Source organism: Sorex fumeus, unplaced genomic scaffold, assembly GCF_029834395.1.
Source record: "Sorex fumeus unplaced genomic scaffold, SorFum_2.1 ptg000006l, whole genome shotgun sequence".
NCBI lineage: Eukaryota > Metazoa > Chordata > Mammalia > Eulipotyphla > Soricidae > Sorex > Sorex fumeus.
This window is the reverse complement of record NW_026606063.1, coordinates 68,908,520-68,980,608: the sequence shown is the minus strand read 5'-3', so window position 1 is coordinate 68,980,608 and position 72,089 is coordinate 68,908,520. Positions and strand designations below refer to the sequence as shown.

Here is a 72,089-nt window from a genome sequence, read left to right as displayed (position 1 = left end):
ATAACAACTGTGCACATCTGGCCCCGACCAAACAGGGAGGTTCATGTTTGGGGCTGTATCACTGTGGATGGAAACTTCTAAAGTGCATGCAGTTAGAAACTCCAGTGTCCTCAGGCTCCGCCCAGCTAACCTGAAGAGTAAAATCTTTCTCTGACCCATTGCTATTGAACCTGTTTAGGTCACTCTGTGGATCAGGCCCTTTGGAGGTTTTTCTGGTTTCTCATAGAATGAGCCCAGGTAGGTGATTCCATTACTATGTACGAGGTTCTGGCTAGACCTGCAAGAGAAGGAGGCCGGTTCTCCAGGGACGATGGACAGGGACAGTGGAGTCTGGGTCAGCACAACATTACCTCTGGATCTAATTAGAAAATACATTGAAAATAGTGCAGAACTCCACTCACATATGATCAACTTCATTGTTTTCTGATTTTTCCCAGGATACTCCCTTTCCTTACTGCCGTTTCTTGAATGCTTTATACTAATACATCAAACCTTTATCCTGGTAATGAAAAAGAGAGTTTAGAAATGAGACAGTAGCCTCTAATCCATTGTGTCATCTCTACTTTCTCATCACATCTCTCCAGAGCACAGACCCTTGTTCCTTCCAGAATGTTTCTGACTCTCACATCACTTACCCCATCAACACACAGACAAAACCGCAAGGATCCCCACACTTCCCTCCTGAACTGTTTCCATTTCTTATGTCCACTGTGTCTTTTTCCAGGGACCAGAGAATCAGGAGCCCCAGAACTAGAGCAGGGAACTTCATTTTGAGAAGTTGACATGAGGAGTCTTGGTGAGTGAAAGCAAGTCAGAGTTAAACTTTATGTCAGACTCAAATACTGATCCTCCCCTGGGACTACATGCAAAAACATGTTTGGGTGCATGGGTGTCAAACTATGCTAAGAGAGGGGCACATCTCATTTGAGCAGTGACTTTTTAAAAAAATTTAATTTTTTTCTCTTTATTTTTTTCCTTAAATTTTTATTAGTGAAACATCATGAGGTACAGTTGTAGACTTACACATTTTTGTGCTTGGGTTTCAGTTATACAATGATCGAATACCTATCCCCCCCACCAGTGCCCATCCTCCACCACCACCAGTCCCAGTATCTCTCCCACCCTCCACCCCCCATCCCACCCTACCTCTGTGGCAGGGCATTCCCTTTTGTTATCTCTCTCCTTTTGAGTGCTGTGGTTTTAAATGAATCTCTGTGAGATATAGTTATAAACTTACAAACTTTCATGCTCATGTTTCAATCATACAGTGTCGAGTACCCATCCCTCCAGCAGTGCCCGTTCTCCACAATCAGTGTTCCCAGTATCCCTCTCCCATCCCCTCTGACACCATCTGCTCAGTGGCAGGTGGATTTCCTTTTAACTCGCTCTCTCCTTTAGGGTGTTGTGGTCTGAAATGTAGGTATTAAGTGGTGACTATGTTTGGTCTATGGTCTACTCTCAGTACACATCTCCCATCCCGAGTGAGTCCTCCAAGCATCTTTACTTGTCTGTCCCTTTTCTATCTGAACTGCTTTTTCTCCCAGCATGTGAGGCCATTTGACGGGCCAAGAAGTAATCTTCCTGGTTCTCATCTCTACTGTTCTTGGGGTAAATCTCCCATACTGTTACTTTATGTTCTACAAATGAGTGCAATCTTCCTATGTATGTCCCTCTCTTTCTGATTCATTTCACTTAGCATGATACTCTCCATGTTAATCCACTTATATGCAAATTTCATGATTTAATCTTTTCTAACAACTGCATAGTATTCCATAGTGTAGATGTACCAAAGTTTCTTTAGCCAGTCATCTGTTCTTGGGCATCGGGTTTTCTTCAGATTCTGGCTATTGTAAACAGTGTTGAGCAGCGACTTTGTTTTTTTCTTTTCTATATATAAAAGAACTGATAGCTTTTGGGGTTGCTTGAAAGATAGACTATTAAATAGGGATGTTTTTGTCAGTCTCATGTGCAATAACTGGACTTATATCCATTTATATTTTGCAAGTAATAGATTTCTGGTGTATTTGGTAATTTATTCCTGTGAAAATGTGTCCAAATAATCTTTAAGAAAACTCGGACAGTGTTGCATCTCCATCTTCCACATATCCAGCATTAGATAATTCCCTGCTCAAATATTCAAAGTCTCAGATTATAAGACAGACATAGGAGTCAACAACTTTTTGCTGTATGTTGGTATCAGGTTAACATCTATTACATATTGTTAGAAACAAGTACTAGAAATTTTCCTTTCCTGGATCTAGTGAATTGAATTAATTATGTTTATGTACAATGCGCTTGACATAGAAAACATAGCCCCCTCTTAGTAACAAGGCTTCATAATCTTGATAAGATAAAAATAGAGGAAATGTTTACCGGTTTTTCCCTCAAAATACAGCAACCAGAGTCTTGCTTCTTCCTGCCTCTCCTTCCCTAGTATCTGACATTGAGCTGTGAGAGACCCTGCTATCTGCTGTACACAATGTCTTTGCCTGCAGGAGGAATTACCTATGAGCAATGTGAGACTCTCAACCAATTAGCCAAGAATGAATCCTGATTCTTCTTCCTCAGAGTAAGAGAAGTGAGGGGTGAGAGCGGGGAGAACAGTGAAGTCCCCCTGCCCTGAGGTGCCCCTGAGGCTGATCCTGTCAGAAGGTGCCTGGTGTGAATACCAGCTCAGGTTCCCTCTCGGAACACACAGCCTGGGAGCTCTCACCACACACACGGGATTCTCTCAATCTGATAAAGTGGAGAAGAAAGGTCTAGGTTCCTCAGGGTTACTTCTGGTGAGACCCTCCTCCTGTCAACAGGAATCCCTCCGTCCCTTTGTCCTCACAGGCCTCTCCTGTGTGGTGCCTGTGGGGACAGAGGGTGTTTCTTTGGTCTCTTTATACTCTCATCTAATTCCCCTTCTGTGACCTAATTTCACATTCATTGATGGTTTGCCATCTAAATCTACTAATTGTCATAGTCAAATAAGTCATGATGTTAGTTGCAGATGTGGAAACTATGAGCAACGTTTACAGTAGACAGCTTGTACTGCACTTGCACTCACACTCCAGAGAACATGATCATTTGTGTAAAATCATCCTCTAAGAGCTACTTTCATACATTTGCCCTCACACTCACAGGACCTGCTGCCCCTGTTTACCATGGGACACTAAGTGAGTTATTGTCCCAGAAATTATAAGATCCAGGCTATCTGCCTTGTCAGTTCTGGGTTCTGTCTCCCATCTAGTGGTTGTTTTCTGATACAACAGCTGAAATGATTTCAAATGCTTGTGCCAGTGATTCTGTAGAGACTTTTTATCACTTGACCACTTGACATCCCATTACTCACTGATTTGCTCGAAGGGATGCCAGTAACGTCTCCATTCTTCTCTGTCACGTGCTAGTAGCCCAATGGTGTCTGCTCATTCTAGGAACACAAAGAGCCTCAAACTGAGCATTCAGGGTCTTGATGAAGAAGTCTGACCATCTCGTAAGTGGGGGGCCACACGATCTTTTTACGTCCTGTCGTATCGAGCCGGTAAAGGCTCTACAACAGCGGTCATCTCCAAATCTCATTACGTGTCCAGCCCATCTTATTTTCGACACCTTGGCAAACGAGACAGAGTCCCTGATTCTTGATCATTGACAGGGGTCGAAATTTCAGATTCTTTCTCTCATTTGCGTGAAGCGTGATACTCCAAGCATAGCCCTTTGAGTCCTCTTTGGGAGACACAAATAGTGTTCTCATCCTGTTTTTGTAGGACCCAGGTCTCTAAGGTGTATATTAATGCAGTAAGAACAGTGGAATCAAAGAGATGTGCCTGGAGCCGGAGGTTCTTCGTCCTCTTGGCTATTTCTTCGATGCTCTTGATGGAATTCCAAGCCGCTCTCTTCCTCCTGCACAATTCAGGTGGCAGTTCATGTTTCATGTTGACTTCTTGACCTAGGTACAGATAACTGTTCCATTCGGAAATGGTCATTCTGTTGAGAGCAAATGGAATGTCAGGAACGAGACGGTTTTTCATAAATATTGTCTTAATGAGATTTAGCTGGAATCCGACCTTTCCACTCTCACGGTAGAAGTCGGCCAGCATTTGTGCCGCTGGCTAATTTTTGGTGTTATTAGAACGATGTCATCAGCAAAGCAGAGATGGTGTAGTTGCCAATCATCTATCTTCACTCCCATTTCTTCCCATTCCAGTTGTTGCATGACATTCTCAAGGGTGGCACTGAAGAGTTTCGGTGAAATGGTGTCACCCTGCTGAACCCCTCACTTGACATGGATGCTCACTTCCTTGTAGAATGGTGAGATCCTGGTAGTGAATCTGTAATACAGCTCATGGAGGATCCTGATGTATTGAGTTTGAATGCCCTTTTTGGCTTGGGCTTCGATGACTGCTTCTGTTTTAACAGAATCAAAGACCTTCTTTAAATCAATGAACATTAGACAGAGCTGCATCTTGAACTCCCAAGAAACGTCAATACGCTTGGTTATCGTGTGGATATGGTCGATCATACCGAATCTTTTGCAGAACCTGGCTTGCTCGCATGGTTGTCCATCATCTAGTGTTCTGCCAATCCATTCAGGATGACTCGAGTGAACACTTTGTAGACGACAGACAACAGGCAGATCAGGCAATAGTTGCCAAAGTCCTGGGTGTCTCTCTTCTTTTACAGTAGTACAGTCCTGCTGGTTTTCCATTGGGATGGAACCTTGCATTCATACAGGTAGGGTGTGAAGAGTCCAGCAGGTTTATTGATGAGTAGTGACAGCAGGTTCTTCAGATGTTCAGGTCTGACCTTGTCTGGGCCAGGCGCTGTTCACTTCTTTACTGAAAAAATGTCGTGTCAGGTTTCGGAAGGGAGAACATTGGGAATGACATATTCATCCTGTAGAATTTGGTATATGCGTAGGTGCACATGGCTATCGAAGAGATCCGAGTAGAAGTCATGGACAATCTTTTCCATTGCCCTTCTGGAGGACGTGATAGATTCATCACAATGTCGGAGGGCAGTCATCTTCGTCTTGTAGTTGGGGAAGAACAAGTGGCTATTGAGAAAGTTTTTCCTGGCTTCTGCCGCATCTGCCAGCACTGCTGCTCTTCTCTCTTTGAGGTCTTCCTTTATCGCTTCTCTGTACTGCTTTGCAAGCTCGGACACTTGCTTGAGGTTGCCTGAGGCTAAAAAAAAAAGAAAAACCAAAACAATTCTTGGTACTTTCAATGCACGTACGCTGGCATCTGATGCATCCATCAAGGACCTGATGGTACAAGCGCGAAAGATCAAGTACGACATCATTGGTATGACCGAAATGAGAAGACATCAATCACATCACACCATTTTCGACACTGGAGAAGAACTGTTCCTTGTAACATGTGACAAAAGAGGCGTCCGTGGTGTCGGTATCCTTGTCAACACAAACTTAGACATAAACATTGATTCATTCGAGTGCCTAACAACCCGAATCGGATGATTACACTTGAATAGATGTGGCTCACTGCCGGCAGTTTCTATCTTTGTTGTATATGCACCAACATCCAATTATGGTGTAAGAGAAATTGAGAAGTTTTGCATGGAGCTAGAGAAGTTCTATAAAGAAGATCACACCTTCTACAAGATAATTGTCTGTGATTTTAATGCCAAGATAGGACCAAGAAGATCAGCCGATGAACTCCACATCGGGACCCATGACCTAGAATGGAACGAACAGGGTGACAGACTGTCTGAGTTCATCATGTCGACCAAGACCATCCATGCTAACACACAGTTCCAAAAGGCTTAATATAAATGTTGGACATGGGAGTCTCCCGGTGGACGGTTCCACAATGAAATAGACCACATCATATTCAATTGGCCGTTTTGCCTAACCGATTTTGCTGTTGTCCCAAAATTCCAAACGGGATCAGACCACCGTCTCCTTCGTGCAAAATTCTACCTCGCAGAACGAGGAGAAAAGAATGCAAAGTTTAAGAAGAGAACTCCCAGAACGACCACCAACTGGGAGCTCTTTGGCTCTGTTGCGGCAACATGGGAAGATGCCGTCATTGACAACATTGATGAGGAATATGATCGAATGATTCAGCACCTCCATGGTTGTGCAAGGAATGCCAAGAGAGAGATAACCACAAAAAACCACCTTTCTTCGAACACTCTTGAACTTATTCGCCAACGTGGCTTGGCACATGCCTCAGGCAACCGCAAGCAAACGTCCAAACTGGCAAAACAATGCAGAGAAGACATCAAGGATGACCTCAAAAACAGGAGAGCAGCAGTGCTGGTAGATGCGGCAGAAGCCAGGAAAAGTATTTGTAATGCCCGCCTGTCCTTCACCAACTACAAGACCAAGATGAGTGCCCTCTGACATCCTGATGGATCTATCACATCTTTCAGAAGGGCAATGGAGAATATTATTCATGACTTCTACTCAGATCTCTTTAATAGCCATGTCCACTTGCCCATATACCACATTCCGCATGATGGATATGTCGTTCCCAATGTCCTCTCTTCTAAAATCCAACATACCATCTCATCGGTAAAGAAACAAAGAGCACGTGGCCCAGACAAGATCAGACCTGAACACCTGAAGAACTTACCATCAGTACTCGTCAATACATTGGCTCGGCTCTTCACACGCTGCCTGTCTGAATGCAAGTTTCCATCCCAGTGGAAAACCAGCAGGACTGTACTACTGTACAAGAAGGGAGACATCCCCGACATTGGTAACTATTGCCCAATCTGCCTATTGTCAGTCATCTACAAACTGTTCACTCGAGTCATCCTGAATAGGATTAGCAGAACACTAGATGAAGGACAACCATGTGAACAAGCTGGATTCCGAAAAGGATTCAGAATGATTGACCATATCCACACAATTACTAAGCTCATTGAGGTTTCTCAGGAGTTCAAGATGCCGCTCTATCTAACGTTCATTGATTTAAAGAAGGCCTTTGATTCTGTTGAGACAGAAGCGGTCATTGAAGCCATTGCCAATCAGGGCGTACAAACTCAATACATCAGGATCCTTTGTGAGCTCTATTTTGGATTCACTACCAGGATCTCACCATTCTACAAAGAAGTAATCATCCATGTCAAGAGAGGGATTCGGCAGGGTGATACCATTTCACCAAAACTCTTCAGTGCCACCCTTGAGAAGATCATGTGATGACTGCAATGGGAAAGAATGGGAGTGAAGATAGATGGTCAGTAACTACACTACCTTTGCTTTGCTGATGACATCGTTCTAATAACACCAAACATCAGCCAAGTGGCACAAATGCTAACCGACTTCAACTGTGAGTGTGGAAAGGTCGGACTACAACTGAATTTTACGAAGACAATGTTTATGAGAAACAGCCTCGTTCGGGATGCTCCATTCGCTCTCAATGGAACCACCATTTCTGAATGCAACAGTTATATATACCTAGGTCGAGAAATCAACATGATGAATGACCTGGCACCTGATTTGCGCAGGAGGAAGAAAGCGGCTTGGAATGCCTTCAAGAGCGTTGAAGAAATAACTAAGAGGACAAAGAACCTCCAGCTCCAAGCACATCTCTTCAATTCCACTGTTCTTCCTGCATTAACATATGCCTCAGAGACCTGGGCCCTACGAAAACAGGATGAGAACGCTATTCGGGTCTCTCAAAGAGGAATCGAAAGAGCTATTCTTGGAATATCACGATTCACTCAAATAAGAGATAGAATCCGGTATTCTGATCTCCGTCAATGCTCAAGAATCAGGGACGCTGTCTCATTTGCCAAGGCATCAAAAATCAGATGGGCTGGACACGTAATGAGGTTTACAGACAGCCAATGGACTAGAGCCATTACTGACTGGATTCCACGGGACGTCAAAAGATCGCGTGGACGCCCACCTACAAGATGGTCAGACTTCTTCGTCAAGACCCTGAATGATTGGTTTGAGGCTCTGCATGTTCCTAGAACGAACAGATGCCATTGGGCTACGCTAGCACCAACAGGGATGAATGGAGATGTTACTGCCACCCGCTCAAGTAATTCAATGAATAACGGGGGATCAAGTGATCAAGTGATTTATTTTCTTTAAGAAGCAGCTCTTGGTTTCATTGGTCTTTCAGATCATAGTTAGAATGACCGATGCCGCCAACAGAGAAACAATACTGTAAGCAGCAAGGTCAAAGAAGGAAATCACATACAAAGGAGCACACCTTAGAATGCAAACCCGAATGCAGTGGTGGGATATAGTGAAAAAACTCACTGAAATGAATACTTCATCAAGAATACTCTATCTGGCTAAACTCTCACTCAAACTCGAAGGAACGGTACACTATTTTTTAGATAAACAGCAGCTCAGGAACTTCATCGACTCAAAACCAAACCTAAAAGAAGAGCTAAAGGGGCTACTATAAGACATGACACACCCTACTAGCACATCAGACCCTACAGAAAAAAGACACAATACCCCATATCAATAATCTCTCTCAACATCAATGGTCTAAATTCACCAATTAAGAGACTCAGAGTGGCAAAATGGATTCAGAGACAGAACCCAACATTCTGCTGCCTACAAGAAACTCATCTCAACACTCAGAGCAAACACAGACTGAAAGTGAAAGGATGGAAAACAATCCTGCAAGCAAACAGCTCCCTCAAAAAGCTGGGGTGGCCATATTAGTATCCGACAACATCAATTTCAGGTTGAAAAAGATTAGAAGGGATAGCGAAGGCTATTTTCTCTTCATCAAGGGCTTCGAAAAACAGGAAGAAATCACGCTCTTAAACGTATATGCACTTAATGAGGAAACAGCTAAATATTTAAAACAACTGCTAACAGATTTTAAGGAGGACATTGCTAGCACAATGCTACACTATAGTAGCTGGAGACTTCAACATCACCTTATCACCTCTGGATAGATCAACAAGAACAAAACTCAACAAGAAAACATTGGCTTTGAAAGAAGTAATAGAAGAGAGAGGACTTATATACAGGGCTTTACAACCCCAAAAGAAAGAATACACATTCTTCTCCAGTGCACATGAAACATTTTACAAAATAGACCATGTGCTAGGGCACAAAACATACCTCAATAGAATCAGGAAGATAGAAATAGTATCAACAATCTTTTCAGACCATGATGCACTGAGAATAGAAGTGAATCACACACAGGCACGGAGAACCAAATCAAACACCTGGAAATTAAACATCTCAATGTTGAACAACGAGTGGATCAGGAAGGAAGTCAGGGACGAAATCAAAAGATACCTGGAAGCAAATGAGAATGAAGACATGAACTACCAGAACCTATGGGATACAGCGAAAGCCATGTTAAGGGGAAAATTTATAGCTCTGCAAGCTATTTATCAGGAAGGAAGAAAGGGCCCACATAAACAACTTGACTTCACAGCTCAAGATCTTAGAAAAGGATCAACAAAAGGAGCCCAAATCAGGCAGAAGGAAAGAGATCATAGAACTTAGAGCAGAAATCAACGACATGGAAACCAAAAAAAAATCCGAAAGATCAATGGTTTGTTAGTATTTTTGTTTGTTAGTTTTTTCATTTGTTACTTTGAGGCCACAGTGGCAGTGCTCAAGACTTATTCCAGGCTTAGGGATCACTCCTGGAAGAAAAAATATGGGGTACCAGGGCTGTACTTTGGTTGACCACATACAAGGCAAGCACCTTACCTGTTGTACTCTCTTTGACAATTATGATGCTTTTTTTTTATAAAAAAATGTACATTTCACAGTAAATTTTATGATGCCTTAAAATCCTGAAAAAGTTGTGTCTATAATCTGATACTTAGGTAGTAATATATCCCTAACAAATGTGGGCAAATCTGGGAGGATGAAGTGGAGCTACTAATCTGCTGTCAGTTCACTACAACTGGTCGTTCACAGCACACAGAGACACCTGTATACCTGATGCTCTGTGAGGACAGGCTTGTGCCTCTGACCAGGCCCTAATGTGGGGTGTCTGCAGTACAGCAGGGGCTGTCAGGGTCCAGACCCACAGCTGCAGCCTCCTCCCCTGAGACCTCAGTGCCTTCCTCTCACTGTCTCAGAGAGTCTTCTGTCTGCTGAGCACCAAAGAACAAGTGTGGCCATCTGGGGCAGGCCAGGGAGGGAGGTTTATGTTCAGGGCTGTATCACGGTACGAGGAACCTTTGTAACTTGCATGCAGTAGTAAACGCCAACATCCTCAAGCTCCACCCTACTAATCTGAAGAGTGAATTCTGTCCCTGATCTACTGGAACTGAATCTGTCTGGGACCCCAGGCTGTCGTTTAGAAACTAGATAGAATAGGAGCCTTGGAGTTTGGCCTGGCTTCTGATGGAACCAGTTCAGATAGGTGTTTCCATTACTATGCAGGAGGCTCTCACTAGACATGCAGGAGATGGAGGTTGATTCTCCCTTGATGATGGACAGGGAAAGTGGATGCTGAGTCATCACAATATCACTTCTGAATCCTGAAAAATTGATTTTTAAAACTGTAAGATTGCATTCAAACATCAGATCAATTTTCTTGCTTTATTCTGCAATTTATTTTAGGTAAAAAATTGTTTTAGGTAAAATATTATTTTAGGTAAAATATTTACTTGAATGATTTATACTCATATAGCAGAAGGATATCATCACAGTGAAGAGATCTTAGGGATGGGGAAACAGCCTCTACACTTTCCCTGGGCCATCTTCACTTTCCTGATGCTTCTCTCACACAGTATGACACACAGACAGAACACACAAGGAGACCAGTGGGTCCCACAAACACGCCCTCCTGAACCCATTCTTTTCCTCTCCCTGCTCCCCTTACCTGGGATGCAGAACATCAGCAGACCCAGAAACTGAGCAGGGAACCTCACTTTGAGAGTTAATCTGAGAAGAGCTGATAGCTGAAATCAAGATAGAGCTGACTCTTATGTGAGACTGTCCAATATAGATCCTCCTCTGGGGACTGCATGCAAATAAAAGGGTGGGTGCATCAGTGTAAAAAGACCTCAAGAGTCGCTTCTCTTGAGAAAAGTGATTTATGCGTCTTCTAGTCTATGAAAATTAGTGGAAATATTAAGTTACCTGGATAGTAGTGGCTATATCGTTTGTTTGCTTGCTCGGGGACCACACCCAGCAGTGCTCAGGGGTTACTCTTGGCTCCTCACTCAGGAACTCCTCCTAGAAGTACTTGGGGACCATATGGGATGCTGCATGCAAGGCAATCACCATAAACACTGCACTATCACTCTGGCCCCCTCACTGTATCTCTCAATTTGTATATTTCTGATTTATCAGGGGCTCTAGTCATGTAAATATGTGTCTAGGTCAACCTCAGGCAAGCAATTGACAGAAAAATCTGTGTCCCATATAATTTCTTTTTTTTAATTTTAAGAATTTTTGGGTTGTCATACCTGGTGATGCTCAGGGCTGACTCCTATTTATGCACTCAGGACTCACACTTGGTGGTGCTTGGAGGACCATATGGGATGCCAGGACTTGAACCTAGGTCGGCTATGTTCAAGGCAAATTTCTTATCTGCTGTCATATGGATCTGGCCCCCTAGTCTCAACACTTAGCATGGACATGGGAGAATCAAATTCATCTGTTTCTGTTGTAATCAGGTTAATTTTTTCACATTTTTATAATCAAGAATTTGGAATTGTGTTTCCCTGGGGCCTAATGAATTGAATTCATTGTGACACATATGTTCAAGGAGTTTGACACAGAATAAAATAAATACACTTCTTGCTGAAGTTGCAATTATATAATCTCAAACTCTATCCCAAAGTGTCAATTAAGGTCATTCAAGTTGAACTACATTTTACTATATTTAAAGAAAGAGAAGTATTATACATGCATCTATAAGTCTTAAATTCAGTTACAGCCATATATCACACTGGAGCAAATTTTCTCTCTAGAGGTCAGTGCAGGGGGTGTTTTTGCCATAGCAGACCCTGGGGTGTGAATCCCAGGATCTGTTACGGATTCTACCCAGAGTCTCCTAGGGGGTTCCACAACAAGCGCAGTTTATTGAACTTAAAATTTTAGGGTCTAAATTTTAAAAACTTTCAAACCATCCTTGTTTCAACAGTGTGTGGATGATGTTTTTTTTTTAATTATGTAAGACGTAGCAGACTACAACAAATTGCTTAATCAGTACATGAACACTTGTTCCAACAGGTGACTCCCCCTATTTTGTTAGGAACCCCCCTAAATTTCCTTTATGTGTCCTTGGCTTGTGCCTTTTCTTAGGTCTGTTAGCTTGTGGGGCTGTTTTGGGGAGGTGCCCTGCTAGGCTGCCTGGTGCCCTGCAGTCCTGCAGCCCTGACAGTCATTTCACAAATAGTGAAGAAAATTCAGCCCCTCTTTCTTTCCTTCCTTCCTTCCTTCCTTCCTTCCTTCCTTCCTTCCTTCCTTCCTTCCTTCCTTTCTCTCTCTCTCTTTCTTTCCTTCCTTCCCTCCCTCCCTCCTTCCTTCCTTCCTTCCTTCCTTCCTTCCTTCCTTCCTTCCTTCCTTCCTTCTTTCTTTTCTTTCTTTCTTCACTTCCTCCCCTCCTCCTTCCCTTTCTCCCTCCCTCCCCCTCCCTGCTTTTTCCTCCCTCCCTCCCTCCCTCCCTCCCTCCCTCCCTCCCTCCCTCCCTCCCTCCCTCTTTCTTTCTTTCTTTCTTTCTTTCTTTCTTTCTTTCTTTCTTTCTTTCTTTCTTTCTTTCTTTCTTCTGTTTTTGGTCCAAACCCCATATTCTCCCTGCTCTATGCTCAGTGATTACTCCTGACAGACCAGGGCACTATAGAATCCAGCTACATGCAAGACACCTGCCTTACCCTCTGTAGGGCGGACCGTGCATTGCTAAATATTATAGAGAACATAATTTTGTACATAAATCAATGGGGTTTTTTTGTTTTTTTTTATTTTTTTTATTTTTTTTAAATTTTTTATTAGTGAAACACCGTGAGATACAGTTGTAGATTTACAAATTTTTGTGCTTGGGTTTCAATTATACAATGATCAAATACCCATCCCTCCACCAGTGCCCATTTCCCACCACCACGGATATCAGTATCCCTCCCACCCCCCATCCCCCCCATCCCACCCTGCTTCTGTGGCAGGGCATTCCCTTTTGTTCTCTCTCTCCTTTTGGGTGTTGTGGTCTGAAAAAGAGGCATTGAGTGGAAATCATGTTGTCCATAGTCTACTTTCAACATGCATCTCCCCTCCTAGGAGGATCCTCCAAACACACTTTATTTGGTGTTCCCTTCTGTATCTGAGCTGCCCTTTCCCCTAGAATGCCCGGCTGGCTTCTAAGCAATTGAGTAATCCTCCTGGTACTGATCTTGGCTATTCTTGAGTATTAATCTCCTATTTTGTTACTTTATGTCCCCCATATGAATGCAAACTTTTTATGTCTATCTCTCTCTTTCTGACTCATTTCGCTTAGCATGATACTTTCCATGTAATACCACTTGTATGTAAATTTCATGACTTCATCTTTTCTTTTTTTTCCCCCTTATTTTATTTTATTATTTTTACAGTTGTAGATTTACAATTTTTTGTGCTTGGGTTTCAATTATACAATGATCAGATACCCATCCCTCCACCAGTGCCTATTTTCCACCACCATGGATAATATCCCTCCCACCCCCATCCCCCCATCCCCCCCCTGTCTCTGTGGCAGGGCAATCCCCTGTGTTCTCTCTCTCCTTTTGGATGTTGTGGTCTGCAAAAGAGGCATTGAGTGGCAAACATGTTCAGTCCATAGTCTACTTTCGACATGCATCTCCCCTCCTGGGAGGATCCTCCAAACATCCTTTATTTGGTGCTCCCTTCTCTATCTGAACTGCCCTTTCCTCTAGGATACCCGGCTGGCCTCTAAGTTATGGAGTAATCCTCCTGGTGCTGATCTCAGCTATTCTTGGGTATTAATCTCATACTTTGTTACTTTATATCCCCCAGATGAATGCAATCTTTCTATGTCTATCCCTCTCTTTCTGACTCATTTCGCTTAGCATGATACTTTCCATATTGTGCCACTTGTATGGAAATTTCATGACTTCATTTTTTCTAAGAGCTACATAGTACTCCATTGTGTAGATGTACCAAAGTTTCTTTAACCAGTCATATGTTCTTGGGCATTCAGGTTTCTTCCAGTTTCTGGCTATTGTAAAGAGTGCTGCAATGAACAAACAAGTGCAGATGTCACTTCGACTATACATTTTTGCCTCTCTGGGATATATTCCCAGGAGTGGTATTGCTGGGTCAAATGGGAGCTCAATTTCTAATTTTTTGAGAATCGTCGATACTGTTTTCCAGAAGGGCTGAACCATTAGACATTCCCACCAACAGTGAAGGAGTGTCCCTTTCTCGCCACATCCACGCCAGCATCGGTTGCTTTTGTTCTTTTGAATGTGGGCCAGTCTCTGAGGTGTGAGATGGTATCTCATTGTGGTTTTGATCTGCATCTCCCTGATGATTAATGATGTAGAGCATTTTCTCATGTGCTTTTTTGCCATTCGGATTTCTTCTTTGAGAAAGTTTCTGTTCCTTTCATTGCCCCATTTTTGGATGGGGTTGGAAGTTTTCTTCTTGTGGAGTTTAACCAGTATTTTGTATATCCTGGATATCAACCCCTTGTCAGATGTGTATTTGGTGAATATCCTTTCCCATTCTGTAGACTGTCTTTGTATTTTGGTCACTGTTTCTTTGGAGGTGCAGAAGCTTCTTAGTTTAAGATAGTCCCATTTATCTATCTCTGTTTTCACTTGCTCGGCCAGTGGCATGGCAACTTTGAAGATACCATTAGCTTCAATGTCATGGAGGGTTTTGCCAACTTTATCTTCAATGTACCTTATGGTTTCTGGTCTGATGTTGAAGTCTTTAATCCATTTTTTGATCTTACTTTTGTACATGGTGTTAGGCAGAGTTCTGAGCCTATTTTTTTGCATGTAGCCGTCCAGTGATGCCAACACAATTTATTAAAGAGGCTTTCCTTACTCCACTTCACATTACTTGCACCTTTATCAAAGATTAGATGAGCATATGATTGAGGAGAGATGTCAGTGTATTCAACCCTGTTCCATTGGTCTGCAGTTCTGCCTTTGTTCCAGTACCATGCTGTTTTAATTATTACTGCTTTGTAGTACAGTTTGAAGTTAGGGAGGTTGATTCCTCCCATTTTCTTTTTCCCAAGAATTGCTTTAGCTATTCGTGGGGGCTTATTGTTCCATATAAATTTCAGGAGTGTTTGCTCCATTTCTTTGAAGAATGTCATGGGTATCCTTATAGGGATTGCATTGAATTTATACAATGCTTTCGGTAGTATTGCCATTTTGACAATGTTAAGTCTCCCGACCCATGAGCAGGGAATATCTTTCCATTTTCTCATGTCCTCTTTTATTTCCTGAAGTAGCGTTTTGTAGTTTTCTTTGTACAGGTCCTTTACTTCCTTAGTTAAGCTGATTCCTAGGTACTTGATTTTCTGGGGCACAATTGTGAACGGGATTTTTTTTTCATGTTGCTTTCTTCTCTCTCACTGTTTGCGTACAGGAAAGCCATGGACTTTTGGGTATTGATTTTGTAACCTGCAACTTTACTATACGAGCCTATTGTTTCTAGGAGTTTTTTGGTGGAGGTTATTGGGTTCTCTAAGTAGAGTATCATATCATCTGCGAATAGTGAGAGCTTGATTTCTTCCTTTCCTACCTGAATGCCTTTAATATCTTTTTCCTGCCTAATCGCTATTGCAAGTACTTCCAGAACTATATTGAACAGCAGTGGAGAGAGTGGGCATCCTTGTTTCTTCCCTGATCTTAGAGGGAAGGCTCTCAGTTTTTCCCCATTGAGGATGATGCTTGCTGTAGGCTTGTGGTAGATGGCTTTAATTATGTTGAGGAAGGTCCCCTCTATACCCATTTTGGCTAGGGTTTTCATCATAAAGGGGTGCTGGATCTTATCAAATGCTTTCTCTGCATCTATTGATATGATCATATGCTTTTTATCTTTTCTTTTGTTGCTATGGTGGATTATGTTGATTGATTTCCGAATGTTAAACCATCCTTGCATCCCTGGGATGAATACTACTTGGTCATGGTGTATGATCTTTTTGATGAGTAGTTGGATTCTATTTGCTAGTAGTTTGTTGAGGATCTTTGCATCTGTGTTCATCAGGGATATCGGCCTGTAATTCTCTTTCTTTCTGGTATCTCTGTCTGCTTTTGGTATCAGTGTGATATTTGCTTCGTAGAAACTGTTTGGAAGTGTTTTTGATATTTCAATTTCGTGGAAAAGCTTAAAGAGCATTGGGAGTAAGTCGTCTTTAAAGATTTGGAAGAATTCACTAGTGAATCCATCCGGGCCAGGACTTTTGTGCTTGGGGAGACTTTTTATTACCATTTCAATTTCCTTGATGGTGATAGGTCTGTTCAGGTATTCCAGGGCTTCTTGGTTCAGCCTTGGGAGTCTGTAGGAGTCTAGGAATTTATCCATTTCCTCGAGGTTTTGATGTTCCGTGGCATAAAGCTTCTCAAAGTACTCCCTGAGGATCCTCTGAATTTCTGTGGTTTCTTTTGTAATGACCCCCTTTTCATTTCTGATTCGGTTTATTAGGGTTTTCTCTCTCCCTTTCTTTGTGAGTTTTGCTAGAGGCTTATCAATCTTGTTAATTTTCTCGAAGAACCAGCTCTTGGTTTCATTGATCTTTCGGATTGTTTTTTCGGTTTCCATCTCGTTAATCTCTGCTCTGAGTTTTATTATTTCCTTTCTCCTGTTCGGGTTGTGCTCCTTTTTTTTGATCCTTCTCCAAGCTCTTAAGCTGTGAGGTTAGGTTACTTATGTGTGCTCGCTCCTCCTTCCTGAGGAATGCTTGTAGAGCTATAAACTTTCCTCTTAACACAGCCTTTGCTGTGTCCCATAAGTTTTGGTAACTCGTGTTCTCATTTTCATTCGTTTGAGGAATCTTTTGATTTCCTCTTTGATTTCCTGTCTAATCCACTCGTTGTTCAATAGTGCACTGTTTAATTTCCAGGTGTCTGATTTAGTTTTCTGTTTTTGTGTGTGATTTACTTCTAATTTCAGCGCATTATGGTCTGAGAAGATTGTTGATACAATCTCTACCTTCTTACTTTCATGGAGGCATGTTTTGTGGCTCAGCATGTGGTCTATCTTGGAGAATGTTCCATGTACGCTTGAGAAGAATGTGTATTCAGCTTTTTGTGGATGAAGTGTCCTGTATATATCTACTAAGTCCCTTTCTTCCATTGTTTCCCTCAAATGAAGTATGTCCTTGCTAAGCTTGAGTCTGGTTGATCTATCAAGAGCTGACAAAGCAGTGTTGAAGTCTCCCACTACTATTGTATTGCTGTTGATGTCTTTTTACAAATCTATGAGTAGTTGTTTTAAGTACTTTGCTGGTCTCTCATTAGGTACATATACATTTATTATTGTAAGTTCTTCCTGTTGTACAGATCCTTTGATCAATAATAAATGGCCTTCACTGTCTCTTATGACCTTCCTCACTCTGAAGTCGATGTGGTCTGATATAAGGATGGCTACCCCAGCTTTTTTATGGGAGCTGTTTGCCTGTAGGATTGTTTTCCAGCCTTTGACTCTGAGTCTGTGTTTGCATTGACTATTGAGATGCGTTTCTTGCAGGCAGCAGAATGTTGGGTTCAATTTTCTAATCCATCCTGCCACTCTGTGTCTTTTACTTGGTGCGTTTAGCCCATTGACATTGAGAGAGATTATTGTTATGGATTTTGTCCCATTGTTCTGTTAAAATTTGGTGTATTTGAGGGGCCTTTCTTGCCTTAATGTAGCCCATTTAGTTGTTCTTGTAACCAAGGTTTTGAGTCTATGAAGTTCCTGAGCTGTTGTTTGTCTGTGAAACTGTGTGTTGTTCCTTCTATTATGAATGAGAGTCTCGCTGGGTAAAGTATTTTTGGAGAGGCATTTATTTCATTGAGTTTTTTCACTATGTCCCACCACTGTTTTCGGGCCATGAGGGTTTCATCAGAAAAATCAGCTGTGAATTTTAAGGATGCTCCTTTGTAAGGCATTTCTTTCTTCGATCTTGCTGCTTTCAGAATTTTGTCTCTGTCTAAGGTTTTGGTCATTTTGATCAGAATGTGTCTTGGGGTATTTTTATTCGGATTTCTTCTAGCTGGTACCCTTCGGGCCTCCTGAATGTGGTCACAAATTTTCTTCAGCTCTGGAAACGTTGTAGCAATGATGTCTTTGACAGTTTCTTCTTCATCAAGGTTTTCTTCCTGTCCCTCTGGGACTCCAATAATTCTTATGTTACTCCTCTTGGCTTCATCACGATCTTCTCTTGCCATCTGTTCCCGAATTGTGAGTCTCTTTTCCATTTTCTGCTCTTTTCTGGAGAGTCTCTGAACTTCATCTTTGAGCTCACTGATTCTGTTCTCAGGCGCTCTTACTCTGCTGCTGAGGTCTTCCACTGAGCTTTTCAATTCGCCTACGAGATTTTTCAGGTCTGACATTTCCGATTGCATTTTCCTCATTTCTGCCTTCAAATCCTCTTGTCTTCTATTGGCATTGCTTTCCATTGTTTCTTTTAATTCCCTAAGCATCCTAAGTAGCTCCCTTCTGAATTCCTTGTCAGAGAGGTTGTCTAACACTACAGTACTGTTGGTGTCATCTGGGCTAGACTCTTCAATATGAAAGTTTGGTGGGCTTTTGCGTTGCTTTACCACTGTGAGAGGTGTGGTTTAGTCCTTCACGTTCACTGTTACTATTCTGCTTGATATGCAGTGTGAGTTAAGATAGGCTTAGGAGTTATTGGCTACTGTATTTCTAGTGGCTGAGCTAAAATAGAGAAGTTTCCATCTAAGAAGGTAGCTTATGGTTCCTATGGCATATGTATTGGGAAAATATTTCGCGGCCACATAAGTGGCCGCGGCTGCGGAAAGAGTCCCTGGCACTGGGCGAAGAGTTGGGAACGTCTCCTGTTTGGAATTGGAGCCGTTCAGCTTTGTTGCCCAGAGCTGGGCCTCTGTGCCCGTCCCACGCAGATCAGGGGTTGAAAACCGGCTTTCTAGGGGCTGGATCTAGCTGCGCATGCCCAGAGAGGGTCCCAGGCCCTTGGGGGCGGGCTGTACCTGTTTGGAATTGGAGCCGTTCAGCTTTGTTGCCCAGAGCTGGGCCTCTAGAAATCAATGTTTTAATACTAATCCTTGTTTGAAATTTCACTGGAGACCTTTTCTCCTTTGCATAAACCCTAACTGATATAAGAACCCAGGTTCCTCATCTTTAATAAACTCTATTGTTTATGAAGGATTACATCACCAGAATGAACATGTCTTTGTTCCTGGAATGAGGATGAGGAGAGAGAATTGGGGTGTCAGGAATCTCCTTGTTGTGTAAGCACACAAAAAATAGAAAGGCCGGCTGTCAGGCCGTTTCCCCACTCCAGGGAGGTTGATGGCGATGGTCAGGCGAAGGAAGGAAATAAGGACAAGCAGGTTAGTCTAAGCAGCAGTTTATTACATGGAAGAAGTGTATGTCATGGAGACCTCAGGAGTCCTCAAGCACGTGCACCTTTGTTCTCTCAGCTTCTGTCCTCAGACCCATCTTCCCAGGTTCTCTGATGCACGTGTCCCCCAGAGAGCCCTGAAATCTCCCTTATGTAGATCATAGTACCTCTAAAGGGAGCAATATAGTGATGTCATCAAAAGGAGTTACAGAAAGAACATTGAGGCAAAATATACATCCTCAGGCCAGTAATCCTGGCCTCACCTTTTACAAGCTAAGGGCACTTGGATTAGCACAACAAAGACCAGTCTGCTAGAGTTTGGAATCTACATCTCCATGATCAGCCTGCCTGGAGCCAGGCATCCACATCTCAAAGATCAGGCCTGGCTTAGCACCTGGCATCTGCATACCTAAGACCAACTAGGTTCCTGTCAGATAAGGGAAACTGCCTCAATATACTGAAATCATTTACTGAAGACACTTTGAAGGGGAGAAAGGTTCAGTCTTATCCAAGCTAGTCAGGACACACAGGAAAACTGCTTCTAGGACAGATTCTCATTTAGCAGATAAACCCACCCTAGAACAAATTTCTCTGGATGTGTTTCTCCTCTACTTGTCCGACCAACATATAAGCATACATAATATAAATCATTTTGTATGGACACAGTAAGAAATACTTTAAGCTTATAGAATTGCTCTCCTAGGGCCATCTCGATCTCAGACTGCAGTGCTCAGGCCTGATAGCTTTCCTATTCGTAGCAGCAGGGGCCTAGTCTCATCGTTACTTTTGGATTATGACAGCATTTGCCTATGATCAAACCCTTAACTTATAGTTAAGAATCGTGGCACCTTGGCCTGGCCCATTGCGATGCCAGGGTAGCACATAATTTACCGGCTTGCCCTGGTTCCATCCAGTCCCACGTCGGGACCCAGCCCTTGGAGTGCTAGAAAGTGAGGGCAACTGAAGCTTAAGCTGAGAAGGCAGATGCCCAGGAGTGAATAATATTCAAGGCCTATTAAATACTAAGTTATAAAACATAATATTGTCTTCCTGTATCTATACAAAAAGAGCATTGTATTCAGGTAAACTATTCAAAAGACATAAGGAGAGGAGAAAGGCAATATTAACTTACAGTACAAGTTCAGTGTCCTATAAGGATGAGACCTTACAAATTGATTGGGGAAGAGAGCACAAAGAAGTAGTTACAGACAAACAACGTAATGGGAGTGACTCGGGAGCACTGTGATGGGAGCAACCGGATAAACCTAAGCTCCATGTACTCCAGCACCTTGTGACATTTCTCACAACCTTCCTGTGCAATCATTGTGTGGTTGCATCTGACACTCTCAAAGGGAAGGCACCAGGAGGAGCAGGTGGTCCAGCCCAGCCTCACACAGCTGAACTCTGGGGGTTTATATTCTGGTGTGTATCACTCTGGGAGGGTAACTATCATGCTGTTGACAGTAATGAGTGGCAATATCCTCAGGCTTCAATCTGCTGATGGTGAGAGTGTAATCTGTCCCAGATCCACTGTCACTGAACCAGGGAGGGATGTCTAGTCCTATATTGGTAGCCAAATAGATCAAGAGCCTAAAAGCTTTCCCTGGTTTCTGCTGGAACACATTGCTAACACAATTGCTAATGTTCTGACTGGCCTTGTAGGTGATGGTGACTTTCTCTCCCAGAGATGTAGACACAGATGGAGGCTGGCTCATCTGGATATCACACCTGGAGCCTTAGATAGAAAATATAAACACACATTGTGGCCATTCATCTTACTTTAAGTCATTCTTACATAGCCCAGGTAGCACTAGGTGCAGTAAACCCTCATTTCCCTCCTTACCCGGGAGGCAGAGCAGCAGGAAGCTGAGGAGCTGCACAGGGACCCTCATGTCCACTCTGGGTGTGACAGACACTGACCCTGCAGTGTGACACAGACTATTATTGAGTGTCCAGGCATGAGCTCTGAGGACTTGAAAATGAGAAGAGGTCTGGGCTGGCTGGGCAGGCAGAGGGGGGAGGGTGTGTGTGGGGACCAGCCTAGCTGCAGGGAAGTCAGGGGTGTGGGTCCCTGCGGGGAAACAGAACTGTTCCCACAGAGAACATGCTTCTTCATGGGCCCCAGGGGTTATCCAGAGTGAACACAGAAGGGCAGTTCCCCGGTTCCCTGCTTCCCTCCCCCAGAGACAGGTTCTGTCAGAACACACCACTATAGGCTTCTTCAGGAATTGTACACATTCCTTTGATTTCTCAAGTGTGTATATAATTGAGGCAAGGGAAGTTTTCTCTTTGCTTTGGAACTGCATTATATTTTACTAAACTTTTTAAAGAATTAATATTTTATGTTTTTCTATTCGATGGGGTGAGGACTATTGTCAGTGCTCAGAGAACATGACAGTCACTGAATATCACGTAGCCATCGGGATGAGTAGTTCAATGCTGGGGACCAAGGACACAAGGCCATTGTGATGCTGCAGTGCTGCAACTGTCAGGCCTTTATCTGCAGGTGCTCTCGGCCATGTGAGTCCTGTGCTCACATGCAGACCCCAGATCATGCCTTTTGATGGATCAGTGTCCCTCACCAATTTTGTGAATATTTTGTGAATTGTTATTATTAGCACACAGTAATGAAATGAATGAAAAAAACAATGTGCTCGGGAGAAGTGGCTGAGCTAGTCCAAGTTGACTGACTCATCATTGAATATCCTCTGTCTCATCACTGGTGTGTCCTTTCTTCGTAAATCTCCTGTTGCTCTGAAGACACAGCAGCTCTCAGACACCAGATGATAGACTTAGTGTTTTGAGAAGATTGAGGTAATAACACTACAGAACAGCCAATGACAGCCCACGCAGAGCATATGAGATTCACAGACACTAAACAAATACGTTTATGGGTTTCAGGGTGCCATCTTAAGTGAGGCATTCAGTGTGGGGTAAAGACAGGACTCACACAGAGAACTGTCACTCTGGGCTGGGGCAGAGATTCATGCTGAGGGAGTCAGCATCCGGGTTCCTAAGAGTGCCATCTCACCACCCAACCAACATCACTGTTCTTTCATTCTGGAGGCTGCCCTGGAACTGCAACTATGATCTCCTATGGTCCTCCACCACTGAATTCAGCACCCGACAGACTAAACCAGACCCCCATGAACCACTAGTCCAGCAGGACATACACATGACCAAGTACTGAGTATCCTGCAGAGGGCCTGGAATGTTTCCAAGGAAGCAGCAGGTCCCAGGGGAGCCCTGAAGTGATAAAGGAGTCTAGAGGAGATGGTTTCCTTTCCAATGATCAGCCTGTGACTGGGGCCTCCCCGAGTTCTTCTGTTAGAGAAGAGCAGCTCCCGGGGCTCCCCTTCTGCAGAGCCCAGGACAGGACCCTCCAGGGCCATTTGCTGCCTCACACCTGACTGAGCAGGAGAGATCTCCCCTCCCTGCCACCATTGCTCTTCATGCTGCAGGATCCTGCTCCCAAAGGGCCTCATCTGCCTTCCTGAGGGAGCTTCGAACCAATCCCTACTTACTGTTCCATGCACCACATTGACTGAAAACTGGGGTCAGTTATGGACTGGATACAAGAGAAACCTGGGCCCCAACTCTGAAGGCAGCACAGCAGACTGAATAAACTGATTTTCAGGTATTAATGGAGGGATTGTCCTGTTTTCATGTACACTACGATATCAGTGAAGACACTGGATTGCCCTTTTCAGTCACCCTGACTGTTTCCCACCCCAACATAGTGTGACACAGAATAAAATCCGGTTTTGTGTCAGAACGAAATGTATAGAATCCACACACACTTGAGGCTTCATCAGGGAGGCAGAGAAGTGTGACGGGTTTGTGGAGGAGAAGAGAAGGGAATGGGAGGAGAAGAAAGAGTGAAATTTCATAGCTGTTCTTCTGTCATGTTGCTATCAGAGACTCTAATACCACAGACACCCCAGAATAGGAGCATCTGTGGGGAAGGGTATTGCACAAGGGGATATCTGTCACCAGGAGCACTATCCTGATGATGGTGAGAGAGTCTTGTGTCTGGACTCACTGTCCCTTTCCTGGCAGAGCACCAGGACAGGCTATAAGCAAACTACAGCCAGGATACAATTATGATCTTTCTCTGATTATTTGATTTCTGGGACTCCGTGCCAGGCTGTTTTTACTCAGGGCACCCCAGAGGGGGCGGTGAGCGCCCTCCCCGCCCCAAGGCAGCAGCCCCAGCAGATGGCCTTCACTACCCAACCCCAGCCATGCTCCAGGCCACTTTCCACACACTCCAACAAGCCTCACATATGAGTGACCATATTCCTGGACTACGCAGTCACGTCACATCATAAGACTCAGAGAGGGAAATATATATATATATATATTTCCCTCTCTGAGTATATATATTTATATATATATATAAATATATATATATATACTCTCTGAGTATATATATATTTATATATATATATATATAAATATATATATATTTCTCTTAGAGATCTCGGCAAGCTCCTGAGAGTATCCCACCCGCACAGCAGAGTCTGGCAATAAGCCCATGGCATATTCGATATGCCAAAAACAGTAACAATAACAGGTCTCATTCACCTGACCCTGAAAGAGCCTCCAATCATTGGAAAAGATGAGTAAGGAGAGACTGCTAAAATCTCAGGGCTGGGATGAATGGAGACATTACTGCGCCTGTTCGAGTAAATCGATGAACAATAGGATGACAGTGATACAGTGATACAGTTATGTCATTTCTGTACCTGGTGTGGTGCAGTAGCATATTACCAATACTATTGCTGCGTTTTGTCTCTCTAGGCAATTCTTGGCTGGCTGAGCAGAACAGTTTCAGTGTAAGCTGATGATTTGTAAGCTGATGATTTGCAGCTTTTTGGGGGTTATGGTGCTGGAGACCACCAGGGAACACCCCCATGCCTGTGCCTGCCAAGGTCAGCCAGATGGCACTCAGAGACTTCCCGGAATGCCCCATAGACACTCGGGTGTGGTTCCAGGAATCACCTAGGTGGATTGAGACATAAACCGCAAGCACTGTACTTTCTCTCCACACTGATTTGGGCTTGTCTCAGGATGAGATACTCCTCACACTCTGTGTGGTCCTGAACGTGATAGGAACACCCTCCTAGAAAGAGTCAGAACGGCGAGAAGGGGACCATACTGACATCCTATTGTACAAACAAACAGGATCATCGCTACATTAATAATTAGAAATTATTAGATTGAACTTCTATCTGATGTTCAATGTCTTCTGATGTGTTCCCCTTATACTTTATATAAAAACTGTGGTTTGAAAGTTGTTTGTGATGATTTCTTATATACATTCTATAATCCAACACCATTCCCACCACCATTCTACCATCTCACCACCATTATTTCCATTATTTTCAATTTTACAAGCACCCTTTCATCCAGACCCCATAGAATTCCTTCAGTAATTCATTTTGTATAGCTTGTTTTTAAATAATTTGCTAAAAAAATCAAAAAAGTTTTCTTAGATGAAAGTTAGTGAAGATTATTGTATCTCACCATGCAGCCATTAAGCCCTTCTTAAGAGATCACTAAGAAGTTGTGATATATTAGCCTTCTGTGTTTTCATTTTGTTAATTAAGATTGGCTGTCTTCTATATTACCTCACACCCAATCTGGTGTGCTACTTCTGGTTTATCAGTGTTGTGGAGTTGAGGTGTTGCTCCAGGAAGTCAAAAATTGGTAATGGGATGATACAGTTACAGTTAAATATTTAACTGAGTCGCAGATTTGGGTCATATGAGTGACTACTAAGGCCTCCAGAAATACAGGGAGATCGAGGGAGGTAGCCCACTCCGACTCTGTGAAAGCCTAGAGTTCAGTTTCAAAACCCACATATATGCCCCTTATGACTCAGCTTTATGTTGGATCGAGAAGAATCTCTGGAAATTGTTGATCTATTTACAACTCAGTAGTAGTTTTACTTCTGAGGTCATTATAATATTAATCTATGCTGTTGTGTCTTAAATGTAGCCATGCCTCAAATCATCCATTGTACATAACTGTTGTAGATTATTTACCAGCTAACAAAATGTTTGTAGGAAGTAGTAAATAGCACCACGATCAGGCTGCCAATTGTTAATCACAGAGTAGGTCCCCTGCTCATGTCACCAATCTGGGGTGTCAGTGACAAATATGGATAAATCATGCAGTGGGTAATTGTAACCTGCCCTCATATGTACTCCTTCCTGTGTGGGACAGAGTCCCTCTACCTTGGTGTATTGGAGAAAGAAGCTGCATGCTTTTTTTTGGGGGGGGGGGACCTGTAATGTTGTAAAGCATTAAAGAGTTGGAGAAAAGACACACAGAAATAATTGTAAATATTGTCCACCCTCTAGTCTTTACAGTAATAAGTGCTGCCCGTTTTGAGATTGCTGAGAGAGTTACCTTTGCTTGAGGATGAATGACTTTGTTCCAACATGATTACTGAACATTTACTGGATGTTGCTTTGGAACTAAGAATATAATTAGGCTGTTAGTTTATACCTGGCTACATATAAACTGATAGTTACTCTATTGTATGATCTTATCTGTAATCACAGTGTGACAACCACCCTGACAAGGACCATGAAGGGCATGTCTGCAGTACAACAGGGGCTCTCATAGTCCACAGCCCACAACTGCAGTCTCCTCCCCTGAGACACCCAATACCTTCCTCTCACTTAGAATCTGAAACTCACTGCTACTGTCTGCTCACCAGCAAAGAACACGTGTGGGCATCTGTCCCAGGCCATGTGCCAGGTTCATTTCAGGGCTGTATCACTGTGAATGTAAACTTCATTAAGTGCATGCAGTAGTAAAATCCAATGTCCTCAGGCTAACAATTTATCCTGGACTTATGCCCCCACTGAAGAGAACCTGATCATTTGTGTAAAATCAGTTGCTGAGAGCTACTTTCATATATTTACATTGAAATGCACAGGACCCGCTGACCCTTTTAACCACAGGATAGTAACTCAGTTATTTTCCCTGGACTTCTAAGATCCAGGCTTTCTGCCATGTCATTTCTGGGTTCTGTCCCCCATATAGTGGCTGAAATGATTTCAGATGCTTGTGCCAGTGATGCTGTTAGAGATTTTTAATAAATGTTTGAAATAAATATTACAATATATATTATCAGTTCATTTATTAGGAATAAAAATGACTCCCTGCCTAAATGAACTGCTCACATAGTTGAGAAATAATGACTAACAGAGGACAGGAATTCAGGCAGTAAGTATGTCACCAGGAGTTAAGCGTAGTTTCTTTCATTCTCAGGTGACATGCATGTAATTTGAGAAAGATTTTCAGGAAGGAAGAGGAAATGACAGGTGAGCATGGGTAAAATGTCAGGAAGAAGAGGATTCCTGACCCCTGATATAGAATTCTCAGGCCAGCTTCAAGCCTACTCCGAGAACCATCCAGATCAGATCAGAGACCCATACATTCTACAACCAGTAAGGAGGCCTCTGTGCCTTCAGCTAATGGACACATTGGATGTGTCCATAGGATGATGCCTATGCCCATCGCTGTCTCAGAAACCAAATGGGACGATCAAACCATTAGTGCCCAACAACAATATTTTAAATTTTAGATGTCCTAATGAACTGGGACCTCAGACATGTGAAATGTCTTCCAAGTCATTTGCATTCCTGGGACTAGATTATTTTTAGCATAATAAAACTGTGCTCTGTGAAGAGCTGTGCCCACATATGGACTTTGGATACTTGAAATGTATCATGTGAAAATAATAGCTGATTTTAAATGTAATAAAAATGTTAGTTTAGTCCAATTTAATTCTTTCCACACTATTGGAGCACATAAATTGTGAGGTTTAGACAGTAAAATATAGCCAAATTTCCAGGACAACAGGGTCCAATAGTTATTCCTGTTCCCTTCAGCCAACTATGTGTTATACACGTGTCAGTGTGGATACTACATGTGGCAGATCTCTGGAACTTCCCGGGTTTCTGCTGTTGCTGTACACGTGTGGAGACTCTGTTGGGCCCGGAGGGAAGATGGATATAGGACCCACAGGGTGCACTAGTACCTAGACATGGAGACAGAACTCCAGGGAGTCACTGTGTTGATTGTGTACCCAAGGTCTTGCTGGTGTCACTGATGTGCTAGAGCAGGCAGGGCTGTGACACTGCATGGGCTGAGCCAAGTTCTCATCTCAGTGCCCAGGTCACAGGCACCTGCCCATTCTCAGCTGGAGCCAGAGCCCAGGGTCTGGGGGACTCAGAATCCGTGTTCAGGGAACAGCAACTCCATGGCCCAGGGGCTTCCTGTTCTCAGATCAGGACCAGTTCAGCAAAGGCTCTGAATGGTTGGTCTGTGCTTAGGGAAAGTGGAAAACAAAACGTGGAGTGCAGATCTGGGCATCTGTGTTTTGAAAAGAGGTCGACACATCCCCACCAATGTGACCCCATATTTTATATTCCCAATCTAGGGATTCAAATCCAAGGAAAATCAATATTGCTAGATAATTGGGCTTTTAGGCAATGGCACTGGAAAAATATCATCATTCATGTGGAATTTCCTAAGGTAAAAATGATTTCTGTAGATTTACATTCCCTCTGAGGGTTTCAAGGCCTGGACCTGCAGGGGAGCTCAGGCACTGTGATCCAGGGTATTTCCCATGAGGCTTCGGTATAAGACTTTGGTCTAAGTACAGGGTGTTGACATTTTTCTTTTCTAATGGTCTATTACTTACCTGAATTCCCACCGCAGCCACACATTGAAATGAAGTTTACACCCCTTTACAACTTCTAAGGTATTCATGGATTCTAGACCTTCTAGAGTGCCCAGGAAAGCACATACGATCTCTGAATGAGACTGTCACCTACTTACTTCAGTAAAATGATCTCTGTAAATTTAATCAGCAGATCTGCTGTCATGTCTCTCCTGCTGTGATGGGATTGAGAATGATAGAGTTTAAACATGTTCATTCGACACGCACCAGAACTGTCCAGTCTGTGCAATGATGAACAGTGTCATTCAAAATTTATTTGTGCTGGCATAGGCACTCTAGATGGCCTAGAAACCATGCTTTCAAAGACATTCTGATACACTCTCAGCAGTGGAGGCATCAGGAGGAACAGCTGGGGCAGCCCAGCCTCACACAGCTGATCTCTAGGGGTTTATGTTCTGGCCTGTATCACTGTGGGAGGTAAATTATTAGACTGTTGACAGTAATAAGTGGCAGCATCCTCAGACTTCAGGCTGCTGATGGTGAGAGTGAAATCTGTCCCAGATCCACTGCCACTGAACCGGGGCGGGACATCTGGACCTAAATTAGTGGCATAACTGATCAGGAGCCTGGGAGCTTTCCCTGGTTTCTGCTGATACCAGTGTAAATAACTGCCAATGCTCTGACTGGCCTTGCAGGTGATGGTGATTTTATCTCCCAGAGATGCAGACACAGGTGGACTCTGCGTCATCTGGACATCACACTGGGAACCTGGGGTTGAAAATAGAAACACACATCATCACCACCATTCATTGTACTATAAATTATTTTCCCTGAAGCACGGGTATCGCTAGATCCAGTAAACCCTCGTTTCCCTTCTTACCTGGGAGCCAGAGCAGCAGGAAGCTGAGGAGCTGCACAGGGGGCCTCATGTCCACTCTGGGTGTCACAGACACTGACCCTACAGGGCGACACAGACTAATATTGAGTGTCCAGGCATGAGCTCTGGGGACTTGCAAATGAGTGGGGGCTGGGCAGGCTGGGTATGTGGGGGAGAGGGGGAGGGTGTGTGGGCACCAGCCCAGCTGCAGGGAAGTCAGGGTTGTAGGTCCCTGTGGGTAATCAGAATTTTGTCAACAGAGAACATGCTCCTCCCTTGGTTCCAGGAGGACCCCAGTGTGAGCATGAATGGTGGGTCCATGGTCCTCTGTGTTAGCACAGCTTTTTTCTCTGCCTTAGATACAGGCTCTGTCAGACCACATTGTAGACTTCCTCAGGAATTGTACACATTCCTTTCATTTCTCATCTGTGGATATATTTGAGGCAAGGGAAGTTTTCTCTTTGCTCTGGAATTGCATTATGCTTTACTGCACTTTGTAGAGGATTAAAATTTTGTGTTTTCCTATTTGATGGGCGGGGGTTGGAGGGGCCTCTGTCAGTGCTCAGAGAACCTGACGGTCACTCTAACATTACGTAGCTAGCGGGATGAGCAGTTCAATGCTGGGTACCAAGGACGCAAGGCTAGTGTGATGCTGCAGTGCTGGACCTGTCAGGACTTTTTTCGCAGGTGCTCTGGCTCATGATGGTCCTGTGCTCACATGTGGACCCCAGCTCATGCCTCCTGATGGGTCAGTCTCCCTCACCAAGCACTATATTATTTTATGTGAGAAATTGTTATTATTAGCAGATAGGAATTCAATGAGTGAAAAGGATTGTACAAACATTTGAGATCTTGAGTCATAAATGAGTGCTAAGATAAAGAATATCTGATAGACACTTTATTGAATATTCTCTGTCTCATCACAGGTCGATCCCTTGCTTGAAATCCAGCTGTTTGTCCAAAGACATAAGAGCTCTCAGACACCAGATGAAAGTGTTAGTGTCTTGAGAAGATTGAGGAACAGTGAATGACGCCTCCTTATAGCATACGGGATTCACAGACACTAAACAAAGACCTGTGTGAGATACCGGGTGCCACCTGGGGTGAGACAGTCAGCGTGGGGTGAAGATAGAACTCACTCACGAAGAGTCACTCAGGTCTGGGGCAGAGATCCATGTTGGGGAAGTCAGCATCCAGGTTGCTAATTGTGCCGTCCCACCACCCCATCAATATCACTCAGAAACAGATCTTGGAACCCAGCGGCTTTTGGCAGAAATGCATTCAGTCCCTGCAGTATGTCACTGGCATCGGGCCACCTCAGGTGGGAATAGGTTTCATGCCTGGGCCTGTTCTCAACTGTTGACTCGGTGGATACCATCCTCCAGAGGACAATGTTCAGTCAGGTTTGGGCCCACAGTGACGACACACGCGGGGCCTCATGGGATGGGGAGGAGCCAGTCCTTTCCTCCCTGCCCCAGAGACCCCAAGTCCCTGCCACAAACGGCCTCTCTAGTTCCTGATCAAACAGCCTAATGGTCATGATCGCAGAGACTCAGGAACAAATCTCGGAACCCAGCAGGTTTTGGCAGAAATCCTTCCAGATTCAGTTGTTAGAATTTTGGAATTCCAAAATCGCATGACCACTACTGTGGCCGCGAGACATCATATGCTATTCATGGTCAACAATAGAAAACAAATTATGTTCTGTTGCCTTTTTGGCAGGTCTGTGTGTTGGGGTAAAATCTCAGGTAATAATGGTGGGTCTGGTGTCAAAATATCTAATGTCGTCAAAGTAGAGAGAGAGTAATGTAGAGTCATCTGCCCCACAGGTAGGGGGAGGGTTTGGGATTGGGGAGATACTAGGGTTTTGGGTGGTAGAAAATGGACACTGGTGAAGGGATGGGTGTTTCATCATTGTATGACCGAGACCTTAAACCCAAAAGCTTTGTGATTCAATAAAAAAAAATTTAGAAAAGAAAAAAAAGTGACATGTAGTTCATGCCCAGTTCAATCCACATAATCAATGACTGAATAAATAGCAATACTCCTACACTAAAAAAAGAAAAGGAAAAAAAAAGAACTTTATCATGAGTCTCTAGATCATGGCTGGTGAATCCAGATGCATTTTCTAATAGGAAAACAAAATATTCAACAGATTTATATTTAAGGACATGTTGGTGTTTTAGTCAATAAACCACGAATGAATACTAAGGCTCTTTTTCTGAGCAATCAGAAAAGCAAGTGGTGAAGATGAAGAAAATAGCAAAGCCCCTTTCCCCCCTCATCCTTTCTCCCCCCTCTACCGTGATGTGCCCCTGAGGCAGACCCTGCTCCAAGGTCCAGGGGTGAAACAGGAACTCAGGCTCCCTCACGGGAATGTGCAGGCTGTGGGCTCACACCCCCACACATGGGATTCTCACATTCTGGGAGGCTGGAGAGTGAAGTCCAATGTCCAATAAGGTCAATTCCGGTGACATCATCCTTCTGTCAGCAGGAGCCCCTTTCTCCTTTTGTCCAACAAGTCATTCCTCAGTGGGTGATGTGGCGACAGAGGAGTTTTCCTATTGATTCTATACTTTCACCTAATCCCTCTGTGTGACCTCATTTTACATAAGTGACTCTACAGATATATCTCCAATTATGAGCAATAAATAGGGGATCAGAAAAGTCCACAGAATACAGACAGGACAGAACTTCTGTGACTTTTATTTGTTTATTTATTTATTGAATCACCGTGAGATACACAATTACAAAATTCTTCATGATTGGGTTTTAGTCATGGAATGGTTCAACAGTCAACCCTTCTCTAGTGTAAATTTCTCACCAACATGACAAAAGCACTTTTCTCCCAAAGGCAGATAATGGTGAAAATAACGATGAAATTCAGACTTTAACAGCTTTTAAACTTTTCCACCACTTCCATAGAACACCCATTTCTTCTGACAGCTGACCTGTTACTCTGTTTTTCTAAGATACAGCATCCCCCTTTTGTCAATTATCATGTCTGTCTGCCCTCTAGTGGTGTCATAAAGCAACTCAATAGGTTTCAGGTCCTGATGGTCCCTGTGATCCAGGGGCATCCAGAGAAACTTTTGCCAAGTGTTTGGAAGACACAATGTAAAGTTTGTCACCAAGCTAGACTACGTGGAAATTTACCGCACTAAAGCCAATTGGATTGGCACCTTCAATCTTTGTCCGTCGGTGGTCCCTGACAAAAAGAAGTCAAGAGACACACAAGGAGACAAACATACATACAAGAACTGTCCAAGCTTTTTCAATTTATTCAATGCAAAGTCACTCCACCACCCAGGGTCCCAGCAGGTGAGCCATTGTTTCAGTTGGCAGGGACATTGAGGACAGTTAGTGAGCACATCCACATTCAGTGGGTGTGTGAAGAGCTGAGACTGGGGTATCTCACAAACACAATCAGCAGGTACCTTACAGTACATAGTCTGGACATTTTATGATTATGCTATTGCCTCTAATGCCCTGTACAGTTCAAGGCCCTCTACTATTTGTTTTTCTCCATTTCAAGGGACACCTATGCTGCCATTGGGTGTATATATTGTATGCCCAATTATACAATCTAAGACAAGAACCATTCTACCTAGGGGATTATTCTAACCTGGCTAATGCAGTCTAATTCCTCCCTCCAGAATAGACCAGACCAGGTCCGAGAACCAAAGTGGAATCACCACTGAGGAGTCCTCCTGACTTTGAGTTCTAGACAGACAGGTGACCAAGAGTTTAGAAGAGCTTTCAGTCACACATCGGTATTCTCCAGGTGTTATGATGCCAGGAGAAGTCATGGTGTTATTTTGGAAAAGGCAGTGCTGAAGATACTAATGATTTTCAGACACTTATATTGACTCTGAGAATTTCAAGATTCTTAGAAGCAGGAAGCACAGTCACTGTGATCAATTGTATATTCCTTGTGGGGGACAGACAATAAGATGTTGGGCTAACCTGTGGAGATGAAATTTTTCTCTTTCCCATGATATCTCTTTTGCCTTCAATGTCTCTCAAACTTTCATTGTCAGATACTAAATCTAAACTTCACTTCACATTCAAATGGTAATGAATACAAAACGCCAAGCTCCAGTGGATCTAATGTGTTTTTTTCAGCAACAGTTATGGCCCAGATTTCCACAGTCACGGGAGCAGATCTAAGTGGCTGCCCAAGTCTGCAGTTGCTGAGCTCTGGCAACATGCTGTTTCTCCCTCTGGATTACAGGAGAAGGTTCCTAGGCAGGGCGACCAGGCACCCTCTGTGGTGTACTTGGTGTAAGTCTGTAGGTGTGTACCTATCACAAAACTTTGGGGTGATAATGTGTTTATTATATTAAATACCTATTAAAACAATGATTGGTGGAGTTTCTAGAATGTCATTTACCTCACATAGGAACTCAGAGTGACATTGCACCCACGTTCTTTAGGAATAATTCACGATCACGATCACGACCACCCTGTTGTTCGTCGATTGCCTCGAGCAGGTGCCAGTAACGTCTTCTTCGTCCTAGCCCTGAGATTTTTTTTTTAAAGTGCCATATTCAAGGCTTTTTCAGGGTTAGGAGAAAGAGACCCATCATTGTTACTGGTATTTGGCATATTGGGTACACCACGGGGAGTTTGCCAGACTCTGCCGTGTGGGCATGTTACATTTGGTAGCCTGCCAGTTTGACCAAATTAGGAATGAGATGATAAGATGAGTGTGATAATCTCTGGATCCTGGCCGTTGTTGGAGTTACACGGCAGTTGGTGGGTGTAACTGTCTAGTTACTGGCAGGTCTAGTCCCAAACTGTGCAGGCTTAGAGATCTCAGCCCCGGGTCCCACACACCTGGGTTCCTCTGTCAGTTCTTTTATGCGTGAGGCTCATCCAAGTGTGTGGAGAGTGCTCCCAGCATGGCCTTGGCTGGGCCTCGGTGGTCTTCAGCTGTTGGGCCCTGGTGGAGACAGTCAGGCATAGGGTAGGAGACTCTGCCTTGTTCTCCCAGGAGCTGAGTGTGATGATCTCTGGATCCTGGCCGTTGTTGGAGTTACACGGCAGTTGGTGGGTGTAACTGTCTAGTTACTGGCAGGTCCAGTCCCAAACTGTGCAGGCTTGGAGATCTCAGCCCCGGGTCCCACACACCTGGGTTCCTCTGTCAGTTCTTTCATGCGTGAGGCTCATCCAAGTGTGTGGAGAGTGCTCCCAGCATGGCCTTGGCTGGGCCTCGGTGGTCTTCAGCTGTTGGGCCCTGGTGGAGACAGTCAGGCATAGGGTAGGAGACTCTGCCTTGTTTAATTAGGAATAATTAAATAATTAGGAATAATTATCTCCATAAAAATCAGAGATTTAGAATGACATCATTAGGGAGAGAGTCACAAAGACTAGATGAGTCCCATAACTTCCATCATATTACAGCTTAACTGCATTTGATGCTCTAAGCAAGGGAGACCCTAGGACTAGCAGCTGGGCCAACCCAGCCTCACACAGCTGATCTCTGGGGGTTTATGTTCTGGCCTGTATCACTGTGAGAGGGAAACTACTATGCCGTTGACAGTAATAAGTGACAGCATCCTCAGACTTCAGGCTGCTGATGGCGAGAATGAATTCTGTCCCAGATATACTGGCACTGAATCGGGAAGGGACATCTGGTCCTAAATTGCTGGCACCATAGATCAGGAGCCTGGGAGCTTTCCCTGTTTTCTGCTGGTACCAGGCTAAATGATGGTAATTATTCTGACTGGCCTTGCAGGTGATGGTGACTTTCTCTTCCAGAGATGCAGACACGGATGGAGACTGGGTCATCTGAATATTACACCAGGAACCTTGGGTTGAAAACAGAAACACACATTATCACCACCATTCATTGTACTTTAAATTATTTTCCCTGAAGCCTGAAGCACGGGTAGCACTAGGTCCAGTAAACCCTAGTTTCCCTCCTTACCCGGGAGCCAGATCAGCAGGAAGCTGAGGAGCTGCACAGGGGCCCTCATGTCCACTCTGGGTGTCACAGACACTGACCCTGCAGGGTTACACAGACTATTATTGCGTGTCCAGGCATGAGCTCTGAGGACTTGCAAATGATAGGGGGCTGGGCAGGCTGGGCAGACAGGGGGAGAGGGTGTGTGTGGGGACCAGCTCAGCTGCAGGAAGGTAAGGGGTGCAGTTCCCTGTGGGGAAGCAGAACTTTGCCCACAGAGAACATGTTCCTCCCCAGATCCCAAGACTCCCCAGTGTGAGCACAGAAGGGTGGGTACCTGGTCTTCTGAGAGTCAGGACACAGTGTGTGCTCTCTCTGCCCCAGGGACAGGCTCTGTCAGACCACACTGTCACATATACTCTCAGAAATTGTACAGACTCCTTTACATCACAGCTGTGGATATAATTGAGGCAAGAAAATTTCTTCTTTGTTCTATAATCCCAAGATATTTTACTACCTTTTGGATAGAAATAAATTTTATGCATTTACTGTTCTTTGGTATGTATGTGGGTGGGGAAACTCTAATTCAGTGCTCAGAGTATTTGATTGTCACTCTGGACATGACTCCCCCTTCCACATTCCATGGAAGCAATGCTCTGGAACTGTTAAAACTTTCCCTGCAGGTGCTCTGGGTCGTGTGGGCCCCGGGATTGAACGTGAGCCCCAGCACACACTTTGCCAAGATGTCAGTTTCTATCACCAATCACTGGTGTTCTTTTCTGTGACAGATTCTTATAATTAGCTCACAGAAATGCAATGAATAAATAGAATTGAACAAAAGTTTTGTCTTGATTCTTAAATTAGTTCTATGATACAGAATATTTGACAGGCCAGCTCACTCTCCTTCTAATTCCTCACGTGTGAGAGTATTCCACTATTTCCATCTCAGACTAGGGCAAGGGATTTTCCCTCCTCTTCTTCAAAAACTTGTTCTCTTTCCACCTCCATTTCATGACACAGACCTGACAATTCCTTGAACTCTTTCCTTCCTCTTTCCCTGAGCTGCACAGTTGGGAATGTGTTCAGATGGAATAGCTGAGACAGTCCAAGTTGACTGACTTCTCATCGATTGTCCTCTATTCCTTCATTTGGTCCATCTGCTGCTCAAAAATTTCTTGTTGCTTCTAAGACACAGCAGATCTGAGACCAGACGAAAGAGTGTCTTGAACAAGATTGAGGTGATAACACTCTGGACGGCAAATGATGAATCCTCACAGTGATTGGGATTCACAGACACTAGATGAACTTCTCTGTGGGGTGCAGGGTACCACGTGGGGTGATGCAGTGTGGGGTCAACTTTGAACTCACAAAGAGAACTATCACTGGATGGCCAGAGATCATGCTGGGGAAGACAGTGTTCAGGTTCCTAAGGGTGTCATCCCAACACACCATCGACATCACTGTTCTTTCATTCTAGAGACTGCCCCTGGAACTGCAAACCCAACTCTCCGTGCAAAGTCCTATGGTCTTCCTATCATTGAATTCAGCACCCGGCAGAACAAACCAGACCCACGTGAACCAGTAGCCAGTAGGGCATGCATATGCCGAAGTACTGAGTATCCTGAGGAGGGTGTGAAATGTTTCCCAGGAAGTGGCAGGTCCCAGGGGAGCCCTGCAGTGATCACAGAATCTAGAGGAGATGGTTTCCTCTCCAGTGATCAGCCCGTGACTGGGGCCTCCCCAAGTTCTTCTGTCAGACAGGAGCAGCTCCCGGGGCTCCCCTTCTGCAGGACCCAGGACAGGACCCTCCAGGGTCATTTGCTGTCTCACACCTGACTGAGCACGAGAGATCTCCCCACACTGCCGCCATTGCTCTTCATGCAGCAGGATCCTGTTCCCAATGGGCCACATTTGTCCTCTTGAGTGAGCATTGAACCAATCCCTACTTCCTGCTTCCAGCACCACATTTACCAAAAACTGGTGTCAGTAACGGACTGGATATAAGAGATACCTGGGCCCAAACTCTGCAGGCACCACAGCAGACTGAATGAACTGAGTTCCAGATATTAATGTAGGGGTTGTTCTGTTTGCATGTACACTGAGATGTCAGTGAGGACATCATGTGGCCCTTTGCGGGCTCCCTGACGATTTCCCATCCCACCATAGAGTGACGCAGGAAAATCTGGGGACATAGTTCAGAACAGAAATTCAGAGAATCTACACACTTCAGGCTCCATGAGAAATGCAGAAGAGTGCGGCAGTTTGTGGAGGAGAAGACAATGGAATGGGAGGAGTAGAAAGAGTGAGATTTCAGAGCTGTTCACTATCGTGTTGCTATCAGAGACCACAGAGACCCCAGAATAAGAGCAGTGGGGGGAGGGGAGGCGTAGTGCTCCAAGTGGGATATCTGTCACCAGGTGCACTGTCCTGGTGAAGGTGAGAGAGTCCTGTTTCTGTACTCACTGTCCCATTCCTGGCAGATCACCAGAACAGGCTATAAGAAAACTGTAACAAGGATAAAATTATGATTTTTCTCTGATTATTTGATTTGTGTGTCTGGGTGTGGTGCTGTAGCAGGTCACCAATGCTGGGATTTCATTTTGTTCCTCTAGGCAACTTTCGCCAGCTGAACCAACCAGTTCAGTGTAAGACTGATGATTTGCAGCTTTTCATTACTGGAGACCACCAAGGCACACCCCCCTGCCTGTGCCTACCAAGGTTAGCCAGATGGTACTCAGAGACTTCCAGGAATTCCCCATATCTATTCAGGGAAACTATTATGCCATGAATCACCTGGGTGGACTGAGACATAAACCACAAGCCCTGTGCTTTCTCTCCTCACTGGCTTGAGCTCTTCTCAGGATGAGACGCTCCTAAGACTCTGTGTGGCCCTGAAGGTGACAGGGGCCCTCTCGGGAAGCACTCAGGGAGACTGGAAGGGGCGACACAGTGTCTCTACTGATATTTTAGTGGACAAGCAAACCTGATCATCCCTACATTACTACTTAGAAATTAGTTCATTCAGTTTGATGTGTTCCCCTTATACACTATATACTAACGGTGCTTTTATTTATGACGATTTCTTACCGACTGTCAGCATTCCAACACCATTCTCACCACCATTGCACCATCCACCACCATGATTTTCCATTTTCCCAAGCACTCCTTCAGCCTGACCCCATAGAATTCCATCAGTAATTCATTTTATATACCTTGTTTTTAAATAATTTGCTAGAAGAATAATCAAAAAAGTTTTCTTAGATGATAATTAGTGAAGATTTTTGTATCTCACCATACAACCATTAAGTCCTTATATAAGAGATCACTATGACATTGTGGCAGGTTACCCTCCTGTGTTTACATTTGGTTAATTGAGATTGGCTGTCTTCTATATTACCTCACACCCAATCTGGTGTGCTACTCCTGCTTTATCAGTGTCGTGGAGTTGAGATGTTGCTTCATGAAGTCAAAAATTTGGAATGGGATGATACAACTGCAGTTAAATATTTTACTGGGTGGAGATTTGGGTCATGTGCATGACTGCCGGGGCCTCTAGAAATACAGGGAGATGGGAGGAGATAGTCCACCCAAACTCTGTGAAAGTCTAGAGTTCAGTCTCAAAATCCAAATATCTGAGTTTATCAACAGATTAAGGTTTTAGGTGAGGCTCGTCTTGAGCAGTGGGCTCCTGCAAGGAGCATGGCAGCCAATGTGGAATGTGGAGATTTTTGACTGCTGGGGTTCACCCACTTTCCTCTGGGCTGCGCCTTGTGACTCAACCTTACATTGGGTCCAGAAGAATCTCTGCAACTTTTTGATCTCTTTCAAGATTTATTCAGGAGTCTCTGGATCATGACTGATAAATCCTGATGCACTGTCTGATCGGAAAACAAAACATTCAATAGTTTTTTTTTTAATTTATCATTTCATTTTTTTTATTAGTGAAACACCATGAAGTATACTTATAGACTCACAAATTTTTGTGCTTGGGTTTCAGTTATACAATGATCAAGTACCCATCCCTCCACCAGTGCCCATCCTCCCCCACCACGGGTCCTATCATCCCTCCGACCCCCCTTCCTCCCCCCCCCCCGTCCCACCCTGCCGCTGTGGCAGGGCATTCCTCCCTGTTCTCTCTCTCTTCTTTTGGGTACTGTGTTTTGCCAGAGAGGCATTGAGTGGCAGTCATGTTTGGTCTATAGACCACTTTTAGCATGTCTCTCCCACCCTGGGAGGGTCTTCACAACACCCTTTATTTGGTGCTCTCTTCTCCATCTGAGCTTCCTTCTCACCTAGCACATGTGGCTGGCCTTCAAGTCATGGAGCAAAATTCCTGGTACTAATCTGAGCCCTTCCTGGGTGTTAGTCTCCCGTTTTGTTGCTTTATGTTCCCCAGATGAATGCAATCTTTCTGTGTCTATCCCGCTCTTTCTGACTCATTTCGCTTAACATGATACTTTCCATGTAGTACCACTTGTATGTAAATTTCATAACTTCATCTTTTCTAACAGCTACATAGTACTCCATTGTGTAAATGTACCAAAGCTTCTTTAACCAGTCATCTGTTCTCGGGCACTCAGGTTTTTTCCAGATTTTGGCTATTGTAAAGAGTGCTGGAAGTACTTGCAATAGCGATTAGGCAAGAAAAAGATATTAAGGGCATCCAGATAGGGAAAGAAGAAATTAAGCTCTCACTATTCGCAGATGACATGATACTATACTTAGAGAACCCTAAAACCTCTACCAAGAAACTCCTAGAAACAATAGGCTTGTATAGTAAAGTGGCAGGCTATAAAATCAATACCCAAAAATCCATGGCTTTCCTATATGCAAATAATGAAAGAGAAGAAAGTGACATGAAGAAAACAATTCCATTCACAATTGTGCCCCAGAAAATCAAGTACCTAGGAATCGCCTTAACTAAGGAAGTAAAGGATCTGTACAAAGAAAACTACAAAACGCTACTTCGGGAAATAAAAGAGGACACGAGGAAATGGAAAAATATCCCCTGTTCATGGATGGGGAGAATCAACATTGTCAAAATGGCAATACTTCCCAAGGCACTGTACAAATTCAATGCAATCCCTATAAGGATACCCACGACATTCTTCAAAGAAATGGAGCAAACACTCCTGAAATTTATATGGAACAATAAGCCCCCACGAATAGCTAAAGCAATTCTTGGGAAAAAGAAAATGGGAGGAATCAACCTACCTAACTTCAAGCTCTACTACAAAGCAGTAATAATCAAAACAGCATGGTACTGGAACAAAAGCAGAGCTGCAGACCAATGGAATAGAGTTGAATATACTGACATCTCCTCCCAAACATATAATCATCTAATCTTCGATAAGGGGGCAAGAAAAGTGAAATGGAGCAGGGAAAGCCTCTTTAATAAATTGTGCTGGCAAAACTGGACGGCTACATGCAAAAAAGTGGGCTCAGATCTCTGCCTAACGCCATGCACAAAAGTAAGATCGAAATGGATTTATGACCTCAACATCAGACCGGAATCCATAATGTTTATTGAAGACAAAGTTGGCAAAACTCTCCACGATATTGAAGTTAGTGGTATCTTCAAAGACGTCACGCCACTGGCCGAGCAAGTGAAAACAGAGATAGACAAATGGGACTATCTTAAACTAAGAAGCTTCTGCACCTCAAAAGAAACAGTGACCAAAATACAAATACAGCCTACAGAATGGGAAAGAATATTCACCAAATACACATCCGACAAGGGGTTGATTTCAAGGATATACAAGGTACTGGTTAAACTACACAAGAAGAAATCACCCAACCCCATCAAAAAATGGGGCGAGGAAATGAACAGAAACTTTCGCAAAGAAGAAATCCGAATGGCAAAAAGACACATGAGAAAATGCTCTACATCACTAATCATCAGAGAGATGCAGATCAAAACAACAATGAGATATCATTTCACACCACAGAGACTGGCCCACATCCACAAGAACAAAAGCAACAGGTGCTGGCGCGGATGTGGCGAGAAAGGGACCCTCCTTCACTGCTGGTGGGAATGCAGGCTGGTCCAACCCTTTTGGAAAACAGTATGGACGATTCTCAAAAAATTAGAATTCGATCTCCCATTTGACCCAGCTATAGCACTCCTGAGAATATATCTCAGAGAGGCAAAAATGTATAGTCGAAGTGACATCTGCAATTGTTTGTTCATTGCAGCACTCTTTACAATAGCCAAAATCTGGAACATTCAATAGTTTTATCTCAAAGGCCATGTTGGTCTTTTAGTCAATAAGTCAAGGATGAATAGTAAGGCTTTTTTTTTCTCAGCAAACAGAAAGGCAAATGTTGAAGATGAAGAAAATAGCGAACCCCCTTTCCCACTCTCCCCTTCTCCCCCCACTACCGTGATGTGCCCCTGAGGCAGACCCTGCTCAGAGGGTGCCAGCTGTGAAGCATCAGCTCAGGCTCCCTCACAGGAACACACAGGCTGCAGGCTCACACCCCACACGCAGGATTCTCACACTCTGGGAGGCTGGAGAGGGATGGTCCCTCTGGGTGAGACCTGTGAGGCCTTCCTCCTGTCAGCAGAAGCCCCTCTCTCCTCTCATCCAATAGGTCCTTCCTGAGTGTAGAACTGTGGGGACAAAGGGGATTCCCTGGAATCTCTATACTATCACCTAATCCCCTTATGTCACCTCATTTTACTTTAAGTGACTCTAAAGATCTATCTCCAATAATGAGCAATAAATATGGGATCAGAAGAGTCCACAGAAGACAAGCAGGACAGAAATTCTGTGACATTTATTTATTTATTTATTTATTTATTTATTTATTTAACCAATCACCATGAGATACACAATTGCAAAACCTGTTCATGATCAGGTTTCAGTCATGGAATAGTTCAATAGTCAACCCTTCACTAGAGTACATTTCCTACCACCAATGGAAAAAAAGCACCTTTTTAAAAATTTTTCTTTCTTTTTTTAAATTTTATTGAATCACCATGACGTAGTTATAAGCTTTCATGTTTGGATTACAATCACACAATAATCAAACACCCATCCTTTCACCAGTGCACATTCCCCATCACCAATATCCCCGGTATACCTCCTCTTTCCCACCCTCCCCCTGCCTCCATGGAGACATGATTCCTCATACTCTCTCTCTACTTTTGAGTATTATGGTTTGCAATACAGACCCTGAGAGGTTCTCATGTTTGTTCCTTTATCTACTTTCTGCACACATCTCCCAGCCCGAAGGATTCCTCCAGCCATCTTTTTCTTAGTGATCCTTTCTCTATTCCAGCTGCCCTCTCCCCTTTGCTCATGAGGCAGGCTTCCAGCTATGGAGCAATCTATCTGTCCCATGTATCAAATGTCCTTAGGTGTCAGCCTCAAATTTTGTTGTTTTATACTCCACAAATGAGTGCAGTCCTTCTGTGTCTGTCCCTCTCTTTCTGACTCATTTCACTTAGCATGATAGTCTCCATATCTATCCATTATAAGCAAAGTTCATGACTTCATCTCTCCTGACAGCTGCATAGTATTCCACTGTGTAGATGTACCAAGTTTCTTTAACCAGTCATCTGTTCTAGGGCACTTGGGCTATTTCCAGAATTTAGCTATTGTGAACAGTGCTGCAGTGAATATATAGGTCACGGTCACGGTCACAGTCATCCTGTTGTTCATCGATTTCCTCCAGTAGGCACCAGTAACGTCTCCTTCGTCTTTGCCCTGAGATTTTAGAAAGTGCCATATACCGAATATGTAGGTACAGATATCATTTCTACTGTGCTGAGAAAAGCACTTTTATCCCAAAGTCATAGAAGGATGAAAATGTCGCTGCAACTAAGACTGTAATAGAGTCTTTCATACTTTCCCACCACACCCATAGAACCTCTTTCCATGCTGGCAAGATAAAGTTACTCTCTCAGATTTCTAAGATACAGCAACCCCTTTTGTCACTTATGGGGTATGTATGCCATCTACTAGTCAACTGTTATACAGCAATTTAATAGGTTTCAGGTGCTGGTATCGGTGGTCTCTATGATCCAAGGACATCCAGAAATACTTTTCCCAAGTATTTGAAACACACAATGTAAAGTTCGCCACCAAGCCAGACTATGTGGAAATGCACTATGCTAAAGCCAATTGGATTGGCACTTTCAACCTTTTTCCACCAGGGGTCAGTGACAAGAATGAGAACAAGAGACACACAAGATCAATAATCACTCAACAAGGACTGTGCAAGCATTACAGGGCCTACGAAGCGCCCTGAGTTCACAGGAAGCTGATAATTCTATGAAAAGTCGCTGCCAAAATGTGAGATAGGGTTTAAGTTGGTAGGGACATTAAGGACAGTTGGTGAGCACATTCACATTCAGTGGTGCATGAAGAGCAGAGGTTGGGGTATCTCACAGAGACAATCAGCAAGGACCTTAAAATACAAGTTTCTGGTGCTCTAATTATATTCTTGCCTTTGAGGCCCTGTACAGCACAAAGACCATAAACTTATACTCCTTTTCAAAGTGCACCTATGTTGCCATTGGGTGTATATTTTGTATGCCCAAGTATACCATCTAAGACCTAAACCATTTTACACAGGAGACTATACTGACCTTCGGTTCTTTACTATGAGTACAATTTCCTACCAGACTAATGGGAAACAAATACTGATTCATATCCTTAATAACTTGTTTAAAAAGCTGAGAACAATGACAAACAGATGACTAGGAGTTTACAAGGGCTCTCAGTCACACATAGGTACAACCCAGGTGCTATGATTCCAGAAAATGTCATGGGTATTGTTTTGGAAAAGGCAGAAGTTCTCAGAAATGAGGAGGAGCCTGTAAGGATAATAGCACACATAGGGATGGGATGGAAGAAAGCAAAGGGCTCCTGGCTCCTCTGTAGAGTGGCTAAAGCAGCCTCATTTCTCCTTCCAAAATAATTCAGACCTGTTCTGAGAACCACAGTGGATGCACCACTTAGGAACCCTCCTGACCTTGAGCTCTAGACCAAGACTGATGAAGTTTGTTCCTATGACTCTATGAGAAAGCCAGGTATAATTCAATCATTTTGACACAGAATGCTTTCTTGGTGTGTTATAATTCAAACCCAGAGCTTCATACATGGGAAGCACGATTTTAACATATGAGTTATATGCCTGGTTCTAGAGTGATTTTTGGCTTGTGCTTTTCTAGTGTGTGACTCTTCCCACAAATAGAAATAGAACTAGTACAACTCGGTATTAGCTTTACTTCTGAGGTCACTATAATTTTAGACTGTGGAGTTGTGTCTTAAATGCCGCCATGTCTCCTATCATACACATAGGACTCTGTTATAGACTATTTATCAGCTAACAAAGTGTTTGTAGGAAGTAATAAATAACACCAGGACAACCAGGTTGTCCACCATCTAGTCTTTGCAGTAATATATGCTGCTCGTTTTGAGATTGCTGAGATTGCTGCCTTTGCTTGAGGATGAATAACTTTGTTCCAACATGATTACTGAACATTTATTGGATGTTTCTTTGGGACTAAGAATGTGAGTAAACTGTTAATTTATACCTGACTACATATGAAATTGATAGTTACTCTAATGTATGATTTTATCTGTAATCAGCAATGTGCCAAGGCCTCTGGTACACCTACCACCCTGCCCAGGATCATGAAAGGTGTGTCTGCAGTACAGCAGGTGCTCTCGTTGTGGTGAGCTCACAACTGTGGCCTTTTCCCATGAGACGCCCAATACCTATCTCTCACTTAGACTCTGGAACTCATTGCTGCTGTCTGCTCACCAGCACAGAACAAGTGTTAGCATTTGGTCCAGATCATGCTAGGAGTTTCGTTTCAGGGCTGTATCACTGTGGATGGAACCTTCATAAACTGCATGCAGTAGTAAACTCCAATGTCCTCAGGCAGACAATTTATACTGTAATTGTGGCTCCACTGAAGAGAACATGATAATTTATGTAAATGTCAGCCTCTGAGAACTATTTTCATACATTTATCCTCACATCCACAGGACCCACTACCCCTGTTGACCACGGGACACTAACTCAGTTATTGTCCCAGAAATTCTAAGATCCAGGCTTTCTGCCTTGCCAGTTTTGGGTTCTGTCTCCCAGCTAGTGGCTATTTTCTGATACAGCAGCTGAAATGATTTCAGATACTTGTGCCAGTGATTCTGTTAGAGACCTTTATAAATGTTTGAGGTAGATATTACAATACATATTATCAGTCCAGTCAGTAAGAACAAAAATGACTCCTCTTCTAAATAAACTGCTCAACTAGTTGGGAAGTAACGACTAACAGGGGACATGAATTCAGACAATATATGTGTCACCAGGAGTTAAGTTCTAGTTTCTTTCATTCTCACATGATAAGGAGGTAATCTGAGAAAGGTTTTCAGGAAGGAGGAGGAAATGACAGGTGAGCATGGACAAAATGTCAGGGAGCAGAGGACTCCCTGATTCCTGATGTAGATTTCTCAACCCAGCTTCGTGCCTCCTCTAAGAATCATCCAGACCAGATCAGAGACACATAGATTCTACACCAGTGAGGAGGCCTTTGGACCATCAGCCTATGGACACGCTGGCTTGTCCATAGGCTGATGCTTCTTCCAATAGTTGCTTTAGAAACCAAATGTTAGAAACAAAACCAACCATTAGAGGTCAACAGCAATATTTTAATTTTTAGATATTCTAATGAATTGGGGCCTCAGACATTTGAAACATGGTCCCTTCACCTGCATTCCTGGCACTAGATTATCTTTAGCATAATAAAACTGTGTCTGTGAGTAGGTGTGCCCACATATGGACATTGAACTTGAAATGTATTATGTGAAAATAATAGCTTTTTTAAAATGTATCACTTAATCACTTAATCCCCGTTATTCATTGATTTACTCGAGCGAGTGCCTGTAACGTCTCTATTCATTCCGGTTGCGTGCTAGCGTAGCCCAATGGTATCTGTTCGTTCTAGGAACATGCAGAGTCTCAAACCGAGCATTCAGGGTCTTGACGAAGAAGTCTGACCATCTTGTAGGTGGGCGTCCACGCGATCTTTTGATGTCCCGTGGAATCCAATCAGTAATGGCTCTAATCCAGCGGTTGTCTGTAAACCTCATTATGTGTCCAGCCCATCTGATTTTTGATGTCTTGGCAAATGAGACAGCGTCCCTGATTCTTGAGCGTTGACGAAGATCAGAACTCCGGATTCTATCTCTCATTTGAGTGAATCGTGATATTTCAAGCATAGCTCTTTCGATTCCTCTTTGAGAGACCCGAATAGCGTTCTCATCCTGTTTTCATAGGGTCCAGGTCTCTGAGGCATATGTTAATGCAAGAAGAACAGTGGAATCAAAGAGATTTGCTCATAGCTGGAGGTTCTTTGTCCTTTTAGTTATTTCTTCAACGCTCTTGAAGGCATTCCAAGCCGCTCTCTTCCTCCTGCGCAACTCAGGTACCAGGTCATTCATCATGTTGATTTCTCGACTTAGGTATATATAACTGTTGTATTTGGAGATGGTTTTCAGGGTACCTTTTAAAAATGTAATTTAAAATATTAGTTTTGTCCAATTTAACACTTTTAACACTATTGAGCCACATTAAACATGAGGTTTTATGCAGTAAAATGCAGCCATATCTCCAGGACAACAGAGATCAATTATTATTCCTGTCACCTACAGTCAATTGTGTGTTACACATGTGTCAGTGTGGATGCCACATGTGGCAGATCTCTGGGAAGTTCCCAGGTTTTTGCTTCGGTTGGACACATATGGAGACTCTGTCAAGCCCCTGAGGGAAGCTGGATGTTGGGCCCACAGGCTGCACTATAACCCAGACACAGAGACTGAACTCCAGGTATTTCCTGTGTTGATTGTGTCCCAAGGTCTTGCTGCTGCCATTGATGTGCTAGAGCAGGCAGGGCTGTGACACTGCAAGAGCTGAGCCAAGGTCTCATCTCAGTGCCCGGGTCTCAGGCACCTGCCCCTGAGCCCCCACATTCCAGTTCTCATCTGGAAGCAGAGCCCAGGTTCTGGGGGACTCAGAGCCCATGTTCAGGAAGGAGCAACTCTATGGCCCAGGGCCTTCCTGCCCACAGGCCGGGACTAGTTTGGCAAAGGCTCTGAATGGTTGGTCTGTGCTTAGGGAAAGTGTAAAACAAAACATGTAATGGGCATCTTATCTTTTGAAAAAAGTTCAACATTTTTACCACCCCCGCGCCTCGGTGTTCCTTCCCGGAGTCCCTTGGAGGGGAGCGGGTTGAGCTTTCCTCCCCGCCCCGGCCAGGGCTACGGCAGCCGGAGACCTCCAGGACCAGCCACCACCATGCTGAGACCACTCTCCGCACACCTGAAGGTACTGGCAGAGGGACAAAGCCACGCGGGTTCCGGGGCCGAGACCTCCAAGCCTACTCGAATTGGAGTCGAGCATCTTCCACCCAGATCCTCCAAATTCCAGTAGGCGGGGGTCACACCCACCACCTGGCCCCCTGGCGCCGTGTAATCCCATCAGCGGCCAAGACTCAGAGACTATAAAATCCAGATCCCGGACGAGAGCAGTGCAGTCTCTGCCCCCGCGCCTCGGTGTTCCTTCCCGGAGTCCCTTGGAGGGGAGCGGGTTGAGCTTTCCTCCCCGCCCCGGCCAGGGCTACGGCAGCCGGAGACCTCCAGGACCAGCCACCACCATGCTGAGACCACTCTCCGCACACCTGAAGGTACTGGCAGAGGGACAAAGCCACGCGGGTTCCGGGGCCGAGACCTCCAAGCCTACTCGAATTGGAGTCGAGCATCTTCCACCCAGATCCTCCAAATTCCAGTAGGCGGGGGTCACACCCACCACCTGGCCTCCTGGCGCCGTGTAATCCCATCAGCGGCCAAGACTCAGAGACTATAAAATCCAGATCCCGAACCGCGTCTTATTATCTCATTCCTACTTTGGACAAACTTGCAGGCTGTCGAATGTAGCCTGCCCACAGGGCAGAGTCTGGCAAACTCCCCGTGGCCTACCAAATATGCCAAATACCAGTAACAATGATGGGTCTCATTCTCCTAAAGAGCCCTGAATATAATCTCAGGGCTAGGATGAAAGAGACGTTACTGGGGCCTGCTCGAGGCAATCGACGATTAACAGGATGATGAAATGAAATGAAAAATGAAATTTTTACCACCAATGTCAGCACATATTTTATGTTCCCATTCTAGGCATTCAAATCCAAAGAAAAGCAATATTCCTAGATAAATGGTGGGCTTTTGCGGAACGAGATTATGAAAAACTAATCAGTTATGTGGAGTTTCCTAAGTTAGCAATGATTTCTGTAGATTTACATTCCCACTGAGAGCATCAAGTTCTGGCTGTGCTGGGAAACTCAGGCACTGTGATCCAGGTATTGCTTAGGAGACCTCAATATAAACGTGGGCTAAGACATAAGGAGAGGAGAAAGGCAATATTAACTTACAGTACAAGTTCAGTGTCCTAGAAGGATGAGACCTTACAAATTGGTTGGGGAAGAGAGCAAAAAGAAGTAGTTACAGACAAACAAAGTAATGGGAGTGACTCGGGAGCACTGTGATGGGTGCAACCTAATAAACCTAAGCTCCATGTACTCCAACACCTTGTGACATCTCTCACAACCTTCCTGTGGAATCACTGTTTGCCTGCATCTGACACTCTCAAAGGGAAGGCACCAGGAGGAGCAGGTGGTCCAGCTCAGCCTCACACAGCTGAACTCTGGGGTTTTATATTCTGGTGTGTATCACTCTGGGAGGGTAACTATCATGCTGTTGACAGTAATAAGTGGCAATATCCTCAGGCTTCAATTGAAAGAATCCATATTAGGGCATTAAATTCTTGTATGCTTCAGCTAACCTGCTACACTGCTTTCTGTTAAACTGCTTGGCTGCTTCACATTTGGGGGAAGGGAGGGAACCTGGAATGTGAACTGGGCACAACTACTTGTAAACCCAAGAATGGCAGGCTTCAGCTGTATTTACCATTCCAGGGATGTATTGTCTCAGCAAAGACCCCTGTCGACGTCTTGGGTAAAGGATAACTTAGGATGCGTGCAGACTGCCCATTCTCCAGGAATGTATTGTCTTAGCTAAATGTCCTGGGTAATGGATAACTCAAAATGCGGGAGATGACCTAAGGCTTAATGATTCCAGCTATAACCTTGCTTGTACTGACAATCAATGTACGTAAAGGCTGATCTTTGAATCTATAGGCTAAGGAGTGATGTAATTTTAAATGGATTGGTCAAGAAAGTATATGTTGTTACAAATCTATTGGCTATGAAATGCGCGGGCTTTGTTGTAATGGTTGATGAAGGTCTATATAAGATCCCCTTTGAAGAAGCTCGGGGCTCTATCGGCCGCTGCCCACTCTGAGGTATGCGGTGAGCCCCAGTATGCTGGTCTAAATAAACCCCGATTTTACTCCTGCAGGAATTGTGTCTGTCTAGTCTATCTGCACCTCCCAGGGCCAGGGGACTCCCGATCTCAACACAATCTGCTGATGGTGAGAGTGTAATCTGTCCCAGATCCACTGCCACTGAAACAGGGAGGGACTTCTTGTCCTATACTGGTAGCCAAATAGATCAGGAGCCTAAAAGCTTTCCCTGGTTTCTGCTGATACCAGGCTAAGACATTGCTAATGCTCTGACTGGCCTTGTAGGTGATGGTGACTTTCTCTACCAGAGATATAGACACAGATGGAGGTAGGCTCATCTGGATATCACACCTGGAGCCTTAGATCGAAAATATAAACACACGTTGTGGCCATTCATCTTACTTTTAGTCGTTCTTTTGTAGCCCAGGTAGCACTAGATGCAGTAAACCCTCATTTCCCTCCTACCAAGGAGCCAGAGCAGCAGGAAGCTGAGGAGCTGCACATGTCCACTCTGGGTGTGACAAACACTGACCCCGCAGGGTGACACAGACTATTATTGAGTGCCCAGGCATGAGCTCTGAGGACTTGCAAATGAGAAGGGGTCTGGGCAGGTTGGGCAGGCAGAGGGGGGAAGGTGCGTGTGGGGACCAGCCTAGCTGCAGGGAAGTCAGGAGTGTGGGTCCCTGTGGGGAAACAGAACTTTCCCCACAGAGAACATGCTTCTTCATGGGACACAGGGGGGCTCCATTGTGAACACAGAAGGGCAGTTCCCTAGACCCCTGCTTCCCTCCCCCGGAGACTGGTTTTGTCAGAACACACCACTATAGGCTTCCTCAGGAATTGTACACATTCCTTTGATTTCTCAAGTGTGTATATAATTGAGGCAAGGGAAGTTTTCTCTTTGCTTTGCAACTGCATTATATTTTACTAAACTTTGTAAAGAATTAATATTTTATGTTTTTCTATTTGATGGGGTGAGGACTATATGTCAGTGCTCAGAGAACATGAGTCACTGAATATCACGTAGCCATCGGGATGAGCAGTTCAATGCTGGGGACCAAGGACGCAAGGCCATTATGATGCTGCAGTGCTGCAACTGTCAGACCTTTATCTGCAGGTGCTCTCGGCCATGTGAATCCTATGCTCACATGCGGACCCCAGCTCATGCCTTCTGATGGATCAGTGTCCCTCACCAATCACTCTACTATTTTGTGAATATTTTGTGAACTGTTATTTTTAGCACACAGGAATGCAATGAGTGAAAAAATCAATGTGCTCAGAAGAAGTGACTGAGATAGTCGAAGTTGACTGCCTCATCATTGAATATCCTCTGTCTCATCACTGGTGTATTCCTTGCTTGTAAACCTCCGGTTGCTCTGAAGACCCAGCAGCTCTCAGACACCAGATGATAGACTTAGTGTTTTGAGAAGATTGAGGTAATAACACTACAGAACAGCCAATGACAGCCCACGCAGAGCATATGAGATTCACAGACACTAAACAAATACATCTATGGGTTGCAGGGTGCCATCTTAAGTGAGGCATTCAGTGTGGGGTAAAGACAGGACTCAAACAGAGAACTGTCACTCTGGGCTGTGGCAGAGATTCATGCTGAGGGTGTCAGCATCTGGGTTCCTAAGGGTGCCATCTAACCACCCCATCAAAATCACTATTCTTTCATTCTGGAAGCTGCCCTGGAACTGCAACTATGATCTCCTATGGTCCTCCACCACTGAATTCAGCACCCGACAGACTAAACCAGACCCCCATGAACCACTAGTCCAGCAGAACATACACATGACGAAGTACTGAGTATCCTGCAGAGGGTCTGGAATGTTTCCCAGGAAGCAGCAGGTCCCAGGGGAGCCCTGCAGTGATAAAGGAGTCTAGAGGAGACAGTTTGCTTTCCAATGATCAACCTGTGACTGGGGCCTCCCCGAGTTCTTCTATCAGAGAGGAGCAGCTCCCGGCGCTCCCCTTCTGCAGAGCCCAGGACAGGACCCTCCAGGGCCATTTGCTGCCTCACACCTGACTGAGCAGGAGAGATCTCCCCTCCCTTCCACCATTGTTCTTCATGCAGCAGGATCCTGCTCCCAATGGGCCTCATCTGCCCTCCTGAGGGAGCTTTAAACCAATCCCTATTTACTGTTCCCTCCACCACATTGACTGAAAACTGGGGTCAGTTATGGACTGGATATAAGAGAAAACTGGGCCCCAACTCTGAAGGCAGCACAGCAGACTGAATGAACTGATTTTCAGGTATTAGTGGAGGGATTGTTCTGTTTTCATGTACACTATGATATCAGTGAAGACACTGGATTGCCCTTTTCAGCCACCCTGACTGTTTCCCATACCAACATAGTGTGATGCAGGATAAAATCCGGTTTTAGATCAGAACAGAAATATATAGAATCCACACACACTTGAGGCTTCATCAGGGATGCAGAGAAGTGTGGGGAGGTTGTGGAGTAGAGGAGAAGGGAACGGGAGGAGAAGAAAGAGTGAAATTTCATAGCTGTTCTTCTGTCATGTTGCTATCAGAGACTCTAATACCACAGACACCCCAGAATAGGAGCATCTGTGGGGAAGGGTATTGCACAAGGGAATATCTGTCACCAGGAGCACTATCCTAATGATTGTGAGAAAGTCTTGTGTCTGGACTCACTGTCCCTTTCCTGGCAGAGCACCAGGACAGGCTATAAGGAAACTACAGTCAGGATACAATTATGATCTTTCTCTGATTATTTGATTTCTGGGACTCCGTGCCAGGCTGTTTTTACTCAGGGCACCCCAGAGGGGGTGGGGAGTGCCCTCCCCACCCCAAGGCAACCGGCCCTAGCAGATGACCTTCACTACCCAACCGTCGCCATGCTTCAGGCCACTTTCCACACACTCCAACCAAGCCTCACATATGAGTGCCCATATTCCTGGACTTTGCAGTCACATCACATCATAAGACTCATAAAGGAATATATATATATATATATATATATATATATATATATATTTCTCTTAGAGATCTTGGCAAGCTCCTGAGAGTATCCCACCCACACAATAAGACTGGCCATAAGCCCATGGCATATTGGATATGCCAAAAACAATAACAATAACAGGTCTCATTCACCTGACTCTGAAAGAACCTCTAATCATTGGAAAAGATGAGTAAGGAGAGACTGCTAAAATCTCAGGGCTGGGATGAATGGAGACGTTACTGCGCCTGTTCGAGTAAATCAATGAACAATAGGATGACAGTGATACAGTGATACAGTTTTATGTCAAAGGTCACATTGTACATTTCTGTACCTGGTGTGGTGCAGTAGCAGATTACCAATACTATTGTTGCGTTTTGTCCCTCTAGGCAATTCTCGGCTGGCTGAGCAGACCAGTTCAGTGTAAGAGCTGATGATTTGCAGCTTTTGGGGGGTTATGATGCTGGAGACCACCAGGGAACACCCCCATGCCTGTGCCTGCGAAGGTCAGCCAGTTGGCACTCAGAGACTTCCCGAAATGCCCCATAGACACTCGGGGAAACTGTGGTTCCAGGAATCACCTAGGTGGATTGAGACATAAACCGCAAGCGCTGTACTTTCTCTCCACACTGACTTGGGCTTGTCTCAGGATGAGATGCTCCTCACACTCTGTGTGGCCCTGAAGGTGATAGGAACACAATCCTAAAAAGAGTCAGAACGGCGAGAAGGGGGCCATACTGACATCCTATTGTACAAACAAACAGTATCATCACTACATTAATAATTAGAAATTATTAGATTGAACTTCTATTTGATGTTCAATGTCTTCTGATGTGTGCCGCTTATACTTTATATAAAAACTGTGGTTTGAAAGTTGTTTGTGATGATTTCTTATATACATTCTATAGTCCATCACCATTCCCACCACCATTCTACCATCCCACCACCATTATTTCCATTATTTTCAATTTTACAAGCACCCCTTCATCCAGACCCCATAGAATTCCTTCAGTAACTCATTTTTGTATAGCTTGTTTTTAAATAATTTGCTAAAAAAATCAAAAAAGTTTTCTTAGATGAAAGTTAGTGAAGAGTTTTGTATCTCACCATGCAACCATTAAGCCCTTCTTAAGAGATCACTATGAAGTTATGACATATTAGCCTTCTGTGTTTTCATTTTGTTAATTAAGAATGGCTGTCTTCTATATTACCTCACACCCAATCTGGTGTGCTACTTCTGGTTTATCAGTGTTGTGGAGTTGAGGTGTTGCTCCAGGAAGTCAAAAATTGGTAATGGGATGATACAGTTACAGTTAAATATTTAACTGGGTCGCAGATTTGGGTCATATGAGTGACTACTAGCGCCTCCAGAAATACAGGGAGATGGAGGGAGGTAGCCCACCCCGACTCTGTGAAAATATAGAGTTCAGTTTCAAAACCCACATATATGCCCCTTATGACTCAGCTTTATATTGGATCGAGAAGAATCTCTGAAACTTCTTGATCTCTTTCAAGATTTATTCACAAGTCTCTGGATCATGGCCAGTGAATCCTGATGTACTTTCTCATCAGCAAACAAAATATTCAACAGTTTTATGTCAAAGGCCAGGTTGGTCTTTTGGTCAATAAACTGAGGATGAATACTAAGGCTCTTTTTCTCGTCAAGCAGAAAAAAGTGGTAAAGATGAAGAAAATAGAAAAGCCCCTTTCCATACTCTCTCCTTCTTCCCCACTACAGTGATATTTCCCTGAAGCAGACCCGTTCAAAGGGTGCCACGTGTGAAACATCAGCTCAGGCTCTCTCACAGGAACACACAGGCTGGGGACTCACACCACACACACTGCATTCTTTCACTCTAGGAGTCAGGAGAGGGAAGGTTAAGGTCCCAAAAGCTCACTTTTGGTGAAACCTTCCTCCTGTCAGCAGGAGCCCATCCTTCTCTCATCGAGTAGGTCATTCCTGAGTGGGTGTTGTGGTGACAGAGGGGGTTCCCTGGAGTCTCTATACTTTCAGCTAAACCCCCTATGCGATCACAGTTTACTATAAGTAACTCTAAAGATATATCTCCAAAAATGAGCAATAAAAATAGGATGAAAACAGTCCATTGAAGACAGGCAGGACAGAAGTTCTGTGATTTTTATTTATTTATTTATTTATCGAATCACTATGAAATACACAATTACAACATCATTTGTTCATGATCAGGTTTCAATCATAGAATGGTTCAACGGTCAACCCTTCACTAGTGTACATTTCCCACCAACAATGACGAAATCACTTCTATCCCAATGTCAGAAAAGGGTGAAAATGTCGTTACAACTCAGATTCTAGAAGCTTTCATACTTGCCTACAACATCAACAGAACACCCTGTCCCACCTGACAAGTTACCCTCTCAGTTTTTCTAAGATGCAGTGTACCTCTTTTGTCACTTATGGGGTCTGTCTGCCATCTGCGGGTCAACTGTCATACAACAACTTAATAGGTTTCAAGTGCTGGTGCTAGTGGTTCCTGTGATCCTGTGTCATCCAAAGAGACTTTTCCCAAGTGTCTGGAAAAATGACAAACAGGTATTCAGGAATTCAGAAGGACATAGTTACATCCCAGGTGTTATAAATCCAGAATATGTCGTGGGTATTGTTTTAGAAAAAGCAGAAAGGTTGCAGAGACAAGTAGGAGCCTATAAGAATTATGGCACACGTGGGGGTGTCTGGCCGAAAGCAATGGGCTCCTGGGTCCTCTCTAGAGTGGCTAATGCAGCCTCATTCCTCCTCCAGGATAACCAAGACCTGCTCTGAGAACCAGAATGGATGCACCACTGAGGAGCCCTCCTGACCTTGAACTCTAGACAGATCACGATCATGATCACGACCATCCTGTTATTCGTCGATTGCCTCGAGCAGGCCCCAGTAATGTCTCCTTAATCCTAGCCCTGAGATTTTTAAGAAAGTGCCATATTCAAGGCTCTTTAGGAGAATGAGACCCATCATTGTTACTGGTATTTGGCATACTGGGTAGGCCATGGGAAGTTTGCCAGACTCTGCCGAGTGGGCAGGTTGCATTCGGTAGCCTGCCAGTTTGTCCAAAGTAGGAATGAGATAAAAAGATGTCGCGTGACCAAATGCTAGACTGAGACTGATGAAGTTTGTTCCTATAACTCTATGAGAAAGTCAGGTATAATTAAACCATTTTTGACCCAAAATGCTTTTTTGGTGTGTTATAATTCAAACCCAGAGCTTCATTAATGGGAAACATGTTTTTTTTTTTTATATCGAAGTTACATACCTGGTCCTAGAGCGAATTTGGGCTTGTGCTTTTCCAATGTGCGACTTTCTCTCCAAATTATTCTGTAGGAGAGACTTGAAATGCAACTAGTACAACTCGGGAATAGTTTTACTTCTGAGGTCATTATAATATTTAAAAAACTATGCAGTTGTGTCTTAAATGTAGCCAATGCCTCATATCATACATTGTACAAATCTGTTGTAGATTATTTATCACCTAAAAAAGTGTGTGTAGGAAGTAATAAATATCACCAGGATTATCAGGCTGCCAATTGTTAATCACAGAGTAGGTCCCCTGCTCATGTCACCAATCTGGGGTGTCAGTGACAAATATGGATAAATCATGCAGTGGGTAATTTTAACCTGCCCTCATGTGTACTCATTCCTGTGTGGAACAGAGTCCCTCTCCCTTGGTGTATTGGAGAAAGAAGCTGCATACTTTTTTTTTGGGGGGGGGATCTGTAATGTTGTATAGCATTAAAGAGTTGGAGAAAAGACACACAGAAATAATTGTAAACTTTGTCTACCCAGGACAGAAGTTCTTTTATTCATTTATTTATTGAATCTCCATGAAATACACAATTACAAAATTATTTGTTCATGATCAGGTTTCAATCATAGAATGGTTCAACAGTCAACCCTTCACTAGTGTACATTTCCCACCAACAATGACAAAATCACTTCTAACCCAATGTCAGAAAAGGGTGAAAATGTCGCTACAACTCAGACTCTAGCAGATTTCATATTTTGTCACCACACCAACAGAACATCTCCTGACAAGTTACCCTCTCAGTTTTTCTAAGATGCAGTGTACGTCTTTTGTCACTTATGGGGTCTGTCTGCCATCTAGGGGTCAACTGTCATACAACAACTTAATAGGTTTCAAGTGCTGGTTCTGGTGGTCCCTGTGATCCTGTGTCATCCAAAGAGACTTTTCCCAGGTTTCTGGAAAAATGACAAACAGGTGTTCAGGAATTCACAAGGACATAGTTACATGCCAGGTGTTGTAAACCCAGAAGATGTCACCAATCTGGGGTGTCAGTGACAAATATGGATAAATCATGCAGTGGGTAATTTTAACCTGCCCTCAAATGTACTCCTTCCTGTGTGGGACAGAGTCCCTCTACCTTGGTGTATTGGAGAAAGAAGCTGCAGGCTTTTTTTGGGGGGGGGGGATCTGTAATGTTGTAACGCATTAAGGAGTGGGAGAAAAGACACACAGAAATAATTGTAAACTTTGTCCACCCTCTAGTCTTTGCAGTCATATGTGCTGCCCGTTTTGAGATTTCTGAGAGAGTTACCTTTGCTTGAGGATGAATGACTTTGCTCCAACATGATTACTGAACATTTACTGGATGTTGCTTTGGATCTAAGAATATAATTATGCTGTTAATTTATACCTGGCTACATATGAAATCGATAGTTACTCTATTGTATTATTTTATCTGAAATCAGCAATGTGACATGGCCTCAGGTACACCAACCACCCTGACCTGGACCATGAAGGGCGTATCTGCAGTACAGCAGGGGCTCTCATAGTCCACAACCCACAGCTGCAGCCTCCTCCCCTGAGACATCCAATACCTTCCTCTCACATAGAATCTGAAACTCACTGCTACTGTCTGCTCACCAGCAAAGAACACGTGTGGGCATCTGTCCCAGGCCATGTGCCAGGTTCCTTTCAGGGCTGTATCACTGTGAATGTAAACTTCATTAAGTGCATGCAGTAGTAAAATTCAATGTCCTCAGGCTAACAACTTATACTGGACTTAAGCCCCCACTGAAGAGAACATTTGTGTAAAATCAGTTGCTGAGAACTACTTTTATATATTTACATTGACATGCACAGGACCCGCTGCCCCTTTTGACCACGGGATAGTAACTCAGTTACTGTCCCAGCACTTCTAAGATCCAGGCTTTCTGCCTTGTCATTTCTGGGTTCTGTCCCCAATCTAGTGGCTGAAATGATTTCAGATGCTTGTGTCAGTGATGCTGTTAGAGATTTTTTAATAAATGTTGAAATAAATATTACAATATATTTATAATATATTCTCAGTTCATTTATTAGGAATAAAAATGACTTCCTGTCTAAATAAACTGCTCACATAGTTGAGAAATAATGACTAACAGAGGACAGGAATTCAGGCCGTAAGTATGTCACCAGGAGTTAAGCTCTAGTTTCTTTCATTCTCAGGTGACATGCATGTAATTTGAGAAAAATTTTCAGGAAGGAAGAGGAAATGACGGGTGAACATGGGTAAAATGTCAGGAAGCAGAGGGCTACTGACCCCTGATATAGACTTCTCAGGCCAGCTTCAAGCCTACTCCGAGAACCATCCAGATCAGATCAGAGACCCATAGATTCTACAACCAGTAAGGAGGCCTCTGGGCCAACAGCTAATGGACATGCTGGCTTTGTCCATAGGATGATGCCTGTCCCCATCGCTGTCTCAGAAACCAAATGGGACGATCAAACCATTAGTGCCCAACAACAATATTTTAAATTTTAGGTGTCCTAATGAACTGGGACCTCAGACATGTGAAATGTCTTCCAAGTTATTTGCATTCCTGGGACTAGATTATTTTTAGCATAATAAAACTGTGCTCTGTGAAGAGCTGTGCCCACATATGGACTTTGGATACTTGAAATGTATCATGTGAAAACAATAGCTGATTTTAAATGTAAACAAAAATATTAGTTTAGTCCACTTTAATTCTTTCCACACTATTGGAGCACATAAATCGTGAGGTTTTAGACAGTAAAATATAGCCAAATTGCCAGGACAACAGGGTCCAATAGTTATTCCTGTTCCCTTCAGCCAACTGTGTGTTATACACGTGACAGTGTGGATACTACATGTGGCAGATCTCTGGAACTTCCTGGGTTTCTGCTGTTGCTGGACACATGTGGAAACTCTGTTGGGCCCGGAGGGAAGATGGATATTGCGCCCACAATCTACACTAGAACCTAGGCATGGAGACTGAACTACAGGGAGTCACTGTGTTGTGTCCCCAAGGTCTTGCTAGTGTCACTGATGTGCTATAGCATGCAGTGCTGTGACACTGCATGGGCTGAGCCAAGTTCTCATCTCAGTGCCCAGGTCACAGGCACCTGCCCATTCTCAGCTGGAGCCAGAGCCCAGGGTCTGGGGGACTCAGAACCCGTGTTCAGGGAACAGCAACTCCATGGCCCAGGGGCTTCCTGCTCCCAGATCAGGACCGGTTTGGCAAAGGCTCTGAATGGTTGGTCTGTGCTTAGGTAAAGTGGAAAACAAAACGTGGAGTGCAGATCTGGGCATCTGTCTTTTGAAAAGAGGTCGACACATCCCCACCAATGTGAACTCATATTTTATATTCCCAATCTAGGGATTCAAATCCAAGGAAAATCAATATTGCTAGATAATTCGGCTTTTGGGCAATGACACTGGAAAACTATCATCAGTAATGTGGAATTTCCTAAGGTAAAAATGATTTCTGTAGATTTACCGTTCCTCTGAGGGTTTCAAGGCCTGACCCTGCTGGGGAGCTCAGGCACTGTGATCCAGGGTATTTCCCACGAGGCCTCGGTATAAGACTTTGGTCTAAGTACAGGGTGTTGACATTTTTCTTTTCTAATGGTCTATTACTTACCTAAATTCCGACGGCACCCACACATTGATATGAAGTTCACACTCCTTTAGAACTTCTATGGTATTCATGGTTTCTAGACCTTCTAGAGTGCCCGGACAGCACATATGAACTCTGAATGAGACTGTCACCTACTTACTTCAGAAAAAAAATCTCTGTAAATTTAATCAGCAGATCTGTTGTCATGTCTCTGCTGCTGTGATGGGATTGAGAATAATAGAGTTTAAACATGTTCATTCGACATGCACCAGAAGTGTCCAGGCTGTGCAATGATGAACAGAGTCATTCAAAATTCATATGTGCTGGCATAGGCACTCTAGATGGCCTAGAAACCATGCTTTCAAAGACATTCTGATACACTCTCAGCAGTGGAGGCATCAGGAGGAGCAGCTGGGGCAGTCCAGTCTCACACAGCTCATCTCTGGGGGTTTATGTTCTGGCCTGTATCACTGTGGGAGAACTATAACTTTGTTGACAGTAGTAAGTGGCAGAATCCTCAGACTTCAGGCTGCTGATGGTGAGAGAGAAATCTGTCCCAGATCCACTGCCGCTGAACCGGGGTGGGACATCTGGCCCTAAATTGGTCGCATATTTGATCAGGAGCCTGGGAGATTTCCCTGGTTTCTGCTGATGCCAGTGTAAACTACTGCCAATGTTCTGACTGGCCTTGCAGGTGATGGTGACTTTCTCTCCCAGATATGCAGACACAGGTGGACTTTGAGTCATCTGGATATCACACTGGGAACCTGGGGTTGAAAAGAGAAACAAACATCATCACCACCATTCATTGTACTATAAATTATTTTCCCTGAAGCACGGGTATCACTAGATCCAGTAAACCTGCGTTTCCCTCCTTACCTGGGAGCCAGAGCAGCAAGAAGCTGAGGAGCTGCACAGGGGCCCTCATGTCCACTCTGGGTGTCACAGACACTAACTCTGCAGGCTGACACAGACTAATATTCGGTGTCCAGGCATGAGCTCTGGGGACTTGCAAACGAGTGGGGGCTGGGCAGGCTGGGTAGGTGGAGGAGGAGGGGAGTGTGTGTGGGCACCAGCCCAGCTGCAGGGAAGTCAGGTTGTGGGTTCCTGTGGGTAATTAGAATTTTGTCAACAGAGAACATGCTCCTCCCTTGGTCTCAGGAGGACCCCAGTGTGAGCATAAAGGGTGGGTCCATGGTCCTCTGAGTTAGCACATCTTCTTTCTCTGCCTCAGATACAGGCTCTGTCAGACCACATTATAGACTTCCTCAGGAATTGTACACTTTCCTTTCATTTCTCATCTGTGGATATAATTAAGGCAAGGGAAGTTTTCTCTTTGCTTTGAAATTTCATTATGCTTTAGTACACTTTGTAAAGGATTAAAATTTTATGTTTTGCTATTTGATGGGAGGGGTTGGAAGGGTCTCTCTCAGTGCTCAGAGAACCTGACGGTCACTCTAAACTTCACGTAGCTAGCGGGATGAGCAGTTCAATGCTGGGTACCAAGGACGCAAGGCTAGTGTGATGCTGCAGTGCTGGACCTGTCAGGCCTTTATCTGCAGGTGCTCTGGCTCATGATGGTCCTGTGCTCACATGTGGACACCAGCTCATGCCTCCTGATGGGTCAGTCTCCCTCACCAAGCACTATATTAGTTTATGTGGGAAATTGTTATTATTAGCAACCAGGAATTTAATGAGTGAAAAGGAGTGTACAAACATTTGAGATCTTGAGTAACAAATGAGTGCTAAGATAAAGAATATCTGATAGTCCAACCCTTTCTCCCACTCATCTCTCAATCCTTCACCGGAGAAATTATCCATTATTTCCACATCAACACAATAAAAATTTTCCTTCCTCATCTTGAAAAATTTATTCCCTATTTCTTATCTCAGAACTGAAAATTCCTTCACCTCGTTGAACTTTCTTCCTATGTTTTATCCTCTTATGCTGAGTTGGCCAGTTGAGAATGTGTTCTGATGTGGTGGCTGAGAGGGTCCTACTTGACCGACACCTTATTGAATATCCTCTGTCTCATCACAGGTCCATCCCTTTGTTGAAATCCTGGTGTTGCTCCAAAGACATAGGAGGTCTCAGACAGAAGATGAAGTCTTAGAGTCTTGAGAAGATTGAGGAACAGCGAATGACACCACCTCATAGCAAATGGGATTCACAGACACTAAATAAACACCTGTATGAGATACCGGGTGCCACCTGGGTGAGGAAGTCAGCATGGGGTGAGGATAGAACTCACACAAGAAGTGTCACTCAGGGTTGGGACAGAGATCCATGCTGGGGAAGTCAGCATCCAGGTTGCTAAGTGTGCCGACCCACCATCCCATCAACATCACTGTCCTTTCATTCTGGAGGTGCCCCTGGAGCTGCAAACCCAGCTCTCCCTGCATAGTTCTATGGTCTCCACAACACTGAATTCAACAACTGACAGACCAAACCAGACCCCCCTGGACCACTCGCCCAGCAGGACATACACATGCCTAAGTACTGAGTATCCTGGGAAGGGTCTGGAATGTTTCCCAGGAAGCAGCTTGTCCCAGGGGAGACCTGCAGTGATCACGGAGTCTAGAGGAGATGGTTTTCTCTGCAGTTATCAACCTGTGACTGGGACTTCCCCGAGTTCTTGTGTCAGACAGAAGCAGCTCCCGGGGCTCCCATTCTGCAGGGCCCAGAACAGGACACTCCAGTACCGTTTGATGCCTAACACATGACTTGATCAGAAGAGATCTCCCCACCCTGCAGTCACTGTTCTTCATGCAGCAGGATCCTGCTCCCAATCAGCCTCATCGGTCCTCCTTAAGAAGCTTCAAACCAATCTCTACTTACTGCTCCCTGCACCATATTTACCAAAGGCTGAGGTGAATAATGGACTGGATGTAAGAGAAACCTGGGCCCCACTTCCGCAGGCAGCACAGCAGACTGAATGAACTGATTTCCAGGTATTAATGTAGGGCTTGTCCTGTTTACATGTACACTACGATGTCAATGAGAATGCTTTGTAGCCCTTTTGCAGCCTCTCTGAATGTTTCCCATTGCACCATAGTGTGACACAGGAAAATCCGGTGTCTTCTTTCAGAACAGAAATTCAGAGAATCCACACATACTTCAGGCTCCATTAGCGAAGCAGAGAAATGTGGTGGGACTGGGTGTGGAGAAGAGGGGAAGGGAATCAGAGGAGAAGAGAGAGTCATATTTCAGACATGTTCCCCTGCTAGCACGCGACAGGGACAAATGGAGACGTTACTGGCGCCCGCTCGAGCAAATCGACGACTAACAGGAAATTACGTGATCAAGTTAAGTGATCCCCTGCTATGTACTATCAGAGTCCCCAAGTCCACAGAGGCCCCAGAACAAGAGCTGCTGGGGAGGGGTAGTGCTCCAAGTAGGTTATCTGTCACCAGGGGCAAGTTCCTGGTGACGGAGAGAGAGTCTTGTGTCTGCAGTCATTGTTCCATCCCTGGCAGAGCACCAGGAGAGGCTATCAGCAAACTGTAGTCAGGGAAAAACTTATAATTTCTTCTGATTATTTGATTTTTGTGTCTGGGTGTGGTGCAGTAGCTGATCCTCAATGCTGCATGTGCATCTTGCCCCTCTAATAAATTCTTGGACAAATGACTCAACCACTTCAGTATAAGAATTGATGATTTGCAGCTTTTGTGGGTTTATGGTGTTGGAGACCACCAGGGCATGCCCTCATGCCTGTGCCTGCTAAAATCAACCATGTGGTACTCAGAGACTCCTAGGAATGCCCCATACATACTCTAGAAATTTGTGATGCCAGGATTCACTTCAGTGAATTGAGGCATAAAGCGCAAGCCTTGTACTTTCTCTCCTCACTGGCTTGTTCTTATCCCAGGATGAGATGCTCCTCACACTCTGTGTGGCCCTGAATGTGACAGGGACTCTCTCCTGGATGCAAAAGGGAGGTTGGATGGGGCCACACAGTGTTTGCACTGACACCTACTGGACAAGCAACCCGGATCATTCCTACATTAATACCTGGAAATTATTTCATTCAGATGCATGCCCCTTACACTTTATGTAAACACTGTAGTTTAACAAGATGTTCATGATTATTTCTCATAGATGTTCGGCATTCCAACACCATTCCCACCAGCACTGTACCATCCCACCACCATTATTTCCATTTTTTTAAGCACCCTTTCAGCCTGACCCCATATAATGCACACAATAATTCACTTTATATTGCTTCTGGTAAATAACTTGCTGAAAGAATGACCAAAAATGTTTCCTTAGAGGAAGTTTAGTGAAGAATTTTTATCTCACCATGCAGTCATTAAGCCCTTGTACAAGAGATTACTATGATGTTGTGACAGGATAGCCCTTTGTTTTTATGTTTTGTTAATTGAGATTGGTTGTTTTCTAATTTACATCACATCCAATGTGATGTGCTACTCCTCACTTATCAGCATTGTAGAGTTTTAAATGTTGCTCCTAGAATCAAAAATGTGTAATGGAGTCGCCCGCTCCTCTCTGGAAAGAAAGATGGCAGCCGCACGGGAGCCTTGTGGACAGCAGGTTTGAGCCGGGGCTGGCGGGAGCGGCAGGGACCTCATGGGAAGGGGGGCTTTGTGGGCCGTCCCCCACGCCCCACCGAGGTCGCCAGCTGCCCCCCACGAGCGGCTCTCCGGCACGGCCACGACTCCAGGGCACAGAAACCAATCTCTTAACTAGCTAACTTTTAATAGAAATTCTTCCAGGGTCAATAAGTAAAATAGCAGTAATTCAAATTCATTTTATTCTTAAACCAAGTTGTAGAAAGCAAATCATTTCACAACGCTGTTTCAGCATGTCTGATTGTGGGGGGTGGGTCGTAAACTCTAAACAATAATTGTGCATCTTCTATCGAAATAATCTATCTAGTCAAAGTAGATAGAGTATTAACTAGAACTCATCTACCTCACAAGAATTGGGAGGGGTGGGAGGTGGGGGTCTATTGGGGTTCGGGGTTAAAAATAAGTATTGGTAAAGGGAAATGTGTTTGATATCTATGTGACTGAGACCTAAACCCGAAAGCTCTGTAACTTTTCCCACAGTGATTCAATAAATAAATAAATTATAAAAAAAAAAAACTGAGTGCTGAAAGTAGGTAGAGAGACAAATGTAACCTTTCAGTATCTGTATTGCAAACCATGATGCCCAAAAGGAAAGAGGGAGAAAGAGCAAGAGAGATAAGAAAAGTGTCTGCCATGGATGCAGGCTGGAGGGGGGTGGGGGGAGAGAGGAGGTAGGATGGAAACTGTAGACAATGGTGGTGGGACATGTACACTGGTACAGAACATTGTATAACTGAAACCCAATTATGAACAAATTTGTAACTGTGCTTCTCACTGTGATTCAATATAAAGGTAATTTTTAAAACAAAAAAAAACTATCTGTTTGAGAAACACACGTGTATTGTTTTCACATTACGAATTTCATTTTTCCTAAGTTTCATTTTATATCTTAAATTTACCCTTAAGACCCTACTATTTTAAAATTTCTCTTCTGCTAAAATAAAACTATGTCAGTTCCAAATCTGAAAAAAAAAATGTGTAATGGAGTGATACACATACAGTTAAATATTTAACTAGGTAGCAGCTTTGGGTCATGTTTGTGACTACTGGGGCTTCCCAAAGTATAGGAAGTTGGGGGCAGATAGTCCATCCCAACCCTATGACAGCCTGGAGATTTCAGTCAGAAAACTTTAAAACCTGAGTTTTTCAATTCTTTGAGGCTTGTTGATGAGCAATGGACTCTGGCTGGGTGCATGGCAGTGATTGTGACATGTGGAGGTTTTTTGACTGCTTGGGGTACACCCAGCCTCCTCCAGGCCATCCCTTATTATAAAGGACAATGGGGGGTCTGGAAGAATCTCTGCAACTTGTCGATATATTTTAAGAATTTATTCATGACCTCTGCCTGCTCTCCTTTGGCGGCTCCATGGCTGCCATCCTCCTGGGGGCCATTGGACAGTCAGGTTTGAACCCACAGTGATGAGACACGCCAGGTCTCCAGGATGGGGGTGGAATCAGCCCTTTCCTCCCTGCCCCAGTGAGACCCTGAGTCGCTGCCCACAAATGGCCTTTCTGACTCCTGATCAAGCTACTTAATGGCCATGATCCAAGAGACTCAAAAACAAATCTTGCAACCCAGCAGGCTTTGGCAGAAATCCCTCCAGATTCAGTTGTTAGAATTTCGGAATTCCAAAATCGCATGACCACTACTGTGGCCACGAGACAACATATGTTATTCGTGGTCAACAATAGAAAACAAATTATCTTCTGTTGCCTTTTTGCAAGTCTGTGTGTTGGTGTAAAATCCCAGGAAATAATGGTGGGTCTGTCGTCAAAATATAGAATGTAGTCAACGTAGAGAGAGAGAGAGTAATGTAGAGTCATCTGCCCCACAGGTAGGGGGAGGGTGTAGGATTGGGGGAATAATAAGGTTTTGGGTGGTGGAAAATGAACACTGGTGAAGGGACGGGTGTTTCATCATTGAATGACTGAGACTTAAACCCAAAAGCTTTGTGGCTGCTCTCACAGTGATTCAATAAAAAAATGTATAGAAAAGAAAAAAAAGTGATGTGTAGTTCATGCCCAGTTCAATCAACATAATAAATGGCTAATAAATAACAATACTGCTACACTAAAAAAAAGAAAAGGAAAAAAAAGAATTTATTCATGAGACTCTAGATCATGGCTGGTGAATCCACATGCATTTTCTAATAGGAAACAAAACATTCAACAGCTTTATATTTAAGGACATGTTTGTCTTTTAACCAATGAAACATGAATGAAAACTAATCCTCTTTATCTCAGCAATCAGAAAAGCAAGTGCTGAAGATGAAGAAAATAGCAAAGCCCCTGTCCCCCCCCCTCATCTCTTCTCCCTTGACTACCTTGATCTGTCCTGAGGCAGACCCTGCTCCAAGGTGCCGGGTGAAGCTTGAGCTCAGGCTCCCTCACAGGAATATGCAGGCTGTGGGCTCACACCCCCACATGGGATTCTCACATTCTGGGAGGCTGGAAAGTGAAGTCCAAGGTCCAATAAGGTCACTTCCAGTGACATCATCCTTCTGTCAGCAGGAGCCCCTCTCTCCTTTTGTCCAACAAGTCATTCCTCAGTGGGTGATGTGGGGACAGAGGAGTTTTCCTATTGCCTCTATACTCCCATCTAATCCCTCTGTGTGACCTCATTTTACATAAGTGACTCTACAGATCTATTTCCAATTCTGAGCAATAAATAAAAGTGCACAAAAGACAGATAGGACAGAACTTCTGTGACTTTTATTTATTTATTTATTGACTCGAGTGACTCGAAAGGTATATTTCCAATAATGAGCAATAAAAATTGGAAGAAAACAGTCGATAGAAGACAGGCAGGACGGAAGTTCCGTGACTTATATTTATTTATTTATTGAATCACCATAAAATACACAATTACAAAATCATTCATTCATGATCAGGTTTCAGTCATAGAATGGTTCAACAGTCAACCCTTCACTAGTGTACATTTCCCACCAACAATGACAAAATCACTTCTATCCCAATGTCAGAAAAGGGTGAAAATGTCGCTGCAACTCAGACTCTAGCAACCTTCATACTTTGCCACAACAGGAACAGAACACCTCCTGACAAGTTACCCTCTCAGTTTTTCTAAGATCCAGAGTACCTCTTTTGTCATTTTTGGGGTCTTTCTGTCATCTACAGGTCAACTGTCATACAACAACTTAATAGGTTTCAAGTGCTGGTGCTGGTGGTTTCTGTGATCCTGTGTCATCCAAAGAGACTTTTCCCAGGTGTTTGGAAAAATGACAAACAGGTGTTCAGAAATTCACAAGGACATAGTTACATCCCAGGTGTTATAAACCCAGAAAATGTCATGGGTATTGTTTTAGAAAAAGTAGAAGGTTTGCAGAGACAAGTAGGAGCTATAAGAATAATGGCACACTTGGGGGTGGATGGCAGAAAGCTGAGGGCTCCTGGGTCCTCTCTAGAGTGGCTAATGCAGCCTCATTCCTCCACCAGGATAACCCAGACGTGCTCTGAGAACCAGAATGGATGCACCACTGAGGAGCCCTCCTGACCTTGACCTCTAGACCAAGACTGATGAAGTTTGTTCCTATGACTCTATGAGAAAGCCAGGTATAATTCAATCATTTTTGACCCAAAATGCTTTTTTGGTGTGTTATATTTCAAACACAGAGCTTCATTAATGGAATCATGTTTTTTTATATCGAAGTTACATGCCTGGTCCTAGAGTTAATTTTGGCTTGTGCTTTTCCAATGTGCGAATTTCTCTACAAATTATTCTGTAGGAGAGACTTGAAATGCAACTAGTACAACTCGGTAGTAGTTTTACTTCTGAGGTCATTACAATATTAAACTATGCAGTTGTGTCTTAAATGTAGCCATGCCTCATATCATACATTGTACAAATATGTTTTAGATCATTTACCAGCTAACAAAATGTTTGTAGGAAGTAGTAAATAGCACTAGGATTATCAGGCTGCCAATTGTTAATCAGGGCTCAGGTCCCCTGCTCATGTCACCAGCCTGGGGTGTCAGTGACAAATATGGATAAATCATGCAGTGGTTAATTGTAACCTGCCCTCATATGTACGCCTTCGTGTGGGGAACAGAGTCCCTCTCCCTTGGTGTATTGGAGAAGGAAACTGCATTCTTTTTTCGCGGGGGGGTGGGGTCTGTAATCTTGTAAAGCATTAAAGAGTTGGAGAGAAAACAGACAGAAACAATTGTAAAGTTTGTCCGCCCTCTAGTATTTGCAGTAATATATGCTGCCCGTTTTGAGATTGCTTAGAGAGTTGCCATTGCTTGAGTATGAATCACTTTGCTCCAACATAATTACTGAACATTTACTGGATGTTATTTTGGAACTAAGAATATGATTAGGCTGTTTCTTTATACCTGACTACTTATGAAATTGATAGTTATTCTATTGTATGATTTTATCTGTAATCCGCAATGTGGCAAAGCCTCTGGTACACCAACCACACTGACTAGGACCATGAAGGGCGTATTAGCAGTACAGCAGGGGCTCTCATAGTCCAGAGCCCACAGCTGCAGCCTCCTCCCCTGAGAGCCCCCAATACCTTCCTCTCACTTAGACCCTGAAACTCACTGCTACTGTCTGCTCACCAGCAAAGAACACATGTGGGATCTGTCCCAGGACATGTGCAAGGTTTGTTTCGGGTCCATATCACTATGAATGTAAACTTCATAAAGTGCATGCAATAGTAAACTCCAATGTCCTCAGGCTAACAACTTATACTGGACTTGTGCCCCTACTGATGAGAACCTGATCATTTGTGTAATATCAGCTGCTGATAGCTAATTTCATATATTTATACTGACATGCACAAGACCCGCTGCCCTGTGGACCATGGGGCAGTAACTCAGTTATTGTCCCAGCACTTCTAAGATCCAGGCTTTCTGCCTTGTCAGTTCTAGGTTCTGTCCCCAATCTAGTGGCTGAAATGATTTCAGATGCTTTTGCCAGTGATGCTGTTAGAGATTTTTATACATTTTTGAAATTAATAAATGTTTGAAATAAATATCAGTTCATTTATTAGGAACCAAAATGACTCCCTGTCTTAAATAAACTGCTCACATAGTTGAGAAGTAAGGACTAACAGAGGATAGGAATTCAGGCAGTAGTTAAGCGATAGTTTCTTTCATTCTCAAGTGACATGGATGTAATTTGAGAAAGATATTCAGGAAGGAGGAGGAAATGACAGGTGAGCATGGGTGAAATGTCAGGAAGCAGAAGGTTTCTGACCCCTGATATAGACTTCTCAGCCCAGCTTCAAGCTTACTTTGATAACCATCTAGACCAGATCAGAGACCCATAGATTCTACAACCAGTAAGGAGGCGTCTGGGTCATCAGCTAAGGGACACACTGCATGTTTCCATAGGATGATGCCTGTGCCCATCACTGTTTCAGAAACCAAATGGGACGATCGAACCATTAGTGCCCAACAACAGTTTTTTTTTTTTAATTTTTAGATGTCCTAATGAACTGGTACCTCAGAATTGTGAAATGTCGTCCAAGTCAGTTTCCTTCCTGGAGCTAGATTATTTTTATTTTTATTTTTATTTATTTATTTATTGCTTTTTGGGTCAAACCCGGCAATGCTCAGGGGTTACTCCTGGCTCATGCACTCAGGAATTGCTCCTCTTGGTGCACGGCGGACCATATGGGATGCTGGGAATCGAACCTGTGTCGGCCATGTTGGCTGCGTGAAAGGCAAACGCCCTACCCGCTGTGCTATTGCTTCAGCCCCTAGATTATTTTTAGCATAACAAAACTGGGCTCTGTGAAAATCTATGCCACATATGGACTTTGGGTACTTGAAATGTATCATGCGAAAATAATAGCTGATTTTAAATGCAATAAAAATATTAGGTTAGTCCAATTAAACAGTTTTCACCCTATTGGATTACATTAATCGTGAGGTTTTATGCAGTAAAAAATAGCCAAATTGCCAGGACAACAGGTCCAATATTTATTCTTGTTCCCTTCAGCCAACTGTGTGTTATACACGTGTCAATGTGGATACTACATTTGGCAGATCTCTGGGAACTTCCCTGGTTTCTGCTGTTTCTGGACACATGTGGAGACTCTGTTGAGCCCTGAGGGAAGCTGGATGTTGGGCCCACAGGCTGCACTAGAACCCAGAGAAGGAGACTGAACTCCAGGACGTCACTGTGTTGATTTTGACCCCAAGCTCTTGCTAGTGCCATTGATGTGCTAGAGCAGAAAGGGCTGTTACACTGCATGAACTGAGCCAAGGTCCCAGCTCAGTGCCTGGGTCACAGGAACCTGCCCCTGAGCCCCAACATTCCCCTTCTCAGCTGGAGCTAGAGCCTAGGGTATAGGGGACAAAGAACCTGTGTTCAGGCCACAGTGTAAAATCTTATCACGCCGAAGGTTGTATGTTCACGGGCTCACTGGACGACACTGTCTCACCGCCTGCATTCGGTGCTCTTGAGCCGCTGTGTGTGGCCTGGATCGGAACGACTGTTGGCCAAGGGCAGATGGAAGAAGAAACGGGGGCCAGGCCGGTCTATATCAGTAGTAGTTTATTCCAATCCTCTTCACTCCTGTCTTTCTCTGCCTCCTTCTCTCCTGGGCCCCAGTCTTGGAAGCTCTCTCCTTCTGGCTCTGACTCTGGATCTCTGGAGCCCGAGCTCTCTCACTTCTGACCCCTTTTCCGAGCTTACGTTTTAGTTTATATAGCAGTCACATAAGGCGGTGACATAAAGGTGGGTTGAATACTGACGAATCAACAAAGAGAGGTAAGACCACTCCTCCAGGAGATTAACTCAAGGATAAAATCTCATCTACAGAGATTACTTCAGATTACTAGGAGATCCACCCAAGGGTGGGATCCCAACAAGGGTGTGTTCTTCCTTCAGTTAGTAATCTACTTAAATAGTTGTAATAAATCTACTTCTAATATTTCTAGCAATGTAATTCTGTATGAGCACAGTAAGAGATATAAATTTAGTTTGGTTCTTCCTGAGAACATCTCACTATACATTTCGCAGTCCTCAGGCCAGGTTAATCTTCCTAGCTCCAGCAGGGTCCTAGTCTCGTCGTTACTTACTTTTGGATCATGACAGCATTTGTCCATGATCATGCCCTCAACTTATAGTTGAGTATCGTGGCTCTTTGGCCTGGCCCATTTCGATGCCAGGGTAGCTCACTGCTTGCCCTGGGTCCATTCAGTCCCTCGTCGGGACCCTGCTTTTGGGGTGCTAGGAACTAAGGGCAACTGAGTCAAGAAATCAGATGCCCAGGAGTAAATATTATTCGGAGTCAATCAACTCCCAAGTTACAAAGCATAATATTAACTGTCTTCCTGTGTCCACACAGAAAGGACATTGCTTACAATACAAGTTCAATGTTCTTAGATGGGTGTGACCTGACAAACCTAAGCTACCTGAGGAAGGACAAAAGAGTGTTATCCTACACCACAGCAACTCCATGGCCCAGGGCCTTCCTGCCCACAGGGCAGGACCAGTTTGGCAAAGACTCTGAATGGTTGGTCTGTGCTTAAGGAAAGTGGAAAACAAAACATGGAGTGCAGATCTGGGTATCTGTCTTTTGAAAAGAAGTCGACACATCCCTACCACTGTCACCTCATATTTTATGTTCCCTACCTAGGGATTCAAATCTAAGGAAAATCAATATTGCTAGATAATTGGGCTTTTGGGCAATGATACTGGGAAAATATCATTAGTAATGTGGAATTTCCTAAGGTACAAATGATTTCTGCAGATTTACATTCCCTCTGAGGATTTCAAGGTCTGGCCCTGCAGGGGAGCTCAGGCACTGTGATCCAGGGTATTTCCCATGAGGCCTCGGTATAAGACTTTGGGCTAAGTACAGGGTGTTGACATTTTTCTTTTCTAATGGTCTATTACTTACCTGAATTCCTGCCCACCCCCACACATTGAAATGAAGTTTACACACCTTCACAACTTCTACGGGGTATGCAGGGTAGTATATCACAGTTACTGTCACTAAAATTGTTTTATTTCCCATTAAGATGTCAGGATAAAAATCCCTCAGTCAAGGGAGTAGATCTCATTGCCCTCTTCTCCCCTCTCCCCACACACAAACTGCAGGATTGGGAGGGTTTGTCCCCTGGTGAGACACAGTCTCTGCCTCTGACCCACATCAGACAAGACATCAAGTCATGGGAGGATGCGCCCTGTGAGACACCTTCAGTGTGAGGCTATGAAGCTGCTAACGTGTCCTCAAAATTGGGTGGCAATGTGTGTGATTATTTAAAAAATGTCCTTTAAAGCATGGTTTCTAAACACCTTTATTTACCTGAACAGACACACAAGAGGATAAGTGCTGGGTCAAACTTCATTAGAAGAAACTG

The 72,089-nt window shown here is 44.0% G+C and overlaps 3 gene segments (V, D, J or C); all 3 read right to left on the bottom strand.

The window, feature by feature from the left end:
- Positions 1–28,591: 28,591 nt before the first annotated feature.
- LOC130032868 (immunoglobulin kappa variable 1-39-like) lies at positions 28,592–29,072 on the bottom strand. The segment is given in 2 exon segments: positions 28,592–28,911; positions 29,024–29,072. Coding segments are annotated over 2 exon segments (369 nt in total).
- A 5,441-nt stretch (positions 29,073–34,513) lies between these two features.
- Positions 34,514–38,079, bottom strand: LOC130037774 (immunoglobulin kappa variable 1-12-like). The segment is given in 3 exon segments: positions 34,514–34,833; positions 34,953–35,030; positions 38,016–38,079. Coding segments are annotated over 3 exon segments (462 nt in total).
- Positions 38,080–59,606: 21,527 nt separating this feature from the next.
- On the bottom strand, positions 59,607–60,084 carry LOC130037763 (immunoglobulin kappa variable 1-39-like). The segment is given in 2 exon segments: positions 59,607–59,923; positions 60,036–60,084. Coding segments are annotated over 2 exon segments (366 nt in total).
- Between the last annotated feature and the right edge of the window lie 12,005 nt (positions 60,085–72,089).